The sequence below is a fragment of the Lissotriton vulgaris genome, unplaced genomic scaffold, assembly GCF_964263255.1.
Source record: "Lissotriton vulgaris unplaced genomic scaffold, aLisVul1.2 SCAFFOLD_236, whole genome shotgun sequence".
In the NCBI taxonomy this organism is placed as follows: Eukaryota; Metazoa; Chordata; class Amphibia; order Caudata; family Salamandridae; genus Lissotriton; species Lissotriton vulgaris.
The window spans coordinates 324,044-396,132 of NW_028246389.1; positions in this window are offsets into that span (position 1 = coordinate 324,044).

Genomic DNA, 72,089 nt, shown 5'->3' on the forward strand with positions numbered 1-72,089 from the left:
TGGGATAAGATGTATAGAGAGTCAGGAAGGCTTTGGAAGAACTGAACCACTGCATGATGGGAGGGGAGGGAGAGGGAACTTTATTGAACCGATGGTCTGTATGAGATCACAGGACTGCAGAGTGAACTGAATGGTACTGACTTGATCATCTTGAGAGGGCAGGGAATGGGCGGGTGTAGGTAGCCCCTGGGGTTGAGGTAGACGAGGCTGTAAGGCAATATACAACTGAGATGGTGGGACGGGACGTAGAGTAGATGGCGAGATTAGGGTGGGGGGATTGTTGGGATTGGAATTTGTATTTATCTGCACGAGGAATTATTATTAGGCCTGCAATTTAGTGAGGTAGGCACAGCAATGATTGGCAAGATACTAATAACTTGCACGACTGAAGGGCGAGACTGGTTCGGAACCGCGAAGCTATTGATAAGTTGAAGGCTATTATACTGTGTATTACTTTAATGCCGCCGGACCTCCGGGGTGTCGGATAATTGGCTGTGTAAGATGTGACCAGACGATGCAGACTCGCTACATCTGATTTGCTGCTGGCTTCCGGGTTGTAGGCTATATGCTGTGTGCTATGTTTAAGAATAAATAAAGGTTTTCAAAAAAAAAAAAAAAAAGAAAGTGCTCACCACTCCTGCCCCTGCCGTGTGGTGTGCCCCACCTCCGACCTTCAGAGCCAGTACTGAAAAATAAAATGATAATAACATAGTGTTATTATCATTTTATTTTTCCGGTGGGGCGACGCTTTTCCACCTTAACAGAGGAGCCACCACTGATCTTGACTATCAAAAACCAGGACATTCCACAAACTTAGGTGTTTGACTACAACTTTGTATTCACCGGGGGAAGATAATGACTTATATGACAGCACTCACTAACATACAGACGATACAGACAATGAGGCATTAAGTAAAATAAATGAAAATTTTACACAAAGTATACTTTGTTAACTAAATTGCTTATTGCTAACGGCTGGTAATTAATTCCTCTATTGTAACACATGTACGTCTGAGTCGATTTGGGAATAACTCGACTCGGACGTACGAGGACGTTTCCCGCAGTAGATCAAATCTAGGATCGCCTTGGCGGCCACTCCATAGAACTTCAACTGGATGGTGAAGCTTTGAAAAAATGTAGACGTCGATCTATTGGTGTGTGTCTTAGGTGTCGCTGACACCTCCCCGCATTCTTGCCTCAAGAGGATACCATTCTACGAACATCCTCGCCTACTGGCTGTTCCCGCTCCACCCCCTGTCCTGATGAAGACCTACTCCGGATGCAAATAATATCCTGCACCATCCCCCAGGGTCGAAACGTCAACGTTATTGTCTCCACCAGTCCATACAATCCGCTGAACCAAACTGGAAAGGAAATCCCATGTTAGTGTGATATGCTTGTAAATTGGACCTGTCCATCAAAAAAGTCCCTTGCAATTGTTTATATTCACATGTCTTTGTTATCACTTCTTGTACAGCACTACAGTCACTAATCACCTAAAGTCACTCAGGACCCACTTGAGCATTGTACAGTCCTTGTTTATGCATCTGGTCATTTGACAGCCAATCTAAAGTCTTGTAAAGTAAAGATACTACTCACTGCTAAAGAAGGAGCTGTGTTTATTATTACCTCTCGCAACTCAGACTTCCTTCTGCCCAGCTCCGTTGTCCTTACAGCGGGTGAGCGTAGGGGGTTTGCAATACTCGCTGCTCTGTGACTTCAACAGCGTGCAAGTACCTATGTTGTGAAGTGCAACAGCGCTTCAATTAACATCCTTGTTTTTGCCTTACTCCCCACTCCGGTGGTAGTCACAGCGGGAGTGCGGGGGCTGATTTTGCTGTTCTCGTGACTCTGTGTATCTGATCGGCTGCAGGGCACAGACGGTCGCTGTGATATTAACAGCGTGTGTATTTACTTTCCTTTTGGATTGTAGCCTCTAGCTGAGAAAAAGAAGAAGCCCTGCCTCAGCTCGTTTTCTTGTTTGCTGATCGTGACATTTCTCAGGATAGTGGCAGTTTGGTGGAATTACCCTTATCGTGAGTTAACCCTATGTGTGTGACATTGATTTCTCCCTCATGTACTTCTTGCCATCAAAGTCTACCCTCTGTAAAGGAGCTACAAGTCACTATCTGATACATTTCTCTCTCTTTGAATGGATTATTGTTTCTTAACCTGATGTTCATGTATTGCTGCATAAGTGTGAGTATGTGTAGCAGTCCAGTACCTCCTATTATTACGTATGTATGTTTATCCCCATGTTGCTTCTTTCACATCTCTTCTTTCTTCTACACACAGCACTTACCGGTAGGGTGGCTCCTCAAGACATACCGCAATTCTTGACCAGACCTAGGTATAATAAGACACCTACCTGAGCAGCAGTTTATTGTTTTATCCACTTCCCTTTTCCCCGGGTGTTTCCTCTCAGAGCAGTGTGTCATCACTCTGTGGAAGTTTGCGTTCAGGGGAGTAGGAGGGATTTTTTGCGATCCCTCGTCCCTGCTGGAGGACTTCAAAGGTTAGTGGCAGATTTGTTATTTGGCGCTGCTGACAGATCCCTGCACCATTATAGGACTGGGTCTGATTCACTCAAGTGTCTTAGCCTAGTGTTTGATTTACTCTACCTGGCACATCACTGGATCTGCCCCAGTCCTACTTGTATTTCAGAGTCAGAGCTGGTTGATTAATTAACTTCTGGATGGGAAATAATACTTGTGATTTTCAGTGAATTTGGAGTAGCTTTCAAGTGTTCCCAGCAGGTTGCATTTTGAAGAAGGAGTTTAAAAATCCCAGCATGAAAAGTGGCATTGACTAAATGACCCAGTCATGACACTGTGCCACTGCTCTGTACCATGATTTTGACACAAATGTATCTCACGAGATACGGGCACAATCGATTAAGTCTTCCGTCTCCTCATGTTGTCTTGGAAGGTCGTCTTGCTGGGGAAAGGGAGTCTATATATTGCATTTATAGATTTAAAATCCACATTCAACCTTGTTCCCAGGGACAAATTAATGGCGGGTGCATGGAGAGATGGCCATGCCCCCGGGTATTCTTGCACTTCTGATCAGGCTACACAAGGGGAATTATGCTGGAGTAAGATGGGGCAGCCAGGGACTGATCACCAACCCCATCAAAGTAGAGCGGGGGGTTCGACAGGGTTGTGTCCTGGCCCCAACCTTGATTTCACTATACATCAATCATGTCGCTGAGCTTCTATATGCCATTCCAGCTGACGCCCTTCCTTAGCAAGTCAAAAAATTGCCCCTCCCCTATTTGCAGATGATACCTTTCTCGTCTCAAAGATTCCAATGAGCTTGCAAATATTATTAAACCAATTTAAACTCTTTTGTGATCAAAGAGGGCTCGAAATAAATACATCTAAAACCAAATTAATGTTATTAAACCCCCGCAAGTCCTTTAAGGAAAATCTGCTCCATGACAACATCCCCTTAGAGAGAATGAGATCCTTCAATTACCTGGGAATTAAGTTATCCGAGGCCATGGCCTGGAAAATCCATCTCAACAAGGCCCACCTCAAATTTTCCCAGGTAACCGGGGCTCTGCGAAAGAGACATCATCTCTTCCACACTAAGCCAATTGCACCTGTACTTAAACTTTATAGCTGCAAGGCTGTGGGCAGTGCCCTTTATGGGGCTGGGCTGTGGGGCATGGCAAGAGCTGACAGCCCTGGAGAACAAGTTCCTTAAAAACCTGGATTCTCTCCTGAAAAGCACCCCGCTTAGCCCACTAAAGCTTGATATGGGCATCAAACACATTAGTGATTTAGCGAAGCTCTGACCCCTGTTCTGGCAGTGGATGGTTTCCACCCCGGAACTGACATCCTATGCAGCTGCCTTCAAGGAGGTATGTGCCTTAAACACCATGAACAAAATAGGCTGGATCAAATACATCAAAAGTTTTATGTCCAGTATAAGTCTCCCAGGACATAATATCGTCTGCCGACACCACAAGTCAGATTAAATTACAGCTAAGGCAGACTATCTGAAGAATTTAGAGACTTCAAAGTCAGCCATTCCCTAGAAAGTTACCTTGACACAATCAAGGTGCCGGCTGACAGAAAGCTCTATATTCAATTAAGGAACGGCACTTTGCCAATTAATACTTTCACAAATTCATGGTCGACTAATAGAGCACAGTTGAAGGGCTGTCCCTGCTGCCCCTGCCCGCATTAATCCATTGGCCTCGTCTTCTTCGCCTCCACAGCATACACAAAACCTAGAAGCAAATGGTTGCCTCCAATTTGCAGCAACCTGGAACACGAGATTTTAGAGTGGCCCTGCGCATACTGAAATCAGATGTAAGACCTTTATTTGTGTGCGCAATTGCAAAATTTCTGGGCCACCCATGGGTGATTAGAAGGAAGGCAGAGGCAGCTTCCCCGACTCACCCCGAGAGCCACAGATATGATCACCTACCCTCTATGACTATCAGACAAGATGGCCAACAACTCCAAAATGCAAATCATTATTTTAATCCTTGTATATAAGCAAACTCAAACTCTCTCTTAGAATGTTTTTATTGTGAAGATGGGTGTTTTTAAACTTTGATTTTAACTTAGTTGTGCACAGTTTATGAATGTAGTTCCAAGTTCTTTATGCTCACCAAAATATTAACCCATGCACTTGCACTTTAGACAAGGGACTTCGCCACTTTGCATAGCAATTCTTTATTAGGATTTGGGATGGAAATCTTGAATTGTATGATATTTGCTGTTTTTAGGCGTTTCATTGCCAACTGTTAAAACCCTCGATATGGGAGGCGTGGCTTGGACGGCAATGTGGACGGGTGCCTGATTCCATTACCTCCGCCACCCCGAGATAAAGAACGGTGAAAGTAACGGCGAGACGATCTTAGATCTGGTAACAAACGAGGGAGGAGGTGCCGGAAACAACAAGGCACATAAGGATAACAAAAGGAAGCATGAACATATGCAGAGAAACAAGAAATCAGCAGAAAACAAGCGAAGAAGGGAAACAAGGGAGTAACAGAAGATGGCGACGCACTGAAATATCCCCAGCGATGCACTCAGACCGCAAGCCAGTCGAGAGGCAGGATTGAGGGTGTGTGAGCACCGGAATCACAGGCAACTGTCCGCTACCGTGTGGCCCGACGGCAACGCTAAGAAGACACCGGGGGTAGCGTTTTAACGACAAGGGCGAGCACTCACTCAAAACTAAACTGAAGGAGCGGTACTGGAGGCAGCCATCTTTGAGCAGACGAATGCGCACAAGAGCGTAAGGAGACAACGCAGACAGGGAAGCTCAGGAAGAACAGATACACTGGACCAGAGCCGCCATAACCTGAATTCACCCAAACCCTGCACCGAGGTCGGAAAGAACTACCCTCCACGCACTACAGCGGCCCCCAAGCTCGGGAGGCGCTAAGCGAGAAGATAAGGTAGCCGGGCGGAAGGACAGAAATCGAAACCGAAGACTATCCCAGTGAGCAGCCATTTTGTAAAGACAGGCCCAACAGTGGCGGCGGGAGGAAATGTTAAAGGCATAGCAAACCATCCGCACCGCCGGCACACAGATAAATCAATAGCACGAACATTGTGCAGGAGACCGGAACCAAGGCCGGGCGCTGCCTAGATCCCAACCGTGGATAGAAGAAGAAGAAGGCGTCAAGGGAAAGACATATCAAGGCCTAGGGGTAACCACTACGGAGCCAACCACAGTGCAGCAGTGCAGCAGCGCAGACCCCCACAGGAAACTACCCCAAACAAGGACATCTGCCCTCTAACGCGCAGCCAACAGAGAAGGCCTCCGGGCACAGGCAGCATAACCACAACTAAATGCACACGACAAGCGCGTGAAATAGAAGAACTACACTCACTCACAGCGCAACCTGGCAACTACAGAGGCCGGAGGGAAGTCAGCGTAGCGCCTTGACCAACGAAGTAAAAGAACGCAGCCCACAGAAGAAAGAGCTGGCGGGGGCAAAGACTAAGACAAGGACGATCAGGGGGCCAATCAGGTTTCGGCTAGGAAGCTCAAGTACAAACAAGGGGCCCACAGACTTAAAGGGGGACCCAACCAAACACCAGAAGGACGACAGACTGCATACCTATCTGGCCAGAAGAGGCTTCGATACCATGGCGGGACGCGATGACAAAACCACCAATGACAGTAAAAAAGTCAGGAAGGACCAGGCTGACTCCCCGTCTAAGTTGAAAAATGACCTAAAAAATGAAACCACACTGGATACGATCCTAAAAAAAGATAAATGAAAGGAATGAGCTGGCTAAGGCAACAAAAAAAACGATAGACAATATGCAACTAGAGCTGGCGGCCATAAGAGCAGACCAGAGCAAGACGAACTGTAGACTGGACGCAGCAGAGAAAAGGATAAGGGACTTAGAGGACACCAGCTGCAAAACGCGTAAAGATATGGGATATGTGGCCAAGACCGCAAATAACCTGCAGAAGCTGCTGGCAGAACAGGACGACCGCAGCAGAAAGGGGAACATAAGGCTCCTGGGAGTTCCTGAAGGAGAAGAGGACACTCCAGGATCCTGCGCAGCCCTACTAGAGGACCTTCTGCACAATTGACAAGTCTGAAATTCGACAGGAGTTTCGAGGTGGACAAGGCTTACAGGGTGCCAGCAATCAAACCACAGCAAGGTCGAGGGCCTCGCCCGATAATATGCAAACCTCTACGAGCAAACCAAACGGAGGCAATTTTCACCTTCGCCAGGAAAAGCCAGAACCTGAAATGGAATGGAAACAAAATTATAATAACACAAGACTTCTCAAGACAAACTGTGGAAACCAGGAAAGGGTTCCTGGCCCTAAGAGATAGACTCCGGAAGGATAACATAACCTTCAGCTTTGCAGGACCAGCGCGGATGAGGATCACGGACAGGAGAGGGACACTGGTCTTCGATGAACCCAACGAGCTGAGGAGGTACCTACAGGGGCCCGCCCAGGAAGACACGGAGGCCCAAAGCCCGGGCACGGGCAAAAGAAGAGCTCCGCCGGATAATGCTGAAGGAGCCGCCAAATTGTGACAGCAGCCTCTGCTCATTCACGAGCACAATGGACGCTCCCCGTAGATCAATTAACTTTAGATCAACCTACCAACCTCAGGCACAAACACTTCAGAACCAGAATAGATCACGAGAAACAGGACTTGAAAAACCTACCTCAGAGTCTCCCCAAGTGGGCCAGGGAGATCGGGACCTAGCCAAGATACACAAGAAGAGTTTCTCATATCCTTTAAGTTTTATCTTTTTCTTTTTTTTCTTTTTTACCTTAAGTGTGTATTTATAGAACGTGCGAAGTGACAGAATACGGAACTAAGCTCAGGACTTGACTCGGGGGGGGGGGGTGTGGAGGGGGAGGGCCCTTGCTGTCGCACTCCTACTGCACAAAGCTTGGGGGGAGGGGGAAGGACGCGGTGCGGGGTGGAGGGGGTCATCCTGGTACAGTCGTATGTGATTCTCTATTTCTGTGTCATTCTTCCTTCTGCTTTCTATCCCACAACCACTATCCACCCCGGGGACATGGCTAATGTAGCATCTTGCCTACTAGGCCAGCCTAACAGAGCACCTACAGGAGAGGTAGAGACACAGAGAGACCCTGGGCGAGAGAAACAGACAGAACGCACCACACTAGGCAGCGATAGTGATACACTGTCATGACACCTCCAACAAACAGCCAACTACTCTCAGATATCAAGATGGGGTCCCTTAATGTCAAAGGCCTCAACCACCCGGTTAAACGTAGAAAAACACTAGACTATCTAGCGAAACTTAAGGGCGACGTGTACGTCCTCCAGGAGACAAAACTCTCGTTGGAGGACGCGCAGCGTCTCAGGGCAAACTGGATAAGCGAAATCTTCTGCTCACCAGCCATACAAAAAAAGAGGGATTATCACACTGATAAACAAGAAAGCCAAACTCACCCTACACGAGAACTATGCTGATGATGACGGGAGAATTCTGGTGACAAGTCTTAAGAGGGGGGTCGAGATGATACATATAGCCAACATATATGGGCCGAACTCAGAGGACAGAGTATTCTGGGACGGGGTGGAGTCCAGACTAGGCAGCCTTCCCCAGGAAGATCTAATGCTGCTGGCCGGGGACATGAACCAAGTACTAGACCATGCCACAGATAGACATCCAAACAGACCGAGTCATAGGTCGCAGGAGCAGAGTACCCTGAAGAACCTCTGCTCTAAGCTCCAGCTTAGTGACCCCTGGAGGCTGCAACATCCGGACGCATGGGAATACACTTTTTACTCACACCCCCACAACTCATATAGCAGAATAGATTACATCTTAATGTCGGCCTCGCACACACACCTCATAGACCAAATGGAAATTGCCCCAATAACAATATCAGACCATACACACATTACCCTCTCGCTTAGCGGAAGACACAACGAGGGGCCTAGCCGCAGCTGGAGACTAAACAGTGACATCCTGAAACTCCCCGCAAACCTAGCTGAAATTGACGAGGCCATCAAAGATTATCTCACCTTCAATGACAACACAGAAGTTGACAAGGGCACCTTATGGGAGGCCTTAAAGGCCACGATAAGAGGGAAACTCCTAAGCATCAAGGCCAGAATGAACAGGGAAAGAAACAAAAAGATAATAGAACTAGAGAACCAGATCAGGGACTTTGAAAGGGGTCATTGTGCAAACCTAGCAGATGGGAACACGCTGACACTCCTGACAAAGAGGAAATACGAACTTAACAAGATACTGAGCGAGAGACCAGGGACATGGATAAATAAATACAAATCTATTAACCTATGCACAGCAAACAAGGAAGGGTGAGCGCTAGCATCATATCTGAAAGCAAAGCAGAGGCAACACTCAATAGCAGCAATAACGGACTCTCCTACCCCACCTAATCCATAGATCGCAAGTAGGTTATCTTAAAAACAGGCTGTCCCAGGCCTATACTAGACTTCTCTGCCACCTTATCAACCACACAGCCAATAGCGGGGACCCTGCGGTCATGATCTCGCTCGACGCGGAAAAAGCCTTCGACAGGGTGTCTTGGCCGTTTTTAGACCTATGCATGCAGAAGTTCGGCTTATGGAAGAAATATAGGAGCATGATAATGGCACTATATAATGAACCGAGAGCCCGTGTGGTGGTGAACGGAGGCTCTTCTGACCCAATAACCCTTGAGAGAGGAACGAGACAGGGGTGCCCGCTCTCCCCTGCCTTGTTTCTACTAGCGCTTGAGCCGCTGCTTGTCATGATCAGGAATAACCCAGAAATAAAAGGTATCCAGATCATAGACAACACGATAAAACTAGCAGCGTATGCTGACGACATACTGATCACAACAAGAAACCCGACCACCTCAATAGCGGCGCTTATGAACACCATAGAGGAGTATACACTAGTCTCTGGATACAAACTAAACAGGGAGAAATCGGAATGCAAATCCATGAACGTTCACACAACAAGTGCAGTCCTGGGTACCTCAGGTCTGGCCTGGCAAAAGAAGTTCCTAAAATACCTCAGCCTCTACTTTGGTAGAGACCTCAGGTCGACACTAGAGCATAATGAAGGAGTCATCCTAAAACAAGCATTTACAAAGCAATGGTCTCGGCATTATTAAAGGTAGAGCTATTGGCATTGCTCATGATTTTTTTTTAAATCATAAATAAATGGCATTGTCATTTACATTGCCAATAGCTTAATCGTTAAATAAATGGCATTGTCATTTACAATGCCAATAGCTTAATCTCTCGCAAATGCATGACCTATTGCATTTACGCCTACACAGAGCCACACACACAGAGCCACCGACAGTCATTCACATAGCGCCACCTACACAGAGCCACTCTCACACAGACAGTCACCCACACATAGAGCCACGTACAAAAAAAGCTATCCACACAGAGCTACACACACACAGACCGCTAAGCGCTACACAAACACACACAGAGCACTACACACCCACAGAGCGCTATACACAGACAGAGCGCCACACACACACAGACAGAGCGCCACACACACAGAGCGCCACACAGACTACACACACACACAGACCGAGCGCCACACACAGACTATGCTAACACATATCCTGCCTACTGTCCCAACTCCTCCATGCACTGTAAACCCCTTTAACCACTCTACACTCACCCCAAATCTTCTACACAACAAGAGAAAACCACTTCCAAACAATCACACGGACCACACTGCTATAATCCTCCTGCGTTCAATTAATAAACCTGCTTATCACACAAATAAAAAAATCCTAAACTCTACATTAGCATTTAAAACTCGTCCCACAGCTTGATATATACATGTCTCCCTTCCGCCTCTCTCTAAAATCTAACATCACCCTCCCACTATTATGACCACCCTTGGTGTGAGACTCATAGGTTTCACCCCAAGAACCTATCGCTTACATTCTCAAACCCTACAAGATTCCCCCACCCATTGCATGCACTCCAAACACTCAAGCTACATACACACACACCATCTATAACCACATCTACACCTTGATGAATATCCTCCACCCACATCACACCTATAGGCTCCACTGAGTCATCTTCGACACCACACACCCACATCAAATGTCCAATAAGTAGATTACACAAACACATAAGGGGTTAGATACGGCGGAGTTGGATCTTAAAGTTGTCAAACAGAAAACGAAAATAGACGAAGATGATTCTTCCACCGGCAAAGGCATGCATTCCTATTTTCCCATAATTAGAGTAAAATAATTTGTGTTGCTCGCACAATCGTGCGCGCCCCAGACAAGACAGCACTTACCGGGGTGTCCGTGCAGGTTGAGCCTGGGCGAGAGGTACTTGCTGGGGGCCAGCTGTGTCGGCAGCCCCCCGGACATGTGGGCGGAGGTGGGGGCCATCCTGCCGGCCGTAGGGCCGGCCCCCACTTGATGTCTGTCCATGGCCAGGAACGGAGGGGGGGGCTTCCTGCTGGAGTGCCACAAACAGAGGCACAACGAGCGACTGGAGTTAGCGCGTCAGTAACTCTGCGCCACTAAGACAAAAGCACATCTCATTTAGCACTCCCAGGAACAGCCGTCTCGTCAGACAGAAGCTTGGACCACTTCCAGGCTCGGCCAGAGCACCGGCAGCTGATGCCTCTGCGGGGACTACCCTCGGAGAACTTCAAGCATGGAGTCACACTGGCCAGGGAGGTACTCGGAGAACTTTTCACATGCACATAAGGCTCCGTCTGCACAGCTCACCACACCCTGCAAAAAACCTCTGAGGGCTGATCTGACACCACACTTTCTGCTAGAGTGCCACGGCTCTGCGGCATGAACTGCCTGGAACGAGAAAAGCTTTACATGACTCTAAGAGTATGAAAAACAACAGATCGTGGTTTAGCACAAATGCAGCGAAAGAGCCGCACGTCACAGTGTAGGTTGCAGGCAAACATTATTTGGGATCCCACCAAACAGCACTGAGCACAGAGTTGTTTATCGGAGGGAAATATTTCTAGGGCAGACGTGTTTGGTTCCCCCACGCTGTGTATACGGTGCCTCTCTGATAACAGCCAGCAAGAGCAGGGAACAGAAATGTCCCGCAGCGTCCAACATCCGCAGGAACCGGCAGCTCGTACTGCTCCAGTTGCAGAAGAGCCGAAAGTTAAAAAGCAAGAATCCATCTGAACATGGACAACGTAAAACTGCGGCGCAGCACTTCTCGATGCCAAGTACTTACTGTGTCTTGTCCCTACTGGAAACTAGGTGTCAGAGCCGGCTTTCTCCAAGTCCCAGGCTGAACGCACTGCAGCATATAGATCCTGTACATTAGGTTGTTTCCATTGCAGTGCCTGCCTCCCCGGCCCGCTCTGACTTCAGTTTGGAGAAGTGCTCTGCTGACCAACCCTCCTGTCGGCACACGTGACGCGCCCCGGCCTGGCCCGGCCCCGCACTGCGTCACGAATCCCCACCCGGACCCTCTGCTGCTCCACCTTGTTTATAATAATAATATGCGCATCTGTTTCTGAGAACAAACCCTATGCATGCCGAATTAAGTCACTTCCTGCAATTGTGCGGCGCTTAGAATGTACATGTCATGGCACTTACACGGTCGTATTCTGTGGTTGTTTTTTAGGAATGACGCAATACCTGTCACCTACTCTTATTATAATGCCTGACTGAAAAAGATGCACGCCAAATAAATGCTTACATGACAAAATGTAATATTGGTTCAGAGAAACGGAATGAAGTTGGGCACGCAAACACTAAAATACGTTTTTTGAATAGGTGCCTTCGCTGCTTAGCATTAGCAAAGATTAAGAAGGGACAAAGACCTAGTGTGAGACGCAATAAACCTTCCCAGACTGACAGCTACAGACACCACTTTGAGAACAAGCTGAGGATCAACGGGCGTGAAACAGCGTGGTGGGCGAGCACGAGATGCAGCGTACGCGTGCAAATCAGCTGAAGATCGCCGGAGAAGACACTGAGTCTGCCTGCTGCCATGACTGACCCGCTGCGGAGGGAAAGAGCCCGTGAGTGGGGGTAGAGGGGGGGCGGCAGAGAGGGAGTGGGCAGAGAGGGAGGGTGTGTGTGTGTGTGTGTGTGTGCGTGTGTCTGTCTCTGAGTGTGTGTCTGTGTGTGCGCGGCGCGTGCCTGCCTGCCTGTGTGTGTGCGCGTCCACAGACCCTGGTCGGCTCGTGCACCACTCTGTCTCCGTTGAGAGCGAACTCGGCAGCAATAGGTCTCGATGCCGAGACCTAAAAAGTGAAGGACAAACTGACCTCTTGGTCTCCCAAATACATTAGCCGGTGGGGCAGGGTAGAGACAATTAAAATGATGGTAACGCCCATGATCAACTACATGATAGTTATGCTACCACTAACACTTACAGAAGACTTCCAGAAACAGCTAGATAGCATGCTCAACAAATTCATATGGAAAGATAAAAAAAACCAGGATAAGCCTGTATAAACTGAGACTGCACCAAGCCCTAGCGGGGCTAAACGTGACAAACTTTAAAACTTTCCAAGCGGCATGCCTCGCCAAACAAGGGATCTTCTGGCTCATCCCTGACCAGGAATACACGCCAGTATGTCTGGCACTGGAGAGGGATGCCCTAGACGGACTGGACCCCATAGCTATGCTCACAGCTAATAAACACCCAGAGGCCAACAACGTGGTCCTCAAGAACACTAAAACAGCCCTCCTTAAAGGTCGACAAAAAGATGCAGCAAAGTATCAAAAACCCTAGATGGTAATCCATATGGTTCAACTCAAAAGTACAATATAAAGGGAAGACACTAGACAACAACGCCTGGTACGGGAAAGGGATCTCCACCCCCGCACAACTACTAAAGAACGACACCCCACTAACATTTGACACCCTAAAACGTGTCCACAGCCTACCTAACATTGAGTTCTATGGATTCCTCAAAATCAGGGCTGCCATCACAAGAGAAAACCTGGGCAAGGAGGTCCCCTCCATCATACAATTTATGCGGAACCTGAATAAAATAGGACATCAGACTGCCCAACTATACAAACTTCTGAGCCCAACTACGTCGACACTCAACAATAAAAAAACTAGAATTCTGGGAAACACTACATGCTAGACACTTTAGCGAGAAAGAAAAACAACGCCTGTGGGTCTCGGCCTCTAAGAACAAAGTCTCCCCCCAACTGGCACAAACAAAATACTGGCTTCTACACAAAGCGTTTTGGACGCCGGCCCGCCTAGCGGAAGTCGGAGTCAGAGAGAACGACACATGCTGGAACTGCCACAAAGAAAAAGGTGACCTCACTCACCTTATCTTCAATTGCTCGAAAGTCATGACATTCTGGAACAAAGTGAGAGATCTCATTAACAAAATAGTCAGAAGGGACATACAGCCGCGATTCGGGGGGATAGTCACAGCATTCATGGCCCCAGATCTAGAAACCAAGGGAGACAGTGACCTGGTCGACCTCCTACTCACAGCAGCAGTCAAAACAATACTAGCGAACTGGAAGGCCACAGGGAAAGCGACCTTCAAAAGCTGGGTCAACTGGGTCACCTTCCTCAGGTGAGCGGACAACATCACAGCAATGAGTTCACCCAGCCACATAGTAAGAGGCGAGATGTGGGCCTCCCTGGACGAGCACCTGGGGTCACACAAGCCCCCGTAGATAGATGGCCACCAGACCGCACCACGAGCACTGGAGGCTTGGTGTAAAACGCCCACCGGGTAACTTGGAATAGAAAAAGGTTAGGCGTGTGTGAAATTTGCGTAAGTGCTTTGGCATATTATGCAAAATTTCAGGAAAATTATGTGAAATTACAAGTAATTATGCAAAATAGAAACCTATCGTTTAGTTAAAGGTTATAGTAGACCACGCATAGTCACATAAATGTTTGATGTTAAGACATTTTTTTATTCAAATATAGACTGAGAAATACAAGTGGCATGGGCACCAGTTTCTTGTATTCTGTCTGCTCGCTTTATTCTTGAGCACTCGCTCTAAAACTTTGCTGCGGATTGCATGTAATTTTGTGATGTGATGTATTTTCACGCACTTCGTTCAAGAGGTGCAATGAAGAATTCCTAAAATTACACTGGTGTAAATTATATCAATGACCGTATCCAGTTCACTTGGAGCTTTGACAGAGAATGTATTCATTTCCTTGATGTTAAGGTAGAACGACATGCAGGCATAGTAACCACTACCATTTTTGGCAAACCAACTGATCGTAACTCGATGTTACACTACCAGAGTTTCCATCGACCTGGGCTGAAACAGAATCTACCTCTTTCACAGTTAATGCGTGTTAAATGCATTGTTACATCTGAGGACACATGTCAACTGGAAATCTCTAACATGGTGGAAAGGTTTAAAGCCCGCGGCTATCTGCCACAAACACTCGAAAAGGCTGTCACTCGATGCAGGAATAAGACCCGTGATGAGCTCTTACAAGTCCGACCAAAAACTGAGAACACACGGATGGTAGTTGTTTCTAAATACACCGTGTTGAGAAATCAATTTAGAAACACTATTTCTAACCATTGGTCAATATTGAGCATGGAGCCTGATTTTAAGGGAGCCTTCACTCAACAACCGCTGTTTGCATATACCAGGGGACGCAACTTGAAAGAGATGTTATCAAAACCTACCATGAGACATCAACAGACTATCTTCAAGAGACTCAGACCTTGTCACAATTGCAGTAATTGCAACAATTGCATTTCAGGTAACATCACTAACCATCCCATGAAGGGCCACCCCATCAAACTTCGTGTCAATGCCACTTGCAATTCTGCGAATGTCATTTATATGTTGAAGTGTCCTTGCGGAAAGTGCTATATTGGTCATACTGAGAGGAAAGTTAGGACACGCCTATTGGAGCATAAAAGTAACATAAGAATTGGCAACCTCAAATCTACAGTCGCCACACATTTTTTGGAACAAAAACACACTGTTGCCCAGTTGAAATATCTCATATTGGAGCAAATACCACCGACACATGATAACAAGAAAACCTTGTTAAAAAGAGAGAATTTCTGGATCCGCTATATGGCGACGATGCAGCCACACGGACTCAATGATCGGATGGAATTTTTATGTTATCTTTGATCCTTCGATCTGTTGTGTTATCATTAGTTATATTTGCCATGTATCACATGTTTATTCATTGTTTACATCGTTCACATCATATATTATTCATTTACTGTTTTTTCCTTTACCTACTTGCCTGTGATCGTTCTTTATTTTACTGGTTTACTAGCACTTGTATTCTGGTGGTGGCGGAGATTGTTTTCACTTTCATTCAGCGTTTATTTGATTTTGACACTTCTCTAAGATGGCGTCCATATTTTCGTGTAGCGTAGTCCTATTTTTATGTTTACGTTGCAAGCCGCGCGCTTTCTAACCTCACTCATACACTGTGGGTTTGATCCGCTTTTGAAGGGTGCAGTGTGTTCCAGTCCACGGACGCCGATTCTAGTAAGTACCTCTACTGAGGACTTTTGCTAACGTGATGTGATGGGGGTATGCGGTCACTAACGGGAGTTTCACTTTTCTGTTTAACTTTCTGGTTTACCGCGCTAGTACACATTCGCGTTTATGTTGGACACGCTAAGGGATGTTATTGATGTTGCTTTTCCGGGTTTCCGGTTGTCCTTCACGGCTAAAGATGCACTCTTTGCTATACCTTGGTTTCATGCTTACTGACACACGTGTTTCGTTTATTATTTCATCGTTTTTGGTGTCACTGTGATTAATATGATCTTCCTGGGTACTTTGGGTCTCATGTCTCACCCACTACGTCTACTTTCCTTGATATTACTATTGATTTCATAGTGCAATTTTTGGATACTGTGGCAATGCATACTATTGTGGCCTCATTTTGTTATTTCCTTTGGTTTGTAGAGCTATCCCCTGAGGAAGGGCTCGATACCAGCCCGAAATGCATTGGGATGATTGATGATTGGATTACAACTTCGTGGATTATGTTTATTTTACAAGTTTTGAACAATTAATGAACCATACATGAAGTACAATGATTATGGATTAAACGTGAAAAACGACTTAACTTTGTGGATTTAACTTTCAATGAAATTTACTTTAAACTTTAGACGCTAGAGTCTCTTTTGAGCAGTGCACCGGGGAGTCTTCCTCTCAATGGGGGAAGCTTTGTAGTAGTAAATTATATTTTGTAAGGCCTAAATAATATGCAAAATCTGAACTAATTTCACCTATTGTGTTATATACTGAATATGACCATTCAGCATTATATCACTTTAACATAAATAATAATAATATATGCTATATACAGTACACTCCTGCATTTTCTAAGTGCAGCAAATAATAGATGTTACCTATGAGAAATTGGATTACTGGTTGAATATGGTGCGAGTTCTGCCCAGGCAGAAACCACAATTCTTGTCAGGGTAAGGCAGAAGCAACCCCCAAATTAACCTGTGCTCACCCCTCTGTTAGCTTGGCACACAGCAGTCAGGCTTAACTTAGAGGCAATGTGTAAAGTATTTGTGAAGCACTTCAAACCGTAAAACAGTGAAAACACCACACAAAGAAGTTCCCACACCAGGTTGCAAACACAGTCACTAAGTTAGGACCACTCAGGTTTTACCTTTTCAAGTTTGTGCCAGGAGCCCTGTTCCCATGCTATCGAAGAAGCACGAGGAGCTGACCCACACCACAGGCTAGTGTTGCTGGAGCTTACCAGTGCCAGTACCTGCCAGAGGTCAATGCTGCAGTCTGAAGATTCAGTCTGACTGAGCTTCATGCTGATTTTCAGTGTGAGTGACAAGGCCTCGGTGTGAACTGGCCTGTTCGGACTCGGGAACAGCCCAAAAGGTTGATTTCAGCACCCGGGACCCACACTAAGGGTCCATGACCTGAGATGCACCACTTGGGGTCAGGAACTGACTGCAGCTCGGTCCAATGGCTGGTGCAGGTTGTTGGGGAGCCTGTTATGTCCCTAAGGTTCAGATCAGGAGGCTCGTAGACTGGCCCTTGGAGTAACTCTGAAGTCCTGGGTTGAAGATGAAGTTGCAGATCCAGTTCTACTTCCACAAGCAAGAGGGAAGCAGGTCAGCACAGCAGGGCAACAGTTACTTCAGAGCAGCAGTCGAATAGAGTGGCAGTCCTGTCAGCAGTGCAGCACTCCTTCTTCCTGGGAGAGTATCCAGAGGTCCAGAAGTGCACTGAAGAGTTGGCACTTGAGGTTCAGTATTTATCCACAGGTTGTGCCTTTGAAGAAGGGAGAAGCTTCTAGAGCATGCCTTTGAAGGGCACAGATGTACTGCCTCCCCTGCCTTGGCACCGGATTAACTACAGGAGGTATGCATCCCTTTGTGTGGAGACTGGACACAGCATATTCAAGTGTAAATAGGGCTGCACCCAGCTCCTACATTTCATCCAGCCAGTGATGGTTCATCCAGTCACAACTAAGCTTCCCATTGTACGTGGCGATTTAGGAGGAATACACAAAGGCCAACTGTCATCCACACCCAGTCATGTGACCCAGTGACAGACTACAGGCACCAAATGACTAAGACAAGAAAATGCAAATTTTGTATTCGTGCCATTTTCGGATTTGCAATTTAAAATCCAATTTCAGCATAATTTGGGATTTTCAATGTGATTCCAGAGACACCAAACATGAACTGGTTACCTATTCACTTTTGGAAATTATGCTTATAAAGTGTAATAAGGTAACTCATTTTTATCCTATGGAAGAAGTAGGAATTGCAGTAGTGAAAACGAATTTAAGAGTTTTTCACTACCACATGTAAAACGTAAAAGTATGTATCCTACTGTTGAAATGCATTGCACCCTGCCATCTGGGCTGTCCAAGGCCTATCCTAGGTGTGAATTATGTATTAAGAAAAAAAAGTTCAGGCCTGGTAAAAGGTTTATTGTGCCAGGTCAAAATGGCAGTTTAAAACTGCACACATACAGGCGGCAATGGCAGGCCTGAGACGTTTAAAGGCTACTTGACTGGGTGGCACAATCATTGCTGCAGGTCCACTAGTATCATTTAATTTACAGGCCCTTGGCACATGTAGTGCCACTTTACTAGGGACCTACAAGTAAATTAAATATGCCAATTGGATATAAGCCAATGACACTTTGTTTAAAGCAGAGAGCAAACGCACTTTAGTTCTGATTAGCAGGGGTAAAGTGCACAGAGTCCTAAGGCCAACATCGAGGTCTCTGAAAATCTCTCTAAAAAAAGGTATTTTGAGAGATTTGGAAAGTAATGTCGGAGGTGAGGTAGCATCACGATTCTGGTTCAAGCAGTCCTCCCTATCATTTGTAGGGTCATTGTTTTACAAAATACTATTTGAACTTTTATGGCCCTCACTGTCCTTCCGTAGCTATCGTCCAACATATTTATTTTGGAGTGGTAAATCCTTACCCGTAAGTAACCAAAGGTTTTCTGTTCCCACTTTACCGCCCCACTGTTGAGGTCCATTTTGCACTGGTCCACGTTGTCAACCTTAGAATCTCTGAGGCCAAGCAGTGTGTCAATGGCATGGATCAATGATGATCCTAACTCGGGAACAGAGTGAGAACCACGTCCTGTAGTCACACTTACTTTAAGGTACGGGAGTCTCCTCTTCGGCAACTCAGATCCCTCCCCGAGTTAGGATCATCATTGATGAAACTCGGGTACACAGACGGTGTGTCTACAAAAAGGGCAATTGAAGCCCCCTAGGTGTTCCCTACCATATAGTGAATAATCTAGGAGGGTACGTATGTAGAACCTTTCTTAGGGATCCATATCCTAATGAATGCCATTGACCCAAAAGGGGACGACCAATGGCAGAAACATGTTGGTACGGCAGCTACAGTAATGGTGTCATTGCTTGCCCATATACGATGATTTGGAACTTTTTTAATCCTGCCAAGTGGGACCCATATTAAATACAGCGGATACCCACTTAGACAGTTTAATATTTTTTCTTTGCATGAGGGATCCCTACTGTAGGATTTCTTTCTTTTCTATATTATTTTTTTTCTCAGCACTCCTCCCTGGATGTTGGCCTGCACCAGGGAGTCACAGCGCCCTATGATGAAGCATGACACTCATTGAGTGGGTGAGGGCAGTATTTACACCATTTTGGGATTCCTAACTTGGGTTATTCATTTTCAGCTTTTACCTCTTTCATTTTTGTAGGTGAAGACGAATTTTGTTGCGTGCACTGCATCACCAAATGCGATGCAGTGCGCGTAACGAAATTCGTTTTAGTTATTTATATGTTTACTTGCCTGTTAAGGTCCGTAATCCATACATTACTACCCCCCACCCTGCCCCTCCCCCTCTCCACGCCACCGCCTGGCAGGTACTCCCACTACCGGCCGCGGCTGCCGGGAAGGCGTCTCCTTGCCAATATCTTGCCTAGGATTGAGTAATCCATATTCAAAATTAATAGGGGTCTGTATGATAAGATACCAAAAGAATCCTGACCAGGTTTTGGAAATGACCCCATTAGTGCTTCACTTGTGGTAGGAGGAAGATGCCACACCTCCAAGGCTGCGGCATATACCAAAGCCCCCGGGTTATGTATGACCTTTTCAGTCACTTCTGGCTTTTAAGTCAAAATTACATTGCTCTATGAAAGTTTTAGTTTTGTATTTCCCATTAGGGGCCTGCAAGTCTCAGCCTGCAAAGTGATACTGCCTGTAAAGACCACTTAGCAGCTAAAAAAATAAAATACATATTTTAAATGACAATATGAGGTTTAGCGTTCTGCAACACGTATCTATAATTGACCAAAGTGGAAACTGCAAAGACTGCTTCCGGTGACAGTTATTTGGAGTTTTCAACTTTTCCTAATGTGTGAGTAATTTAAGTGAATACTCAAGTAAATGAATTGTGTATATAAACGCCATATTGTACTTCCTACACACATCAGAGGATAGGGCATGATCTTGAACTGCGCAATAAAAGTCAAAAAAGATGTTCAAGGGGGAAAAAAGTTTTACTTTTTTCAATTTCTGAAAGCTGTGGTTCAAAATTCTGTTTATTTGTTTTAATTTTGCATGCCATGGCCTTGCAGGTACTCATCTCTCCACTCTGTCCCTAAATTAGCCCTTATTGCCATGTTGCACTTTGTACCATTGAAGAGGATCCTGCTTGCAGATATTTTTAGAAGCAATTAACCTTTGAACTTCTAATTAGCGGCGATCTTTCCCATTACTGAGAGCTGGAGGCATTTTGTCTAATTACATAGAATTAAGTAAAAAGTGTTCCAGTCTAATCAGGCATAAATTGTCTGTTTAAAGGTAGGTTGGTCGGTGCAGTTTGGAAAAAACGCAGGGGTAAGTAAGTGGGGTCACTATTTGTAAGTTCTAAGGGGCAGATTTACAATTACTGGCAAGCACGACGCAGCTCCAGCAATGCTCGGGGGGGGGGCTATTCTTTCAATGCTGCCTCAAGCCTAACGCCTGCTTCAAGCAGGCGCAGGGTTTTGACGCAGCATGGGCCTAAAAGTGTCTGAGTGAAATCTTGTAGATTTCACTCAGCCACTTTTAGGAGGCGTTCCTGCGCAGGAACGCCCCCCCCCCCCCCCTGCGCAGGAATGCCTCCTTATGGCGCAGGGCTTTACAACGTGACGCATCCCCCAGATGCGTCACGTTGTTAATACCTCGCACCATGGCGCATCATTTGCGCCGCTACTGCGTCACAAAAGTGACGTAACGGCGGCGCAAAAGAGGCACAAGGGGCTTGTAAATCTGCCTGTAAATATTTACCCGGAGAGTACAAAAGTCATAGGCATTTATGGTAGTGAAATTTCAGTTCGACATCTAGTTAAATGTAAATACGACTTTTGTCATATCTTCATGGTAAATTACTGTAAAAAAAAATTCCTCCCAAAACTAGCTTATACATGTGGGATGTTTACATCTGAGATCACACTCCTTCAGAAGAGTGAGGAAGTCCTGTGTTGATTCACAAAGTGTTAAATGAGACCTCTGATGATATACTAACAAAATGGGAGACAACTGGTGATAGACAGTCAGAATGTGTGAGACCACTGGTGATAGGCAGAACATGCGAGAACGGTGACAATCACAATGTGTGAGACCAGTGATGACAGAGAAACAGAGGGCCTCATTTATGATAAATGACGCATTGCTACGTGAAAGCAGCGATGTGTCACTTCTCAGTGTGCACTCCTTGCGACATACCTTATGCGTCATATTTAATGTATGGTGCATCATGTCGCAAGGAGTTACAGATACATCATTATTTCTGACGTATCTGTAAGCGCAAAAGTGACGCATTGCTGGAGTGTGTCACAAAAGTGATGCAACTCCAGCAATGCGTCCTTTCACCTGGGGCAAGCCCCAGGTGAAAGGGCCTGTGTCAGTCTTACACCTGTTGTGAGGCAGGCACAAGATTTTGACACAACGGCGTCCACTTCTACGAGCTTTTTGTGGGGGAACGCCCCCCCCTGCATACATTATACCTGACGCAGGTATAATGTAGGGCAGGGGTTTACAAAGTGATGCATCTGCTTAGATGGGTCACTTTGTAAATAGTGCGCAACAGGAGACATATCAAAAAGAAACGCATCAGAAGCGCAAAACTGACGCAAGTCCTCATAAATGAGGGCCCTGAATGTGTAAGAACATTGAATATAGCTAATCACCCTGAATGAGGTCAGCGGCATCAGACAGACCAGCGTTAGTAGACTGTCAGAAGGCAAGAGAACAGTGACAATGTTCACAGGTATGAGACCAATGGCATGAGAGAGACGAGTGATGATAGACAGTGAGTGTTAGACCCATGCATCCTTGGAGTGGTATTCCTCCAAACCTTTTTTGTTGGCTTCAGGATTCTGTGCACTTTACCACTGCTGACCAGTGTTAAAGTGCTTGCGCTCTCACCTTCCAACCTAAATTACCTAGACCTGATTTCCACATTTAATTTACCTGTAAGTGTCCCGTAAACAATATTACAAAAACCCAGGACCTGTGAATTAAATGCTACTACTGGGCTTGTAACACTCGTGCCATCCACTAAAGTAGCCTTTTCAAATCTATCTCAGATCTGCCAATGTAGGCTGTAGAGCAGTTTTAAACTGTAATTTCACCTGGCAAAAGAAAGCTTTTGCTAGGCCGAACCCTTCTTTTTTAATACATATGTCACCCTTAAGTAACATGTGTACTTAAGTTTTACATATCCTAGCAGTGAAAAACTCCTAAAGATGTTTCTCACTTTGTAAGGCCTATCTGGGCTATTGACTAACACTAGGTTACTTTATTACATTTAATAAGTGATAACTTTGGATTTACAACAGACAGAAATAAGCGTCAAATGAATTGCAATTTAAAACCCTCTCTAATGATAAAGTCAGATTTTAAGTCACAATTATGAAAATGCCACTTTTAGAAAGCTGACATTTTCTAGTCCTAACCATTTGTGCCATCTGTCAGTGTCCTGGGTCACATGACTGTGAATGACTTTGCTGTTGGGGTTTGTGTATTGCTTCCAGACAGTAACACAAAGGAGGATTAGATGTGGACAGGATGGGTCACCCTAGCAGGATGACTAAGAGCGAATGCTCCCAACCCCACTTATATTTCAAAGTGCTTTGCCTCCTGCACATACAAAGGAAACCGACACCTGGCCTGGTCAGTCTTTTGCCACCTCAGACTTTCTGGAGTCTTGACAAGAGCCGGTATAAATAATGGATCTCCAGAGCCACTTATCAGAATACCCCTGGACCTGTGGACATTACAGAAGAAGGACTTCCCTGCTGCTTGAGAGTGTCTTACACTGTTTAATGTACTCGTATGTGACAGTGTGTTAAATCTTCGCCCATGGATTATAACACCCTACCAACATTCTCATTCAGCCTGACATTGAATATATACTATATCACACCGACAGACCGGGTCCATGATAGAGAGGACATTTGGACTCCTGAAAGAGTGCTTCAGATGTCTACATGAGGGTAGGGGAGCATTACAGTATGCACCAGATGTTTCATGTAAAATCGCTGCATGTTTTGATGTGTTGCATAATGTAGGAACACAAAGAGGCCTTCCTATAGAAATGTTAGAGGACAATAGCGATGATAGTGAAATACCTTCCCTTCTTACACAACACCAAGAGAAGCAAGTGTCAACAGAGCCATTGATGGAAGGAATCTTGGAACACAAATCACCAACAACTACTTTGAAATAACATTTTTTTTTAATATTGACATTTTTGCCTTCCAAAAAGTATCATTTTTAAATTGTGAACAATGTTCCTCTGTTTTTTCACTGGATATTGAAATGCAAAGTTATGTTTTCCTTTCAAGCAACATTTGGTAAATTATAATGTAACTATAATCAAATCTTGTGAAGATTTTATTTTTCCATTGAAAGTGTACTTACAAAAATAAACAAAGAGGTAATACAACAACAGTTGTAGATTTACTGCTTTGCTCGTTTTAACTTTCTTGCATCTTAGAGTACCCTGCTATTGTACAGACAAACTGCTGTGGCTTGATGTCTCTTCACAGTATTCAAGTACACCTCCCTCAACCCTTCTTACATTTTGATTTTTCATTTCATTTAGCACATTACAAGTTGTTTTGTAGCAACATCTCCACTAAAATGTCCTAGTTCTAATTATAAATTCAGGGACCTTTAAGATAGAAGACTTGTAGCAGTAACAAGGTGATCTACCGATCAATAAATACCTTGCAATCTAATAGTTAAATGTTTATGCTGACATTGGCCATCACATCTATCAGCATTCAATATTCCACACAGTGTGGATTTAGCCACTGTTAACGCAATGATTTCAATACATATAGCCTATTGTGAGATGTTATGATTTCCTCAAAAACACTTAATTGTGTTCCAAAAGAACACATCTCCCTTTGCTGTTATTTTTGTACTTAAAACATAGATTTCTCAATGTTTGGAAGTGCTTGAACAGATTGTAATTCTGCCGCTGAATTAAGAAATATTACTGCCCTTGGCCTTACATTAGCTCTGCAGTTTTGCAACAATCTGCTTTGCATAATGCATCTTGTTGAAGGCGTAATATCTCTAATTATCTGCATAGTTGAATGTATTGGAGAGCTTATATGTCCATGGAGTTAATCTGGGATTTCGGATGGTTCTTCTGCTTGTAAAGTGCTACTGAGATGTTGTACAGCAGATGTTTCATCCATCTCTTTATCATCAATATTTTCAACATTGTGATCTTCATGTTCAACACTCTCTGGGTGAGCAATATTTTCTAGAGAGAAATAACATGCATCTTTTTTAGTTATGGTGAAAATGATATGTTATGGTTTGACTTGTATATAGTAAACCTGTATGACCCTTAATGCGTTGTTTTGCATTCAAATGTACACAGATTCACCTATTTTGGTAGTATTTATTTTAATCAAAAATATCTATTTGTTACAAATAATTGCTTAAACTTTTCATTATGGGATTTGTATTGTTTATTTTGTAGATGTTAATGACTCATTGAAATGATAATTTACATTTACGTTAAAAATATATGTCTCACAAAGTGTATAAAAATTAAATTATGATAAAAATCTGCCATTTAATGTGTTTTATATTCTTTTTTTTTTTAAGGTGACTTTCGAACCTTTTTTTGGTGGTGGAAGATTTGATATGCCGATGTCTGTTACTCCGAACACTGCTTCTGGTGCAAAATAGTTCAATCATCTCTGCCAACAGATTTGCAGGGGGACAGATGAAGAACCACCCCCAGTATGGCGAGCAACAGACATTCTTTGTGCAAGACTATTCATCTCTTTTGCACTAGACTGTAAATCATACCAGCACTTAGATTTCATCAATGGTGCGCTTGGTAACACCAACAACATGAGTTCTTTTTTTGATTGCACCAAACTCCAATTGCACATCTGCAAACATCTGTTTTCGTCTGAGCCCATTATCATGCTTGCCTTTATCCTAGCTACACATTGTAGCAACTCACCAAAGTCTCCTGCTCCACAGAGATGTACGCCTTGAAAGTGCTAACCAAGCAATGCGAGACAGCTAATTAACTTCCTGGTTCCTTTTGATGAGGTCATCAAAAGCAGTCTGTGCAGCATTCTGTCAGGAACGCTGGGTGGAGCAGCCCTTGAGGTCAAGGAAAATCTCCTTACGGATGTATGTACTGAGCTGACATAGGCATGCACCAGGAAAGAACAAACACAGAGTAAAGCACAGGAACAGGATAGTGACGGCAGGCGACCTTAGTGTGAAGAAACAGTGTGTAGTGAGCTTGCCTGCCTCGCGCTCGCACTGTGAGCAGCGCGCGAGGCACTGTTCTCCTGCTGCTGCCTACGTAATGTATTTGACAGTTGGTGGCTCGAGCGTCCCACATTTCACTGCCATTTTGTGCCTGCATGTCGTGCTGGCGGAAGCCTGAATAAGAATAAAGCTCATTCTTCTTACTTGATGTCTGGTGAGTTATTACACTCATTATTGGCGACGAGGACCTCAGGCTTCCGCAACGGACCCGCTCATTTCACTTATCCAGAAAAAGGTTTACCTCGTGTGGTGGAGAAATCGACGGCGATCTGACGCCTCGCTGTGTTCTCTGCGCAGTGACAGAACATCGGGAAAGGGAAATCTGCGCTGTTTCCTGACGACGCTGGAACTCCCTCTTCATCTCCCTGCTTGAGGCGACTGCGCACTTTCACGTAAGTCGAGCGTGTGGAAGTCTACGCCCACCACATCAGTTTCCCGGCAGATGGCTGCCTCTTAGCCTTCTTAAAGGGGAAGTCACCGGTTCATCGTGTACTTGCACTCTATGGGAATTTAACACGATAAATAAGTGTTCTGCTAAACGAACCAGTGTTGGACAATAGTGAAAATATTGATGTGGTGTGTTTTTCTCTCAGTTGAGGAAACGGTATTCAATAGCACGATATATATATATACATCAGGAGGGGAAATATAACTTCCAAATTCAAAGGGAATTCACGCACAAGCCTCAAACTTAAGACAAATTAGCAATATAATTGACATTGCTGCCCCAGCACATTGGACTTTTCTCCTGTATTTAGTTCAGTCACAGTGGTGTCTTTTTACAGCAGATTAATTGTTGGGTGACCATAACATAAATTGCTGTGGCATACGTTCTACTACTCGCTATTTTCACTTTATTATATGATGCAGTCAATTCACCCTCCGCCTCCATTCCTGGATACACCCGGGGAACCACCTGTGGCATGGAGAAAATGGTTTGATGCCTTCGAGAACTATTTGGGTGCCATTGGAGCACACAGGTTTAGAGCTGAAAGGAAAACATTTTTGCTTCTTCATTCATTGGGTTTTGAGGGTAGAGAAACTCTCAAACACTTGCCTGAGGTAATTGATGAAGGTGGGGAAGAGACTGATGAGTACCAAAACACAGTTAGAAAACTTAAGTTAAGGTATGACAAACAACCCAGTGTCGTGGTTCTAAGGCATAAGTTCTTCAAGAGAGCACAAAAAACAGAAGGGGATGTCGACACGTATGTTACTGCTTTGAGAAAAATGGTTGCAGAATGCGAATTCGAGAATTTCAGTGAACAACTAGTGCGTGATCAATTCATTAGTAAATGCCTGGACAAATCCATCAGACAGAAACTATTATCTTTGGAAAATCCCACCTTAGATGAATCCATCCGCATAGCAAAAAGTATTGAAACTTCACAATCCTCTATCAGAGAACTTGAAAGTAAAAATGTTGAAGTGGTGACTCCTGTTCGCTTTAAAAATGTGGCGAGAAAAAAAGATTTTCAGCAGAGTAATTTTTTCAAGAGAACTGATATCTGCTTCAGGTGCGGTTATCCTTCACATGCTAGGAGTGGAAGGCCATGTCCTGCGAGGAATGCCACATGTCGAAAATGTGGCAAATTGGGGCATTTTGACAAGGTCTGCCAGACAAACAAGAAAAATCCTAACCAAGTTGCATGTATAAAGGACTCAAGTGAAAGTGACAGCGATGATGCCCTATGTGAACTTAAAGACATGGTTCTCGTGGTTAAAGAAGGAGACATAATAACAGGGAATCCTGATGACTGTGTTGATCCTTATGCTATCATTTGTGTTGGTGAAAAAAATCTGAGACTTTTAGTGGATTCAGGTGCCAGGATAACAATGATCAGTGAATCCTTATTCAAAGAGAAATGGGGAAATAGACCGTTGCAACCACCTGATCGCGAACCAGTATCCTATGAAGGGAGAAGCATTGAACTTCTAGGGTATTTTGAAGACGTCCTGGTTTTCAAAAACAGGCACATTTATGGGAAAATTTATGTGGCTGTCAATGGATTGGACATTCTTGGATGATTCCATCAAGGTTTGTTCAGTATGATGCTACGCCCTGGAGCAAAGGAACAAATTTTAGTTATTCGTGACCAAACTCATGTGGAAGAACTCCTCAATAAATTCCCAAGAGTATTTTCTGGTGAACTTGGAAAAATTAAAGGGTTCAAGCACAAGATAAAAATAAAGGATGATGCTATGCCTGTCAAACACAAAATAAGGAGTGTACCTTTCAGCATCCGGAGTGATCTAGAAAAAGAACTCCTATCTATGCATAAAAGAGGTGTAATAGAACCAATTGAATCCTCAGATTGGTCTTCGGCTTTGGTTGTAGCAAGGAAGAAAAACAATGATCTCAGAATCTGCATTGATCTGCGCAACTTAAACAAAGTGATTTGGGTAGACTCACACCCATTACCCAACATCACAGAAATGCTAGGTGTAGTTGCGGGGGCTAAAGGTTTCACCAAACTCGACTTGGCCTCTGCATACCACCAAATTGAACTGGACAAAGAGTCACGCCATTTCACTGCGTTCAACACACCATCTGGATTGTATCAATTCTGCCGCATGCCTTTTGGCCTTGCGTCGGCAGCCTCTGTTTTCCAGAGAGTCATGGTCAACCTTCTCAAAGGAATCAAAAGTGTTGCCATATTTCAAGACGACGTCCTCATATATGCCAAGGATCAGCAAGAACATGACCAAGTGTTATCTAAAATATTGTCAATTTTCCAAGAGCATGGGGTTGTACTTAAAAGAGACAAGTGCGTATTCTCTAAAGACAGCGTGGAATATCTGGGTCACACCATTTCCTGTGAAGGCGTCACACCAAAACCCAGTTTAGTCCAAGCAATTGTAGATGCATCAGCTCCAAAAGACAAAGCAGGAGTAAAATCACTTTTAGGCCTCACGGAGTTCTATTCACGATTCATCCAAGACTATGCCACCAACATTCGTCCCATTTCTAAATTGTTACAAGACAAAAGTGAATTTGTGTGGGATGAAGAGTGTAGTAAAGCGTTTGATTGGATCAAAGATAAATTGTGCACTGTTAGTGCTTTGAAACCTTACGTGCAGGATGTCCCCTGTACTTTGACTGTTGATGCCAGTAACTATGGATTGGGTGCTGTATTGACACAGGATGTTGGTGGAAGTGAACATACCATTGGGTTTGCGTCCAGGGTACTTAGAGAGGCGGAAACCCATTACTCCGTGATTGAGAAAGAACTCCTTGCATGTTGGTGGGGCATTGAGAAGTTTAAAAATTATCTCTGGGGGCGCAAATTTACTCTCCAAACAGACCATAAACCTTTAGTGTCAATTCTAGGTGATACGAAAGGACGCAGTGCTACTCCCCGCATTGCTCGCCTTGCATCCAAGTTATTGCAATTCAATTTTGATGTTGTTCACATTGCTGGTGGCAAAAATGTGAGAGCCGACGCTTTGTCACGTCTACCCTCCTCCACTAGCAAGACCACACCGGATAATGATGATTGTTGTTATGATGATGGTGAAGATTGTATTATTGCCAGTGTTGAATTGTTACATGTATGTTCTGTGGGGCAAGAAGGTTGGAGGGAAGCTTTAGAAAGTGATCAAACTCTGAAAGAAGTTAAAAAACACATTGTCCAAGGTTGGCCGAGGGAAAGAAATGTTCGTATTGAGTTGCAACCCTATGTGAAAGTGAGTGATGAACTTTCCATCGAAGATGGTCTAGTCTTTAGAACAGAGAAATTGGTTCCCCCCGAGAAAATTAGAGCCACACTGTTAACCAAAGCCCATGAAGGACATCTCGGGGCCACACTCACTAAGCGTAGGGTAAGAGAGTACTTTTGGTGGCCTCAGATGGACAAAGATATTGATGCCATGGTGCAAGAATGCACTATCTGTTCCTCTAGTGATAAAAGTTTTCGAACAGCCTGTCCCCCGCTCACGCCCATACCTCTTCCAGGTGCGCCGTGGGAGAAACTTGGCATCGATGTGCTAGGACCATTCCACAGTTTACCTCATCAGTGTAAATTTGCCATTGTAATGATGGATTATTACACGAAATGGCCAGAGGCTAAGTTTGTATCCAAAGTTGACTCGAAAGAGATCATTGGCTTCATGAAAGAAATTTTCATGAGAGAAGGGTTTCCTCTTTCTATCATTTCCGACAATGGGGTCCAGTTTGTGTCCACAGAAGTGGAAGAATTTCTTAAAGAGTCTGCCATCACTCACCACAGAAGTTCCCTTTACCACCCTCAAACTAATGGTTTGGTGGAAAGACTCAACAGAGTTATTGGTGATTGTGTCAAATGGGCTATTGTTCACAACAAAGAGGTTCCCCAAAGTGTGAGAGCCATGCTGTGGTTCTACAGGACCACCCCACATTCATCCACAGGGGTGTCACCCTTTGAACTACTCAGGGGCAGGAAACCATGCACTGAGTTTAGGCCTGCGTGGATGTCCAAATGGTTCAAATCCCATTCTACTCCCCAAGAAATTGATGAACAGGTCAGGAGAAAAAATGAAAAAACACAATCCAAACAGAAAGAATACTTTGATGAAAGGAAACGGGTGAAATGCAGAGCATTTGCTGTGGGAGACTGTATAAGGATTAAGAAACAAGGGTTTATAAAGAAAGGTGATGCGAAGTTTGGTGAAATTGTTAAGGTCGACAAAGTCTGTGGAAATGCTGTTCGTGTTAATGGACAGCACTGGTGGAATGTCAACAAGGTGGTAAAAGTTAAAAGTTTTGATGACAAACTGTTGAACTCTAATTGTGCTAAAAATGTTTCTTGCGATGATTTCCAAAGTGGTACCAGTGTACAGCCTTCAGCTCCTCAATCCTCGGTGATGAGAAGGAGCACCAGAGCCATAAGGGTTCCCATTAGATTCCGTTGATAACTCTCCTTCTTCCTTTTGCTCTCCTGTTCCTCTCTCTTCCCCTGGTTCCTTTCTCTTCTCCTCTTCTCTTCCTTTTCTTCTCCTTTAGGGAAAGGAGATATGTAGTGAGCTTGCCTGCCTCGCGCTCGCACTGTGAGCAGCGCGCGAGGCACTGTTCTCGTGCTGCTGCCTACGTAATGTATTTGACAGTTGGTGGCTCGAGCGTCCCACATTTCACTGCCATTTTGTGCCTGCATGTCGTGCTGGCGGAAGCCTGAATAAGAATAAAGCTCATTCTTCTTACTTGATGTCTGGTGAGTTATTACACAGTGAATAGACCAATAATGACAAAAACTGTGGGTTAGCACTAGGGTTGTACAATGCCTCTGTGCAGAATTTTCTTACAAATAGTCACCCTGCAAGCACCATAGAAAAGTGGCAGCAGAAGTGATTCTGTCTTGGAAGACTAGGGCACAAACGAGGATTATACATCCATACACAATACAAGCTCTTATGGGTCCAGCTGGAGAAATAGTGGCAATTGCTAAGAAATATGGAAATTCCACATTGTCACAGATAAGGCACTTAAGACTACACAGAACACAAGAAAAAGGATGGGGCAGAAATTAACTTGTGGAAACCAGGAGCCAACCCCTGTACAAAGGAATACACTTATACACAAGTGAGGACCAAATACTACACTTATCAAACACAAGAGCCCAAGAGGAAAATACAGAGCAAGCACTAGAGTGGGACCTAAGAGCTGTTGCAAATAGCCAGGAGCAAGGTATTCATAGAAAAACTGGAGAACGGGCAAGTCAGTACAAAGATCCTAGGAACCGTGGCACGCAAGAGACTGAAAATTCAATCAGTGGCTGCTCCTCCTCAAAGGCATAGGAGCATTGACCCTCTGAGTTCAAAGGAAAAATAAAATGATAATAAGGCAACGTTGATGACGTTACGTTATTATCATTTTATTTTTTGTATGGAGCCTGAGCCAGGATAGGGCGGTCGGGGCTTGGCTGCCCTCACAGGGAGGAGGAGTGGTTGCTGCACCATAAGTGCACCTAACAGTTTCCAAACTATCATGCGCACTTAGCATGTTCTCCACCCGGCTGTTTTGCAAGGCCGGGTGGAGAACATACACAAGCTCCCACTCCCTGTATGAGTGCCGAACCAGGGCGCTCCGACCAATCACCACGCTGCTCTCATGATGGAGACAGCAGCATCGTGATTGGCTAAGGGAGTCCGGCAGTCTGTGTGCTTCCTGGAGACTACAGAAAAGGATGGAGGAGAGGCTTTACTTTAGTTATTATTACTTTTTTGTAATCCCCTCCCTCCCCCCCCCACACCTGCCCACCACCCCACCACTACATTACGGCCGCTCCTGACTTCAAGGGAACTAGAGAGTGCAGTAAAATCACTGATAAAGGGATCATAAACTAGGGGCAACATTTAAGAGCCTGGGGAGAAATTACAAGAGCTAAGGTAGAAACAAAAAGAATAAGCAAAGGGAAAATATTTGCAGGGACAGAAGGAATAAACTAGGAACAATTAGAAAGGGAGCAGCTCACCTCACTGCACTGAAGAGGTCTCCCCTTCCCATACGAGAGAGTATGGAAAGGGGCGACCATTCGGTCCCCCCGAACGTATGGTGGAGTACCACGATCCCCCCGGGAAGCCATCTTGGGCGGGAGGCGAGTCTCGGCTGGTATGCCCGAAGCGGCGTAGCCGGGGCGTGCCTTTTCCCGCCCTGGAGTGGGTTGTCCTAGACACTGACGCGACCGGCCACGCCCTCGGAGGCAGGCGGGGGCGGGTTGACGCCCGCCCTGAAGACGGATAAAAGGAGCAACAAGCCAAGAAAGCTTCCTCTTGTTCCTGTGCTCTGAAGCTGCACCTCCCCGCTGCACGTGAGCTCGAGACGGAACGAAGAGCCAATTTTGAGCGTTGTAAATCTTTCTTTTGTCTTACAGATACTCCGTCTGAGAATGCCCAAGAAAGTCGGAAAGCGGGTCGGTACCGATCAGATGCTCCGTATGCTCATGAAGGAGATAGCCGACTTGAAGAAGCAGATGGCGGCTAAGGACGGGGAGGGAGGACCGAAACGGCCTTTGCCGGGAGTAGTCCCCGGAGGAAGAGGCAAGAGGTCCAGAAGGGGGGCACTTGGGGGGGAAACCCCGGTTCCCGATATCCCACTTGAAGAGCCAACCCCGGTGCCGAAGGAGGGGAATCCGATTCCCGTGGTGGTCACTCCCGTGACCGGGGAAGATATGCCTCCCGAGTTAGCGGCACAATTGGCAGCGTGGTTGGGAAAGGATAGCGAGGGCGCCACGGCTGACGACGCCCGGGTATTAATGAGACAGCTGCGGGAAACTAGGGAGGCTGCAAAGGCACCATCGTCTGTTACCCCGCCGGTTCCGGGGGCGGAAAATGCAACAGGCCCAGGTTCGGCGGCAAATGCAGCTTCTGGTTCAGGTAAGCGGCCATTGCCAATTGCGGGGGAGGGGGCTATACCTTCACGAAGGGAGAAGGTGGCTCAGCATGTTCCACTGGAAATTAAGGAAAAGATTTGGGCGGATAAGTATGTAAACATTTTTTCTTTGCTTACCGACCATTATGAGATGGAGCATGTTAAGAGCCAAAAGGAGCTCATGCATCCGAGTGTTTGGCGCGCCAAAATGGCCGCCTTTAAGATTGACGAAAACATTGGTACTTGGGGCAGAGCGTGGGGCATTTTTACCTCCATCATGGGTGAGTGTAGGCCCGAGTTGCTGACCGAGTTGCCTATTTATCAGTCACGAATCATGGAGTATTCCGTAGCGTATGGGGGTAATCAGTGGTTCTGCTATGATAATATTTTTAGAAAAGCGAAAGAACACAACCCAATCCTCACTTGGGATTGTTACGACTCTGTTTCATGGCAAAAAATGGAGAGTACAGGAATGTTGAAAGTACCATTGGTTGGAAGTAGCGGGGTGAATCCTCCCGCCAATACTCTGGGACACCCTTTCGATCGGGTGCAGGTAACGAATGTCACTCAAAACCGAGTGGCAATGCAGGTAAAAGGGGGATTTGTTGGAATTTTAACAGAGGAAAATGTACGAGGCCCCAGGGGTCATGCAAGTTCAAACATGAATGTGGGGGGTGTGGGCAGCCATCCCATCCTGAGTCCATGTGCAGAGCCAAAACGGGTGATAACGGTGGTAGGGGAAGCGCCAAACAGGTCTGAAATAGTCCGAGGGGCGCCTTTACCTACTCCGATTGATACCATGGCAATGATTCCTTGGCTCAACGAATACCCGGATCATGCTTCTGCTGGGGTGTTGCGAAACGGGTTTTCATATGGTTTCCGCATCCCAGTGGGGGATTTTCAGGGTGTAGCAAGATGTAAGAACCAACTGTCGGTCTTGCAGCATATGACCGTGGTACAGGTAAAGATTGGGAAGGAGGTTACTCGAGGTCGAGTCGCCGGTCCATTTGATGTGCCACCGGTTGCAAATTTTGTTTGTTCCCCTTTAGGGGTGGTCCCCAAGAAGGACCCGGGTGAGTTTCGGCTGATACATAACTTGTCGGCCCCACGTGGTCTTTCCGTGAATGATGCGATAGACCCGGAAATGTGTTCAGTGCGGTACGCATCTTTCGATGGGGCCGTCGCCATGTTGAATCGCCTGGGGCCCGGGGCGCTGATGGCAAAATCAGATATTGAGTCAGCGTTCCGGTTGCTCCTGGTACACCCAGACGATCAGCGTCTCCTTGGTTTCATGTTTCAGGGTCGCTATTACATGGATAGATGTATGCCAATGGGATGCTCTATATCTTGTGCCTATTTCGAAAAGTTCAGTTGTTTTTTGCAATGGGTCTTCACAAAGAAGACGGGTTTTCAACATGTTATGCATTATCTCGATGACTTCCTGTTTCTGGGGGCAGCCGGGGATCCAGAATGTGGACAGGCTTTGAATGAATTTTGTGTCTTAATGAATCATTTTGGTGTACCATTGGCGCCAGGTAAGACTGTGGGTCCCTCGACTTGCCTTGAGTTTCTGGGAATTGAGCTCGACTCGAAGGAAGGTTGTTTTCGTTTACCAAAAGAAAAAGTGTTAAAATTCAGGGCATCCCTTGAGACGTGTATTAGTGAGGCTAAGGTAAAACTGCATCAATTGCAACAAATGGTGGGCCAGTTGAATTTTGCCCTGAGAATAATGCCGATGGCCCGCCCCTTTTCCCGCTCGATCGCTCAGGCCATGGTCGGCCTGAAGGAGGGTCATCATCGCACGAGGCTCTCGGCAGAGGTTCGCCAGGACATGCGCATTTGGTTGGCATTTCTGGCGGATTTCAATGGTCGAATTGTCTGTAACAAACCGGCGGTGTCCTCCGAGGAGCTGGGGCTGTGGACAGATTCGGCAGGAAGTATTGGTTTTGGTGCCATATTCGGCACTCGATGGTCGGCTCAAAAATGGCCGACATGGTGGCACGAGTGCGGGCTGACAAGTAACATTGCTTTTCTTGAACTTTTCCCTATTCTGGTGGCCCTGAAAACGTGGCCCGAGGGGTTCAGAGATCACTCTGTGGTGTTCTGGTCTGATAACATGACCGTGGTTGAGTGTATCAATAGTCAGGCAGCACGATGCAAATGGATTCTGAGACTGCTCAAAGAAATTGTGTTATTGTGTATGCAATTGAATGTGCTATTTAAGGCAAGACATGTGCCGGGGGTAATGAACCAAGCGGCTGATGCGCTTTCTCGTTTCCGTATGCAGGCCTTCTGGGGTTTTCTGCCCACAGCGGACCCGGTGGCGGCACCCTTTCCCGAAGCTCTCTGGTCTCTCGGTGCCCCGAACTACAAAACCTCGTGGGAGAGAGTTTAGCACCCAGGATGAGGAAGGCATACGAAGGGGCGTTCCGTTCCTATTGGGCCTTTTTGGGGACTGCTAGGGGGGAGCTTTGGGGCCAGGAAGAGTTTGTAGTAAAATTTCTGCTGTCTTTACATCGGGCAGGCAAATCAGTAGCTACGGCCCAGAGGCATCGGGCCGCCATTTCCTTTATGGCAAGGGCTCACGGGATCCAGGACCCGACAGCGTCTTTCGTTGTGCAAAAAGCGCTACGTGGGTGGCAACGCCTTGAGGGTCGCAGAGTAGATGAGAGGCACCCGATAGGTCTGGATAGGTTGGCCCTGTTATTATCCGTACTCCCTGCTACGTGTTCATCCCAGTATGAAACAGTGTTATTCCGAGTAAGAAAAAGCAAAGCAGTGCTGGGATACTCTGTAGCAGGATGCACAGGAACATGACACCAGTTTTGACTGAAGCAAGGCAGGAACTGGACTGGAAAACAAGCAACAAGAGGTCTGGTACACAGAGGAACAAACTTCAATGCATGAACAAGGAGCTTCAGCAAATGGCAGCTTATAAGCCTTTCCAGGCAGCAGCAATCCCAGGGAAGAGTCATGTGACTGTGTTGGATGAGACTGGTCCCAAGTGTGTGCAATTCCAGTCTCTCACAAGTCATGGGGAGAGGTTTCAGTGCAGAGTAACAGCAGGACTACTCTCATAGAAAGCAATAGACAGCAGATTCCAGGTCTCATTGAATACTAGGAAGTGAATTATAGAACCTGAAGTCCATGGAAGCAAATGTAGTCTTTCAATTGCAGATTGAAATGGAAAGCAGGCAGGCATCAGAGAGGGACTTTGGATGACTTTTAATGGTGATTTCAAGGCTGCAGATGGAAATTAGCCTGTCGCACCGTGATTCACGTTGCTTCACTTCAACCAATTCCCTAGTTTTCGACACGCCATCGCCATCAAAATCTTGAGTAAGGAATTCGAACACTGCTTGTTTTGATAACAGGTTCTTTTTATCTTCACACTGTTTTATGCATTATTTACGATGGCTGATTTACATTCACAGTTCTGAGCTTGTTAATAATTGCTCATATGAATGCAAATGAACACACTTACATAACTTATGTGTAGGGTATATAAACAGACGCATAGTGACCTAGGCTTTTTCTTGCTTTATCTGTTTAGGAATTCAATATTCCCCTGATGAAGGGCTCCCATGAGCCCGAAATACATCTGGACCAACAAGTTGGAGAACAATCATTTGTTTCATCTGAAGCTTCACTTTATGGATACCATGTGAACAAAACACACATGAAGAGGAATTAATGAAAATCAAATACATTCTATACTTAAAAACAGATCAACCTGTCTTACCTTTGATTGTAAGTGGATCACTCCAGTCACTGGACACTATGTTGTGCACTGAGGGGACGCCACTCCCAGGGTGGCGTTTATCATATACAATGTACAGCGGCCCCAGAGGCGGAACGATGGAATCATAACACATTCCAAATTAACAATTCTCTATTTTTAACTACTTCTGAAACGCAAATACAGAATCGATATTTAGAATTGCAATTCCAAAGAAATAGCTATTTGAGAAAATTCACTTATCAAATATATCTTTTACTGATTCTATATTTCTGATTCAGTATTAATCACAGATAACAATCGGTAAATTATATGTATGAACATAAGGTCCATTGTTATTGAGCTCAGATTATTGATTACTCCTTTGCCATTCTTCAATTGAACATGTTATTTGCTCTACAATTGTATTTGACTGTTGCCCTAAGTGATGTGAGACATTAAATGATGCCCCTTCAATAGATAGAGCTTCAAGGAGGGCTCTTTTAGAAATACTATTCCATTAGCTGAGCTCAAGCAATGACGGCCAGTGTCACTACTAAGCATAGCAAGTTTTTTGCCACCACTCAAGCCTCGTGTGACGCGGAAGCCAATTTTTAAACCATCCTTGAGCAACTGTCTACTGCAACCAAAACATACTTGCATTGTTTGACTGGAGGTAGTGGACCAGTGTTGTCTAAGTACACCACTTTAAAAAGCTGGGAAGCCTTACTGATACCTGTTGGTTTTGGCCTCGTTATTTCCTCACTATTGATGATGGCTTTTTTAATTGTCAGACCTGGCACTGTATCGTTATATATATATTTTTTTAGTCTTTATAGACCACCAGCAGTATTGACGCAGCAATGTTAACCCCTTCGGCACTGCGCACATTTTCGCCCTGTGCGGGAGATTTAAATAGTGGGCGGGATTCGGATGAACCCCAGCCATCCTACGCACATGCCCACCGTGACGCATGACATCCGGGGGCCGTCATGCGCACAGAAGGGGTTAATGTTGGACCTGCACTTGCATGAGCAGAGAGTAGACCCTCCTGTGCAGCACTGATACGATTCTGCCTTTTGATTTCATTATCAGGATGCACAGCTTATGATTGCCTTCATGTCCCCGTGTATAGTTATCCTTAACTGGGTAGGCTTTTTGTGGAGTTCTTGAGGTCAACTGTGTTGTCAATGCTATGCTTGGTGTTTACTTGAATCATCTTTCCAGGTATTCACTGTCACTTCTGCAGCTATGTTGCAGCAGCATTCTCTTTTGAATATATACTGCTACTTTGATCTGTCACTGTATGCTGATTCTGAGTGAGATATGCTATTTTGAAATTAGCCCACCTATTCCCATAACTGTTTAGCCCTAATGAACTTTACTTTACAATATCAATATGCGGTTCAACATTGTAGCCGTATACACAGCAAACTGAATTATAAACAGTCTGCACAGGCACCTGCAGATCTGTATTCTGTAGGCTTAATACTAAAGCCTGCATTTCTCCTATTTGAGCAGTAGAGTCACTTCAGATTCTGGTATGAGTGTGCTGTGTTACATGTCCTGCAATTGATATGCAAGCTGCAAAATATTTTTGCTTTGCACCCATAGTGTGCTTTGTGTGTTTGTCTTTCCGTTCTTTTCTTGGAAGGTGAAGTAATTAGCTGGAAAAGGGGGTTAACTCTTTTCTCACTAATTTGGAATGTATGTGAGTCCAAAATTCAAAAATACCATTAGAGCTTGAAGCTCATGAAGTGTGTCTGGAGGTTTTGGTATAGCACACTTTTCTAGTAATTCAGGCACCAACTTTTTCACCTCACAAGACCGTTTATGATCCAAAAACATGACATTTGACTGTGTTATAGGTGATTTTCTAACCTACATTAGCAACGGTGGTGACTATACTGTTTACCCTTTGAAGGTGTTCTTGCTAGGCTTCATATTAGTGAAAGGTTTCAAGTGAGGCAGCTTCTGGGTCAACTTGAAAAACTCTCGCACTTCTTGAGGTAAACACACCTGCACTGTTCTGGGATCTCTTACAGTCTCTTAAGTATTGAAATATTTAACAGATTTCACCTTGAAACTGGTTGTAAAAACTGTGCTTTCTTTTATGAAAACCTTCTTGGCAGAAACCCCCAAGCTAACCATTGTCATCTCTTCCACAGTGCAAAATTTGGCTGGAATTCTTTAGTCCATCACTGTACAAAAGCCAGAAGTAGCTGCTGGGTCTGAAGAGCTGGCATGATGGCTCAGTGAGTTGAACTCTACTAACAAGATGCAGTTTTCTGATGGTCACAAGATTGAATCCCAGCAAGACAGATTCAGCCTTCCATGCTTCTGAGGTCAGTAAATTGAGCAGTACCAACTGGGGTAATAGTAACACCATGGGTCAGATTCATCACCCTTTCATACACTGCAACACAGCAAGATAACTTGCTCTCCTGCATGAAAGCAGGACAGGCCTCCACCATATTTACCAATATACGGGGCATTTTTTTTGGGGGGGGGGGGGGATTTTATATTGCGCAAACTAGATCCAAAGGTATTACTGCGCTTTACATGAGCACTAGCTGTGTCACAGACGGACACATGCATTTTTTCTGTGAGGCACAGATAGGGGAGGTTTAAGTGATTTGCCCAGAATCACAGGATGTTGAGCGTCCCTGCAGGGATTCAAACCTGATTCCTCAGCTTCGAGGTTGACCACTGTATCTGTTAGCCACATCCTCTCTCTCTGCTCTCTGACTGCGCTAGTGCACAATCTGCTGTCTAGCTCCAATGGAGGCACCCTTGTGCATGGTGCAAGGAAGCCTGTGTTGCAGGCAGCATTATTTTTGTGCAGGAGGGCACATGTTCCTGCACAAAAACAATCCCCTGAGGCTTTTTCTTCCATCTGAGTGTGTGGCTGAATGCAGCACTCTTTGACAGGAGAAACAATTAGATGAATTAAAGATAGTTCTTCTTTTTGTGCCTCACCTGGCAAGGCATCGAATCTTGACCCATTCCCTGGTTTACCAGTCTTGATAAATCTGGGATTGTGCCAAAATCCATAGATCAATGAGTGGAAACACCCACACGCCAACCATGGAACGCCTTCCTGGGCAGAATAACACAAGGCGGTGACTTGTTCAGTCTTGCGTTGCTCCAGATTAACCAAGCAACACAGGGCCTCGCAAGGTGGCCTTGCGTTGCTTTAATTTGCAGTTGCATTTGCGTTGCAGACAGAAAGACCGGCAACATAACACAAAGCTAATCTCAAACTGCTGCCTCTCTTTTAGCACGTGTGACCTAATGGCCAAAGCTGCTGACTTTGAAATGTGAGTTCCGGCTTAACTCAATGTCCTGTGATTCTGGCAAATCATGAAATCTCCAGGTGTCTAAAAAAAAACCACACGTGAAATGTGAGCTGGAGCTCATGTAAAGTGCTCTTATGGCCTTGGTCCAAGTTTGCGCTATATAAAATTACATTCAATAAATAAATAAAATAGCAGCAGAATCTGACTGTTGCCGGGGTTGAAAAAAAATAATAATTGCTGAGCGAGCAGAGGTCCAGCCTAAGGTGCATCTACAAACAGCCATAACACAAGTAAGTTTCCATAGTACCAAATGCTTGTGCAATAGGCAGTACTGTGACATTTGTGTTGACAACCAATGATAGATGGTCTCGGGTGTCAGAAGAATAATGAGTCAGCCTGAGTCTGGATGCTACATTATGCGCCTAAGTCTCAAGAAATTGTGCGAATTGTATTCCCTCTGTAAAACGTATAGTGTGGCTCTAAAAAGAAATCTAAAAAGGTTTAGAACCAGCACAACAAGCAGACCCTGAAAGTGAGAGGCCTACAGTCACATGTTATGAAAGAGGATTTTCTTGAGACAATATTTTAATACTGTTTGACTACGCACGGGTGAGGGAAACAGGGCTTCATGCTTTTCTGAAATCTTTCAATATGAACGGGCAGGGGAAGTCTATAGGCTTTGCTTCCTCCTTAAGTGAAATCTATTTTGCAAATACACTACCTGATGTATGCATTTCTTGTTTTCTTTCTTTCTCTCTCCCACTAAATGTTATACTACCTGAATTCAGAACACTTTACCAATTTTACAGCTCAAATGCAGAAAAATGCATGTCTAACTGAGAAATGGGACTGCAAGTAAAGTACAGGTTAAAAACTAGCAATTTCAAATAAAAAAATCTTCATAGGCTGGCCTTGGGCTCGTCTAGCCAGAGTAGTTTTATTCGCGGGGAAAAAAACACCACTTAACTCTTCCGCCGGCCGTGTCTCTCCTCCTACTTCTCCTGTGAGTCCTGGAACCAGGAGGCAACCAGGCTCACCATAGCCAATCACAACACTTCAATGCAGCATTGTGATTTGTCTGAGCACCCTGGATCAGCGCTTAGATGGGGACTGGGGGCCTGTGCATGTTTCCCAACAGGCTGTGTAATGCAGTGTACACATCTGCACTGGGCTACTGGTACTGTGGTTGCTGCGGTTAAGGGCATATCATCCTCCATCCTCGCACAATTTCACCTGCTTCCCAGGACAGATCTTTTTCTTTTGCAAATGTACTCAGCTAGTGTACCCAAAAACCAAATGTATCTCTTTACCCATTAATGTCTTCTCTTAAACCGCTAAGCCGTCTCTCTCCATGAAAATTCCTTTTTTTCGCTTGCAGAATCATTTCAGTCAGTCTTATTCTAAATTCTCGTCCTACTGGTTTATCTAGAGGTGTGCTCCAATTTTATTTTCTTCAAAGAATGTTTGTTGCTTTTATAATTGTTTTTGCGTGTTTGTTTATTGAAGAAAATCGCACCTGTCTCTCACTTATAAAATCATATTTTACTATGGTACTACTACTAACCTACCATACACAGCTCCTTTCCTCCAATCGTCCCAGACAGCAGAGACGCCGCTAAATTTTACACCCTGCTTGCCCTTTTTTGCCCAAAAGCTAAATATACGGTAAATTCGGTGAATCCTAAACCACCCCTTAAAGTCGGAGATTAAGAGTTTGACGAATTGAGTCGACCAGGAATATGGCTGAAATATTTTACAAAGATTCCCACTGTGTAAATGTGCTTAGCCCTGCCTTAAAAACGGAAGAATTATTCATTTTGCCTGTCTGTCGGGCTCCCTGGTGGTGGGTGACACTGATACGTTTATTTCGGCCTTGCACGCGCAATAATGGCCAGCGGGAAGACTATTTCCGGCTGTCTAATAGCGACGCATTATTATTGAACGTGGAGGTCGCGCCCCCTAGATCATAATTGCTATTACAGGGTATGAAAGCCCATAAAAAGCGGCTGGCCTGCTGTAAAATGCCTTCCAGATACGCGGAGGCCATCAATTCTTGGCATCGGCCCCGTTTCTTCAGCAACGCCTTCTTGTATTGTAAAGGCTTCCTGTGCTGGGTGTATAGTATGATTGAAGTTTGTCGCATAATGCTTAGGGGTGTTTCTATATTTCAAGACCGTTGAGAGACACGAAGTTCCATCCCTTGCCACCAGAGGACGCGCCAAGCCTACTGGTCGCTCAGCTATACATTTTCGGAAGTCCCATTAGCGCTGTGATATTAAATCCGATTTTATTCCTTAAAAGACCTGCAGCCTGATTCATGAACGGGCCGTTTTGCGAGGCTCAAATAGCGAATCATAAGGAATCGCTATTTGAGACTCGCAAAACGGTAATCATGTAGGAATCGCAATATTAATTGCGATTCCCACTGATTCCTTATTTGCGATTAGCTAATTGCTAATCGCAAATAAGGAATAACTCCCCATGCATTCCTATGGGCCAAAAGGCCCATAGGAATGCATGGGGAGTCATTCCTCATTTGCGATTAGCAATTAGCTAATCGCAAATGAGATTGCGAGTACAAGGGTGCCAGGGGTGTCCAAAGGACACCCTGTAGCACCCCTGCAATGGTAAATAACACAGGTGTTGCACACACACATGTCCAAAGGACATGTGTGTGTGTAACGTGCAACTCAGAAAAATGCATTTAAATGCATTTTTCTGAGTTTTCGCATTTTACCACGAGGTTTGACCTCGCGGTAAATTGCGGCCCGAAATTGCGATTTCGCAATTGTAAAATGGATGATGAATTACATTTAAGGAATCTCAAATAGAGATTCCTTAAATGTAAATCCTCGCAAATATGCGAATTAGCAAATAGCGATTTTTGCATTTGGGATGTTGAATACCAAATGCAAAAATCGCTCTCGCAAAGGGCCAGATTCTCAGAATCTGGCCCTTTGCGAGCCGATTTGGCCTTGATGAATAAGGCTGTAAGCAACTAGAACATAAACTATAAGCTTCAATTAGTAAATAAACAACAGGGGAATTACCACGACTACCAAGACCGCACTGTGGTACAAGGCCTTTGCGTCATTTTTACGCTGCTATTGCGCCACTTTTTGTGACGCAGCAGCAGCATTTTGCGGCCATTTTTGCGCTGCTATTGCGTCACTTTTTGTGATGCAGCAGCAGCGTAAAAATGCGGCCATTTACAACGTGACACATCTAAGGAGATGCGTCACGTTGTAAAGCCCTGCGTCACATTATACCTGCGTCAGGTATAATTAATGCAGGATGGGCGTTCCAGCGCAAAAAAACCTCGTAGAAATGATACAGTGAAATCTTCAAGATTTCACTGTGCCACTTCTAGGACACCACTGCATCAAATTCTTACGCCTACTTGAAGTAGGCGTAAGGAGTGGCGCAGTGCAATGAGGATATGCCTTCCCCTGCATTGCTGGAGTTGAGTCGTGCTTGCGACACAACTCCAGCAATGCTTGACTTTTGCATCAACAGATGCAACCGAATTTCGGACGCATCAGTCAATCCTTGTGCCATGGTGCACCATATTCTAAATACGGCGCATCCATAGTGGCGCAAGGGTTTCTAATGGTAGCGCAGGGAAAGTGACGCATCTATATAGATGCGTCACTTTCTTGTAAATCTGCCCGTGTCTCCATGTGGCACTGAAAACGACTAAAGCTCAATGCGCTTTTAAGTGTTCACGCAAAATTCAAGTGAATAGGTTTTTGTATTCAATAAGATGAGGTTCTCGAAAAAGTGGCCATTGAATGTTAATCCATTTTGAGAGCATGATGAGGATGACAACAACAGTAACTTGTTTTTAAAGTCAACTCTATGTTGTATTTCGGCTATTTCCAAGCTACAGTAAAAGTAAATAACAGAGGATAATCTCAGACAGTTTAATGGTGTTCATTCATGCATGTATGCATGTGGTATTTCTATAGCACAAACGTATCCTAAAAGAAGCAACATTCAGTGGTTGTCAAAGTCCAGCATAAGGCCAACGAGTATAGGAGAGGAGGCTGGGATGTGGATGGTTAATGCATTTTGATGTAGTATTCTTCAAAGAGGTATGCCATCAACTCTTTCCTAAACTGGAGCAGGGTTAGGGTGGCCCAATGGATACGTGGATGTTGGTTCTGATCCTGGGTGCATGCATGGAAAAGGCCTGTTGACTTTTTTTCTTTTTTTAAGATAAGCGGGGTTGCTGGTCGTGATGGACTTGTAAATGATGCAGCTGGTTTTGAATATGGTGTGGGCTGGCAAGGGGAGCTAATGGAGCTCCATCACGATGGGGGTGATGTGATCATATTTCTTCAGGTCCTGGATGAAATATGCTATGGCATGTAGGATGCCCTTAAGAGGGGCCAGTGTGGAGTGTAAGAGCCCCTGAAGCAGGCTGTTAACACACCCAGATGTGAGCGTACGAGGGCTTGAACAGCACTTCTGAAGTCACATTCTGGAAGGAAACCGCTTGAATTTCTATGAAGAGAGGGCTGGTACCAGGTTGTCTTTATTTTTTGACAATATGTTCCTTGAGGGTGATGTCCAGGATGAATCTAAAGGTCTCGGCAGTCAATGAAAGTTGGGGTTTGGAGCCATCAAAGTTCATGTTATTGAGTCAGATTTGTATGGATTGTTGTTATTGGCACAGGACTTCGTTCTTGGTTTGGTCGAACTCCAGGTAGGTGTTGGATACCCAAGTCTAGATGATATGCAGACAGTGTTTGAGGGACGAGATGTCTGACACAGAGGAATGTTGTGTATTATTGGGACATTGGTGAAACTTGATGCTTTTAGCTGTAAGAAGAGCACAAAATGACTCCATATAGAGGGTGACGGTGACAGGGGACGTATTGAAGCCTTGGGTACTCCACAGGCAATAGGGATCTTTTGAGATGTGAGGAACCCATGTGATGAAACGGGTCGTTGTTGTTACCTCAAGTGTGCTGAGGTGTCATTTTCTGGCTCCCTTGTCCTCCCTCCACAGCCGGGCTTGTCTCCGCCCCCCTGCTCCACCGTACCTGCATCACCGGGGTTTCCACTGACCGGCCAGGCCTGGCTCTGCCGGCCCTGCTGCCAAAAAGACCAAGGATCCCCTGGGGCAGGACGCTGAACACCACTCACTAGGAGGCACATAAAGCCCCGCCTGGGGCCAAGTCCCCTGTTGTTGTTTTTACCTCGAGTGTGCTGAGGTGTCGTTTTCTGGCTCCCTTGTCCTCCCTCCACGGCTGGGCTTGCCTCCGGCCCCCTGCTCCACCGTACCTGCATCACCGGGGCTTCCACTGACCGTCTGGGCTTGGCTTCGCCGGCCCTGCTGTCTACAAGACCCAGGATCACATGGGGCAGGACGCCGAACACCACGCACCAGGAGGCGCATAAAGCCCTGCCTGGTCCCTTGCCCCGCGGGGTCGGGCGCGGGCCGCGCTGGCCTAAGCATGGGCAAAGGGCGGGCCGTCTGTGGCCGTCCGGGGCCAGACGAGGCCGGAATGGGACCCCCCTCCCTTTCATCTGCGATGCTGGATATTCACCTGTAATGTAAGACTCTACAACATTATTCTTAGTGGGACTATTGACTGGAACTTTTGTTTCTTTTCTTCGCTCGAGGCTGGGTCACATTTTCAAATGTAATACCAAGTCTTGTGCGTTACCCCTGCTCACATCAATGTGTGACCAATTTCATATGTGTTTTTAAGTAGCTTATTATCATATTTTAATACCTACACCCCACGTCCAGCAATGGCGTTACATCTAAGAAATGGGAGGAAGATTGTACAGGGCTTTGTGGGGAGCTCCGTGTCAGGAACGCTCGATCAATTTATGTCAAAAGCAGCTGTTGTCCTTGAGCACCAAATTGCACTTACAGAAAAAAGGCTGTCCCTAGAGCTATTGGCGAAGAGATCCTCTTTGGGTAAAATTATGGCAGCTGTTTCCCCAAAGACGATGCAGTTAGAAAGTGAATGCAGTCCGTGCCCTAGCTTGGCGAAGGTTGGGGACGATATTTCTAACAAAAGTTCTTTTTTAGATTCCACCTCAGATAGTATTTCCATTTTAGGGAATAGATCTTCTGTACCAAATCCCATCGCCATGTCCATTCCGCCACAAGTATTTACACCATCGGCACCACCAACAGGAAAGGGAAACTCATCCCAGTTGACTGCTGGAAAAAGAAAGCGTGGGGGAGGGTCACAAAAGGGGAGATGTGCCAAAGTTTCAAAAAACACCACCCAGCCACATCTTATTCCTTCCGTAGCAGAACACCCAACACCCACAAACGATTCTAGATGTAGGACCCATAAGTCAACACCTTCCCAATCTGTAGAAGTCGATCTCCCCATAGGAATACTGGAAACCCTGGAACAATTATTGAAATCATTATTGCTTCTATTACTCGAGAGAGTTAAACAACTTAGTGAGAACGTTGGGAAGTTGGAAAGAATTGTCCTAGCAAACACGGCTATCTTGGAAAAAGCCGTAGAATTCCCCTCTGGTCCCAGTGCCCCTCTGCCCCCAGGCGTGGTTGTACCTCCTAAGAACACAACGACCGGTACACCCATTCCCACTCCACCTAGTCAACTTGCTCAACACCACCACACAGCTACCCCTAAAGGCAGGGAAATCTCCTCTGTCACTGTTTCCACTGGGGAGGCAGCTGTACCCCCTTCCAGAGAAGGCAGGAGGAAGTCGGTTACGACAGTTTGTAGTAGCGATCACAATAGAGAGAATAAGCCCCCTGGGAAAGAGGGATTATCATCAAAGCCCTGATGTATTAACTTACCCCCAGAGTCAGCACCCTATACGGTAATTATGACAGGAGTCCCAGAGCTTAAACAAGACCGGCTAGAGTCCCATAGTGAGCCCAAGAATAAGGTCATCTTTTGGTTAAATGAAAACAACGCAGAAATTTTGCTCTGTAGAAGGGTGAATTGGTTGGGTACCAGACCAAAGGGCGATTACATAATTATAAACTTCAGGGACCCTAGAGCGGTTAGGCACATCTGTTACCACCCTAGAAATCTGGGTGTTAGAGGAATTCTTACTCTTGATTGGCGCTATTTTTACCCGAAATCTTTCTGTGGTGAGCATTATGTTCAGAGTGAGGGCTGGTAAAAGATCCCCGGACGCCCTTATGGTCCATCCAGACAGTTGTTCCACTTCCCTCTGTTTAACCGATTTGAGCCATTGAGTAATCTGGAGGGGGTGGACTGACTGGCCTATAGCCATGAATGTATACGCCCTGTTAGGCATAGGGGGAAAGGTTGTACTGTCATGGAGGAGAACTTAATTAGTAGCAGCTTAAAGGAGGGGCAATTGTGTGTAGGGAAAGAGTGTCCTAACATTGCCCCGCCACCACATCCTGTGTTGAAATTAAGACTGGGACCTAAATCCAGCTCTGTTCCCTCAGTGAGCGCTCTGGGCACGAACCCATTTTGCTCTTTGTCTTTAAATCCAATTATAGCTTCACCGGTCGGGGAGGACCCCTTGGAAATGGGAGAGTGTACGTCCAAGGAACCCAGCTCTTGCGAGTATGGGTGTCCTAATTATGTTAACATCGACGATTCGAATAGTCAACCCGCTACGTCTCTGCCCCAAGAGCTTGTTGACAGGAACGCCCATTTGCTCACTGTAGTTTCATGGAACATAGCAGGGTTAAGGAGTAAAATCCCCATAGCCGAGTGCTCTACCGGGGTGGAGAATTACGACATCCTAGCCTTTCAGAAGACGTGGGCAGTGGATCCCGTGTACCTACCTGGGTATCTTAACTTCCACAAAGCAGCAGTTAGAGGGGCAAAGGACAGACCCTCAGGTGGCCTTAGCATATGGGTGAGGCAAAGTATTAACTGCAAACCCACTGAATTAGTCATTGACAGTTTGGATCTCTTAGTTATTCTGTTGCACTTTCAGGATTGTCCTGATATCCTCATTGTCAACGTATACAATAGAGGCCAACCCGGAGGTCGTGGTACTGAGACCTTCCTAAAATTAGATGGGTTCTTGGATTCAGTTAGCCCCGATATTAAGGTAATATTAGTAGGGGACCTAAATTGCTCTTTTGAGCCTCTGAGTGTAGACGGGGAAACTATGCAGACAGAAGCGGATGCCCAATGGAACATCCCCATTCTTGATCTTATACCCATCAAGAAATGGACCGAATCGGGCCTACAGTGGATGGGCCTTTGTTTAGAGCGCGGTTACAGGGCGGCAAATGGACGGACTGTCTCCGACAAAACTGGCAGGAACACCTTTGATAACGGCCTACGTGAAAGCCGAATAGACTACGCCCTTCTTAAAGTTGAATTCTGGTCAACTCTAAGGGATATGGAGATATTGGACCGCCTGGAAAGTGACCACAACCCGCTTGTAGTCAGCCTCCAGCTAAACAGTGTCCCAAGATGTGAACCTCATACAGAGTTAGTCACTGCTGATGGCCTACTTACTAACAACTTACGTAGGGTGTGCTGGGCAAGGGTTGCTGTTGACCCAGGGGCACTAGCGTAGATTAGTACGGAAGTCACACGGGCCCTGGAAGTTTTGCGCTCTCTTCCAACCCAGGAAGATATTAATAGAGAGATCACAAAACTCCATGAAGATTTATTTTCTGGCCTTAAAACGTACTTTTCCAAACCCATTAACCCAAATAACAAAATCGGTCAACCAAAGCGCAAATATTGGTACAACAAACTGTGCCGGGATTCCTATGGTAAACTGGCCTCTGCAATTAAATCCAAGAACATGGTCGATATCACACTAGCTAGGTTTAACTACCGTAAAGCTAAAAATCGAGCTAAACAAGAATGGGATAATGAACACTGGCAGGACCTTCTTGTTGCCAGCAAACAAAAAAACCTGACCAAGTTCTGGCATATTGTTAAATGGGGCAATTCCTCCAACTCTCAGGTTCCCATAAACTATGTCCCGGAGGAGACTTGGGTTGAGCACTTTGAGTCCCAGTTTTGTGGCCCTCAATTGGAAATTGAAGGCTCTCCTTTAGATTCCTGCCCTACGGTTAACACGCACGACCTCGTATTTGACTGTAGAGAAGTCGAGGAAGCCTTTAGTAAGATCCCCAGTGGAAAGGCTCCAGGTATTGACTGCATCCCGGCGGACCTCATCAAATACGATTTAAACAACTGGGTGCCCTACATTGCTTTCTTGGCCACCGCCATTGCCAGGGGGGCCGCAATCCCAGACACATAGAGAGGAGCCGAGATACTGCCAATATATAAGAAGGGTGATCGTTCAAGCCCGGAGAATTATCGCTCAATCAGTTTAATCGACTGTATTAAAAAAAATGTGGCCAGGATAGTCCTGGCATGAATACAGAGTTGGATAGAGCTGGAGGATATTCTATCACCCCAACAGGCCGGGTTTAGATCCTGTATCAGCACCATCGAGCAGGTCCTTAGGTTCCAGCTGATATATTGGAAAACAGTCAGCCTAGGTGGTGGCACTCTGTTTGCTGCCTTCGTTGACCTTAGGTCAGCATTTGACCTAGTTCCCAGGGCCAAACTGTGGGGGGTCCTAGATAGCCTGGGGATGCCTCTGGACCTTCTAAATGTCGTAGTTAGGCTCCATGAGGCAAACTACGCCCAAGTTCGTTGGGGCAAACAAGGGCAGGTAACTGACAGATTTTCAGTGTCACGGGGTGTAAGACAAGGATGCGTCTTAGCACCTACCTTTTTTTGTTATACATAAACAGGGTTGTGCAGTATTTTTCTACTTTTCCGACAGACGCTCCTTCTTTGGGTGGCATAAAGTATCCGTTACTAATGTTTGCGGATGACACCCTTCTATTCTTGCAGCCACAGAGGGGCCTGCAAGCTACCTTGGAGAGGTTTGATGTTTTCTGCCAAGACCATGACCATCAGGTTAATGCCACCAAAACCAAGTTTATGGTCCTTAGTAAGGGGAGACCCGTGGTAGGCCATGTCACGCTGAACAACACCAAGCTTGAACAGACTAATGTAATGACCTACCTTGGGATCGTTTTAGAGAGCAAGATGAGTTGGAAGCCCCAAATTGACACTCTATCCCTCAAGTTTTCCCAGCTTTCAGGGTGTTTGGTTAAAGAACAGAGAATGTCCCAGACCAAAAGGATTGGCCCCGCGTTGAAGATTTATAAGTCCAGGATAGGTTCAGCGATCCTGTACGGTGCGGACCTATGGGGTTTTGGGGACCTATCCTCTCTGGTCAAAATACAAAATACATTTTTAAGGACTCTCACAGGTCTTCCCTGTTCTAGTCCCAATGGTCCGCTATTAATGGACTTAGGCTGTCACTCTATTGATGACATTGCACGATTCAAACCAATGGCCCAATGGAGGAGGATCTGGACCACCCCTGAATTAGCCCTTTACGCAAAGGCAATACTCAACGTTAGATCTATTTTGGGTTCTGGAAATATACCATGGTTTAAGCAAATTAGGTTGCTCCTGGAGTCTATGGGCCTGGGTAATCTGTGGTCTGATCCCGCTAATAATCCCTTCCCCTCCAAAAAACTATGCAAAAGCCTATACTGATCCCTGTTAGGCCAGAATCGCTTTTATGAATCGTCAGCTACCTCGCTTACTGGTATGTTCTTGGAGTTTAAAAGTGATCCTTCGCTAGAAGAGTACAGGGACATTAATACCAGGTCCAGCGACAGGAAACTCTATCACCAGCTAAGGGTAGGTTCCCTACCCATTTGAACTTTTACTAAATACTGGAAGGGTCTGATGACCGAATTCTGTCACTGGTGTACTGACCGTAGGGAATCCATTGGACAAGTATTCTTTGAATGTCCGGCTTATGAAGCCCCACAAGTTAAATGGCTAAAACCCATTTGTAGAAATTTGGGCACAAGGGTGGGGTCAGTAGCTTTAAGGATCCTGAGGTACGACACGAGCAAACCGATAGCAATTGCTGTGGCAACATTTCTAGGTTGGGTGTGGATCATTCGGGCCAGGCCGTAGTTGCGTAGTGATTCCATTCAGTTTTATTTCTATTGTCACTACTGTATTTTTATTGTATTTTTGCTATGTTTTTACTGCATTAATCTAAATGTTTTTAAGTTAGTGCTTTTTTAATGCTCACAAATTTTTATCTTATTCTATTTAAATGAATCATTGTACTCCTTTCCCTGTGGATATATTTTTTATATGTACAAAGTCTTTTATGATGAAATCATCGAAATAAAGACAACTGAATGAATGAATGAAATGCGTGTAGGTTGGAAAGCTAGGATGAGGAGCAGTAAGGGACATTGCGGATAAGTTCCATTCAAGACTTCACGGTGCATATGAAGGTATCCTGTGCCCCAACATTGAAAGTGGCTTATGTGTACACCTCGGATCAAGTGCTTTCTGTGTGACCCTCTTCCTGCCCTTTCCCATTCTCCACCTCTATGCACTACCCTACTCCTATTTCTAAAAATTCAACCTGTCTTCTTCTATACCCACTACGGTTTCTCTCTTCTTCAGCACCTCAGCCCTAAACTTGCACCTTCTCTTATCCCCTCCTCCCAATACTTTCATCCATCATGTTCTCACGTTCGCTGCCTCCTACTACACCATTCCTCTTTTTACTCTTCTACACCTTCTCCCCTGTGCTCTCTGCTTTCCTTACCCATCAGCCCCATTCTTTACTGCCACTTTTCTTCTCTTCTCATGTCCCCCTTTGCTCCCAATACTCTCTTCTGTTTCTTCTCCTCCACTCCCCATTGGCTTGCTTCTTCCCTCATTCTCTTCCTTTCTGTCTTGACCTCTTCTTTTCTGTTATAATCTACTATGATTTATCATGGAGAGTCAGTAGGCAGTCCCCTTAAGGAAGTTCAGATAAAAAAGGACTGTACCCCACTAGTGGAATCAGCTTTTAACAGCCGTTTATGGGGTTATAGGCTGGGCCTGAGGATGTTAGTTTCCCATGAACAAAGGAGCACACCTGGGAGGCTCTCTTAACCATAAGAGCCCATTGTAACAAAGTGCCCTTTGAGTATGGTCACCCCCACACACGTTTTGCCCCAATGCTGATGGCTATGACTCTGAAAATGCTTTGGATCCTGCTAATTAGGCCCCAGTGCCCTCTCCCTAAAACTGATATATGTGGGTTGTACCCCAATTGGCAAGGACTTTAACCCCCTTATAAGTCCCTGCTAAATGGTACCAGTGGGAACCAGGGAACCCTGAAGCACTCTTTGTACTACCCTGAGTGACCTAAGTAAACAGATGACAACAGTCCTCCTATTGCAGACTGCAGGAGCAGTGCAAACTGCTCGAAACCGACTTTGCCCTCACTATGAGTGGCAAGATAACACACTATTTTTAAGTTAAGCCAGTCACCCCTAAGAAAGGTCTCATGAGCCCAGGAGGTAGGCATTACATTAAAGGTGTGGACATAGAAGTGCAAGCTATATGTCCCTATAATAGCCTCTTTCTATTAAGGGCTACTATAAATGATCCGCAGGCCATAGGATAGCATGGGCTGGCACCTGGGCACCCCAAGGTTGCCAGCTCCAATATTGTAACACTGAAATATATGTTTGTTATCAAACAACATGCCTTATCACCCTTGACATGATTCATTTGTCAGAGTCAATGTGGCTTGCACCTAGAAGGCGACCATTGAGGTTGCTCTCCTGGTTGCCTCAGCTTTTTTTTGTGACCTGGTTGACAGCCCGCAGCTGCTGCAGCAAGAATAGGAATCTGAACCCCTGAAGGAGGCATGTACTCCCCAAGGAGTCAGAAACAAAGGCCTGGCCAGGAAGGAGCTTTCACCTCTCTCTTCAACAGAATGGCTAGTGAAGTGGTACATCGAGGCGGTGAGCTTCAAAGCTTACATTGCCTCTGATGTGCATCCAGGTTGCCTTGCAAAGGAGAAAACAGCCCCCCCCTACCCCAGGAAAATTTGTAACCAGGCAGGTGGAAGGATTATGTAGTCGGGAGGTATACACCCCCAGAAGGCTAACCATACCCCTAGGATGGACTGCCCGGTCTGTACAGCCAAAGAAGGTTTCCACCATTTTTAAAGTGGCAGAGTAGAGGGTTCTGGGTAGCAAAGATGACATACACTCCTGGATGTGGTCACCTCTGTGGTGGATTAGCCTTCGAGGCTGGTAGCCCATTGGCTACTTGCATCCACACCCCTAATACCCTTCAATCTAGGATTTAAGAGGCACCCCTTGCATCTCAACCTCAGTTCTGATTCGAATTGCAACAAGGGAAAAAGAAGAAACCTGAGTCTGTGACTACAGGAACTGCAAAAAACAAAGGTGTGATACTCAGCACCTGTGGCAACCACTGAGCACTAGCACAACTGCTATGAGTCCTGGACCAATGAAAGGCAACCCCAGACTCCCTTGGACTAGTGGCACTAGTCCACTACAGTCTGCAGATAAAAACAGTGGGCCATATTATCAAGAAAGGGCGATACATTATCGCCGCTTTTATCTGCAGGAAACTGCCGCTAAAGCGGCGATAATGGGCTTGATAATATGCCCTTGTGAATTCCCATAGAAGCCCAGGTTAACACCAGAGCCTGGGCTTCTATGGGAATTCATAAGGGCATATTATCAAGCCCATTATCGCTGCTTTAGCGGCAGTTTCCTGCCGATAAAAGCGGCGATAATGTATCTCCCTTTCTTGATAATATGGCCCAGTGTTCCATAACCCAAGAATCGCTGGCTATCGGAACCTCCAAATGATCGCCCTAAAGTAGATAGCCCAGTGCACTAGGGTAAATGTAGTCCTGACGTCCAGCAAGTGTCAGGTGGCTACTGTTTCCCCTGGACCTCAGGACATCAAGAAAACTTCTCGCTGACCTTACCACTGCCAAGGCCTGTTGGTGACCAGGCCAGCTACCACTACCTTTACTCGACGCAGCAATACGAGGGAGCATCTTCAACTGAGCACCTCAGTGGCCCCCTTGTTGACTTTTGAATCTGTTTCCTTACCAGCACTGTCAAAGCGGCAAAACCAGCTTCCCAGCTACTCCAGCTTCAGCACCAGGGACAGCCAGAGCAACTCTGTACCCAGGCCCTATGAGCCAGATAAAATTCAACTGACTGTCATGGCTTCGTCCTGGGACCCGCATTACCTTACATCCCAGTGGATTCCATCCATCTCAATCTGCAAGAGACTAGTTGTCACTATGCTTTTTACCATTGACTGCAATGCTAAAGTTTTGCAGTACAAATTGCCCAGATTACCCTGATTTAATTTCCTTCTAAATCAATTACTCTGGTTATACTTATCCAATTGTTTTAATTTTGGTGTCTAAATGCAAATATATACATATTTATTTTCATATATTGGTGTCAGATTTCTTTCAAGTTGTGTCAATTTACTTATTGTTCACGTTGGTACTCTGAACTGCTTAACACATTCCTCTATTAAAGCCTGACTGCTCTGTGCCACACTACCAGGACAGAGCTAGGGATTTATTAGTGTGAATCCAAAGGACCTATTTTGGGGTATTGTGAGAGTTTTACATAGTGAAGCCTAACTTATATAACTGCATAATGCTCCACTTTCCTACATTGGGGTTACAGCTGTGGTATCCTGAACGTGTGTTTGCAGTACCACTTTCTTGTAAGTAATTTTTGATGAGAAATCCACATTGAATTTAGACTCAAAAATTCTTTATTTCAGAAAGTTTTCATATTTTGTTTTAATTGAACTTTCAGGCCCTATGTAAGACCCATATTCCAATAGTAAAGTGAAAGACTTAAAAATGTAGGAAAAAGTTTAAATGTTTTTTTACAAAGTTTTAAAAAGGTCCCAACTTTCTGGTAAAATATTAGGCACAATGGAGTCAGACAGGAATCTCAACTTGCCTATCATCCCACCCTGAAGATCAGTGATCTAAGGGTTTTATGCAAAGCTAGGGGCATTAGCTACAGAATAATCGCTTAAAGGGAGGACCTAGAGACAACCCACAGGTCCTATGAGAAAGAGAAACTAGAAAAGGAGGACCATTCCTCAGAAGGAGACCCTGAAGAGGGTAAGGAAGATACCTTAGCCCAATTGAAGATGATGGGGAAGAAGATGAAGACCAAAACTCTCCACCCTTTCCCAGACCATCTTCACCAGTAGGGAGTGACAGAAGTCACTTTATTAGAGCCTTACTGGTAAAGTGGTAGTAACCTTGAGGAAGAGCTTGTTCTCCTCTCACTAGAAGAGAAAAAGATTGATCTCGAAGAAAGGCGACAAGTCCTTGAAGAAAGAAGAATCAAGATGGGGTTGAAGCCCAGAGATAACAGTAGTAGCAATTGTAATAGAGAAAAAGAGGAACCATTTGACCATAAGATCCCCAAAGGGATTGTCTCAAAGTTTAGTGATAATGACAAATGGTTTGCAGACTTTGAAAGGGCCTGCAAAATAAGAAGGATAGGTCACCAGCACTGGGGCTCTCTACTGTGGGAGTTATTCTCAGTAAAGGGCAGAGATAGGCTTCTGACCCTTAATGAGGATAGGACTGAGTCCTATAGGCATATGAAGGAGACCTTGACAGAATGTGGACTCACCACAGAGGAATACAGATTAACGTTTAGGGACACTCATAAAGGTAAAAAACAAAAATGAGTGAACTTTGTGGACTCTTCAGTCACAGCACTAGAAAGCTGGATAAAAGGCACTGAGGTGGAAACCTATAATGGGGTATGTAATTTAACTATGAGAGAGTACATTTTGACTAATTGTACTACAGACAATTTGTATCAATGTTTGGTAGATTCCAAGTTGCCTTTTCCTAGAGAGCTGGGGAGGATAGCTGACAAATCGTTCAGAACCAGGGTGTCCCGAAAGACCAATTGAGGGAGTTACCAGAAGAAGGGTGCTCAGACTTCCCATCAGGTGAAAGATGTGAGCAACAACAAAGATGAAAAGAAGGAGTTCTCAAAAGGCCACCAAAGTTTTTCTCAGGAGGGGGGTCCACCAAGACTCTTCCCAGACCAAAGGCTGGGGTTATCAGGGTTAGAACTGGGGCCCAGTAAAGGCTTCTGGGGTAGGCCATGACTGTCATCAGCCAGGGCATAAGAAAGGGGATGCCGCATGTTCCAAAAAGTCCCCCAGTGGTGGACAATCCATGAGATTGGCTAGCATAGGAGTGGGGACGGAAGTGTGCTCTGGAGAGGTCAGAGGTTACACTGAAGCTACTTTAGTTTCCCTGTATGAGGTGAATATTGAAGTCTTGGCTGTCTTACCCCCAAGCTGGAGAAGTATAGGCAAAGGTCAAAGATCAATGGAACTGAGATAGAGGCTCTGACGGATAAGGTGCCAGTGGCACTATGGTGGCAGCTCAACTGGTTACCCCAGAACAAACGATACTGGATGTTAGTCACCAGTTAACTAATGCTGCCAATGAGACTATGGCCAATGGCCTTGGTAAGCTGGAATTCCGGAGGAGCGATTGGATCAAAGAAGGTAGTTGTGTCCCCTCCATCACAGTAGAGTGTCTGTTAGGAAATGATCTTGAAAAGTCTGCCTGGACAGAGGTGGAATGGAAGGCTTAGGTAGAAATGCTCGGCCTCCCTGAGTGGGTGTGTGTGACCAACACAAGAACACAAGTAGCACAACAGGGAAGTCATGGGAGCTTAGAGCCTGAAATAATAGACCAAGAATCCCAAAACAAGAGAAGGGGCAAAAGGTCTGCTAAGACAACTTCTAAGAGGTCACAAGACCAGGGGGAGAGTTCTCTTGAGGGAGATGCCCTGGTGCTAGAGGATGGGAACTGCTGCTAATGGAGTGCAGGTGGACCCTCCTGAGAGAAACCTATGCCAAGAGCAAAAATCATGCCCAACTCTTGAAGGCCTTAGACAGCAAACTGCAAGGCAAGACGAGGGCAACCCACAGGGTCTATTGGGAAGGTGGACTTTTGTACACTGAGGCCAGTGAACACAGACCATTTGAATCCAGGAGAGTGGTGATTCGCCCAATTGTACAGAGAGTTAATTCTGACCTAAGCACATGACATTCCCCTAGCTGGACATCTCGAACAAACCAAAACCTGGGACAGGTGGATTCCCCATTTTTATTTACACCAGATGCCTGAAAAGGTGAAGGAGTTTTGTCGCTCCTTTGCCGCCTGTCAAGTTAGTGGCATGTCAGGGGCACAACCCAAGAATCCCTTAATTCCACTTCCAGTGATTGGAACTCTCTTTGAAAGGGAAGGGATTGACATTGTTTGTCCCCTTGACCCTCAAACTGCATCTGGGAATTAATTCATTCTAATGGTAGTGGCCTATACCACTAGGTGCCCAGAGGTAATTCCCCTCAGGACAGTCATTGCCCTTGCAGTGGCAAAGGCCCTTCTTGGCATCTTTATCAGAGTGGGGTTTCCTGAAGAGATGGTATCTGAAAGAAGGACACATTTCATGTCTGCATACCTAAAAGCTTTGTGGGATGAATGTGGTGTGAGCTAAAAGTTCACCACCCACTATCACCCCAGACAAATGGTTTATTTGAGAGATTCAACAATATCTGAATGGCATGATAATGAACCTCCCTGAAAAACTCAGAAGAATATGGGATGTCCTGCTACCTCCCCTCATGTTTGCATTCAGAGAGGTGCCACAGAAAAGGGTCAGCTTTAGCCCCTTTGAACTTCTGTTTGGCCATCCTGTAGGGGCCCCTAAGTTTGGTAAGGGAAGGCTGGGAGAAACCTCTCAAAGAACCCAAACAAGACAAAGTGGACTATGTGCTGGGTCTGCATTCACGCATGTCTCTGTACATGAAAAAGGAAAACAAGCATATGTAAGTCAGCCAGGAGCTTATCAAGCTCTGGTATGACCTAACATCAGCACTGGCTGAGTACCAACCAGATCAGTTTGTGTGGGTGTTGCAGCCTGGGGCTCCCACGGCCCTCCAGGACAAGTGGACTGGGCCCTATCCCATTTGAAAAAGAAAGGAGGAGTCACCCACTCGGTAGACTTGGGCACCCTATGATTCCTCATATAGTTCTCCTTGTAAATTGTCTAAAACCACACCAGGACAGAGCTGATTTGACCATGCTCATGGTCACTGATGGATGCCAAGAGGAGGAAAATTATCCCCTACCTGACCTACTGTCCAGCAACCCACAGGATGGGTCATTAGAGGATGTTGTTTGATCAGACTCTCTTACTGTGTAATAGCAATCTGACTGCAGGCAAGTCCTAGGCCAGTTTGCTGACCAACGTTTCTTTGACACCTTGTCAGACAACATGGTGTGTCCATGATATGGACACTGGTGACAGCCTCCATGTCAAAAACAGGATTTACAGACTGTCTGATCAAATTAAAATCTGCTTCAAGGCTGAAGTCAGAAATATGCTACATCTAGGTGTTATTGGCACCTCTGGTCCCCAAACCATCTCTCAAAGGGGCTTTAATGCAGTCACTAAAGCTGATGCGTGCACCATACTAAGAGCAGATGAGCTCATTGACAAGATGGCGCAACCAAAGTTTTGAGTGCCTTTGATTTAACATCAGGTTACTGGCAGATTGGACTCACCCAGGGAACTAAGGAGAGATCAGCATTTTCAACCCCTGAAGACCACTTTCAATTTAAGGTGATGCCTTTTGTTCTGAAAAATCCACCTACCACTTTCCAAAGTTCAGCGAATCAAGTTCATTCAGGTCTGGGACAACTTTAGTGCAGCATATCTGGATGATATAACTGTATTTAGTTCCACCCTGGAGTATCACCTAGTCCACCTAAGAGAAGTACTACAGGCCCACAGCAGGCAGGCCTAACTACCAAGGCCAGTAACTGCCAGATGGGGCAGAGTTAAGCTGTCACCATGTAGGTGGAGGCCAAGTGCAACCTTTCCAACTTAAAATCCAGACCATTCTGGAGTGGTAGACTCCCAAGACCCAGGCCCAATTCAGGTTTTCCTTGGCTTGACTGGGTATTACAGGAGGTTTGTGAAGGGGTATGGTACAGTTGTGGCCCTACTTACCGAGCGTACTTCCAAAAAGCAGCCTAGAAGGTCATCTGGAACACAGGATGCCAAAAGGCCTTCGACACCCTGAAAGAGGCTATGTGTTCAGCACCTGTCCTGAAGGTACCAGACTATGGAAACGAGTTAATTGTCCAAAAAGATGCCTCTGAACATGGGATTGGGGCAGTGTTGTCCCAAACAAAAGATGAGGGCAAGGAACAACCAGTGGTCTATTTCAGCAGAGGACTCCTCCCAAGAGAGCACCTTTTGAGTGCCAGTGAGAGGGAAGACTTTGCTGTATTTTGGTCCCTGAAAAAGCAGAGACCATACTTGCTTGGGTCTGACTTCAAGGTTCAAACCAACAACAGGCCTCTCAGATGGCTGATGCAGATGAGAGGAGAGAACCCCAAGTTGTTGAGGTAGTTGATTTTCCGACAGGGTATGGAGTTTTCAGTGGAATACAGACCAGGGACTGACCATTCCAGCGCAGGTGGCCTTTCCAGGTTTTTACACTTAGATGACGGGAAATATTAGGAGAATAATAGTTGTTCATCACCTTTTGTCTGGGGGCATGTAGTAAAGTGCCCTTTTTGTATGCCCCCCCATTACTTTTTGCCCAATGCTGATGATTATGACTCTGAAAGTGCACTGGATCCTGCTAACCTGGCCTCAGTGTCAGTGCACTCTCACTAGAGCTGATACATGTGGGTTGGTAGCCCCAATTGGCAAGGACTTTAACACCCTTATAAATCCCTGGTGAATGGTACAATTGGGACCCAAGGCAAGTGAGTTAAAGGGGTCACTTAGGCCTGAAGCACTGTTTGTGCCATCAGCAACCCTGCCATTTCAGACTGCAGGAGCAGTGCAAACTGCTAGAGCTCGTTTGCCTTCACCAGGTGTGGCATGGTCTAACCCTATTTTTACCATATATGCCAACCAGCCCTAAGGAAGGCCTTCTGAGCCTAGGAGTCAAGGTGCATTATATTAAAGGTGTGGACATGTAAGAGAAAGCTTACTTGTCCCTAAATTAGCCTCTGTCCATTAAGGGCCAATATAAGGGACCAGTGGGCCATAGGATAACCTGTGCTGGCACCAGGGCAGCCTGAGGCTGCCAGCTTGTAGGAACTGGGGTCACCAATCCCACAGGGGCTAGCTTGGTGCGAGCAGGCAGGCACCCGAAAGCTTAGGTGTAAAGTGACCATACAGCACACACATCCACTGAGCCGGTAAACGCACACAATAACTGACACCACACCAGGTAGGTTGATTAAAATCAATGTACTTTTATCTAGGATCAAAATCACGGCTGGAAAAATATTCAGGGCAATTTCAATAATTAATGTAGCAATAACTCAATAGTACATTTCATTAGGGCAGCAAGGGAACATTTGATTAGATAACTGGAGGCATTCATGAAACATTGCATTAGGTAGGAGTAAACATGTCACTATGTAGGGGTAAACATTTAATTGAGAATCAGGCCCCATCTCATTATGCAAGATTAGACATCTCACCACTTCTCCTTAATCAGGAAGAAACATTTAATCAGACAGGAATAAACATTTCCTTTAACCACATTGAGCATATAGAAACCTTGTTCCTAGGGACCAATAAAGCAGTGGCACATTATCAGCAAACTGTTAAGTCCTGCCTAGGGCAGGTTGGAATAACCAATCCCCCAACTTGGGGTTAGTTCTACTGGAATCCAGGCCCCACATGTTCTTACAGGGCTCTGGCCCAGTTCAGGTTCCTTTATGGGGCTAATTAGGGCCAACAGGGCCCAACTGCGGTTTCTCCCGGGGAGGGGCAGTTGTGGGGCTCCCTTCTGGCCTTCCTCCCACCTCCCAAGAGAGTTACCTGAATCTTCGGCCCTCCCGGGCCCTTGCGGCGGTTTCCGGGAAGGGGGAGGGCCCTCGCTCTTCTCAGAGCCCTCCAGTGTGTCCAGCGCTGCTGGGGGGTCGGTTGTGGGGCACAGTAGGGCTAAACGGGGGCCGCGCCGATGGTGAAGCCGGCCCAGAGGGTGCAGTAGGTCGGAGGGGGGCTCTCACTCCTCCAGGCCCCCTCCGTAACGACTCCCAGGCCGGTCCGGGGCTTCTCCCGGCGTCGGGCCAATCAGAGGCCTCGCCTGGGGGGGATGCGGCCCGGCAGGCCAATCGCGCAGCAGCAAGGCGGGGGCACGGCCAGTGACGCGGCCGGGCGGCCCCGTCACATGGTGAGGGTGTCCTGGCTTCAGGGCCTAGCGAGGCCCACTCTGGATTCCGGCGGCCCTCTCCTGACACGGGGGCCGCCGCAACGCTACACCCAGATTGATTATGGAAATAGGTCATATGGTGGAAGAAGCAAGTGCAAAGGGGTGAATCACGGCTGGAGAGGCAACATTTCTTATTACAACCCATCCAGTTACCTCCTGGACGCCCTATTATCTCAGGCATCGGTTCACTGTTGAAACCCTTGTCTACTTTCGTAGATTTCTTCCTAAGGCCCCTTGTTAAGAAGATGCCCACTTTTTTGCAGGACACGAAGGATGTCCTGAGGCTGATCCCTGAGATAGAGTTCAACATCAAGACTGACTTTTTAGTCAGCTTCGATGTTGAATCATTATACACCTGTATACCTCAAGGTGAGACTCTTCAAGCGGTCAGAGGCCTCTTGAGGCGAGCAATCTGGACAGCATCACTCCATTGCATTCTATATTGGAGTGTGCTCGGCTAGCTATGACCGATAATTTCTTCAAGTTTGAAGACAAAATCTTTCTGCAAACATCGAGTACCTCGATGGGCAGTGTATTCGCGCCCAACTTGGCGAATCTAAACATCCATCTTTTTGAAGAAGACTGCGTCCTCAACCACAGCAACCCGTTTTTCCAGTGTTGCTGTGGAAGCGTTACATTGATGATATGTTGGTCATCTGGCGCGTAGAGCAACAGTCTTTTCTAGACTTTCAGGTCTGGCTGAACAGCAAGAACCCCTTTTTGAAATTTACTGTTGATTTCAGCAAGGAAGAACTTCCCTTTCTGGACATTTCAATATTCCCTGTAGATGGCAGACTAGGGAGTAGATTATATCGGAAACCGATTGCCAGAAATTCATTACTAATTTTCAGTAGTCATCATCCTAAATCTCTCCGCAAGAACTTGCCTGTTGGACAGTTTTTGCGGATCCGCAGAAACTATTCTGACAGACTGGATTTTGACTTCTATGCTACCGACCTCACCAACAACAATCGTGAGGCCCTTTTGGGTCTTCCTTTCGATAAACCTCCCTTGGACAGATTACATTTCGTGACAACGTTCAGTACTTTATCGAATAAGGTACAAAAATCTGTGCGTAAGAACTGGAGGATTCTGAATGTAGCAGGATCAAATATCCCGACTCCTCTATTTTCATTTAAAAGAGGTGCGAGTCTGAGGGCCAGTCTGGTCCAGACCAGACCAAGACAGCAAGAAAGAGAATCCACGAACACTCTGTGGAACCTTCCAGCAGTTCAGGGCCATTATTCCTGTGGCTCATGCACAGCTTGCCCTCAGACGCAGAAAACTCTTACAGTGGACAGAAGGACAAATAGACCATGGGTCCTCAAGAACCACACAAACTGCAACAGCGAAAAAGTTATCTATCTAATTACTTGCCTGTGCTCCCTGCGTTACGTAGGCATGACTACGAGAAAAGTAAAAATAAGAATAAACGAGCACAAGAGCACAATCAGGTGCAGATAAACAAGCCACTCGTTTGACTAACCATTTCTTACAGATGAGGCATAAAGCAGAAGAAATGAGCTGGACAGTTTTAGAACAACCTTTTGTCCCTCAACATGTGAGTGACGTCACAAGGTATCTCTTTCTGTAAGAGCAGAAATGGATTTTCAGACTAAAATGTGATATAGAAGGTCTGAAAGACGAAATCCCCTGGGTTACCATATGATTCACTCATTCACTTTCTTGTGGTCTGTTCTACTAATGCTTTAATAGACAACATCTAACGCTTTTAGCTGTACTATTTACAAACTGAGGACTTCATAACATGCTGTCTTACACTAATATTGATTTGATATACAAGTGTATCGATATATATGTTACACCTTATATTGCAGACTGGAATAAGGCATAGATTCAGCCCTTGTTTTTCCACGATTACATCTTATATTAAGGCGAGTATACGCACACTTAGAAAGCGCTAAAATCACTGGGGCGCAATCGTGCACGTTTGCACACTTCTGAAATAAACTAAATATAGGACCTGTGTGGTGCACTGTCTTGTTATTATGGGACAGCCGCTCTGAATTGGCCTGACGCATGCGCAGGCTTAGATAGGGTTGTTGTCTTTGCAATTGACCTTGGCGGAATCGTGCAAGCTCAAAAAAACGTCTGTAACACACTGAGCATGTCACCTCTTAGATCCGCTTTCTGACAGAAAGGGATCACTATCTGTATTAGGGTTGACGCATGCGCAGATCAAGTCAGAGTTGCTGCTTATAAACCCCTATATTAAACTGAATGTGGCATCGCTTGGTCCATAACCTAGGTGTCGGGATGGCATCAATGTCCTGATTTGGGCTTACGCATGCGTAGGCTGAATAGGAGGGGGTATCACTACTTCGCAAGTACTTTGATGAACTCGCATGCCCATAAAACTTTTGAATGCAACAGAGTGCGGTACTACTCTGGTCCGCAGCTCTGTTGTTTTAGAAGAATGCTCGCTCACATTTGGATTTACCCATACACAGGCTCTAATGATTTGTGGTCACCGTAGCCAATCATTGCAGCGGAGTCGAGCATGCTCATTACATACATTGACTATGGCACCTCTCTGGTCCGCACCCTAGTCGTATGAATCGGGATGAGTGTTCGCTGAGAGTTGACGCATGCGCTTGCTGACACCAAGACCCTGCTTTCCAACAGGTCCGCTAGTTTTGAATGGTTAAACCAGCTTTTGCAGACAATGTTAAACCGCGCTTTCAATTAATTTGACGCATGCGCTTGTTGACACTAAGACCCTGTTATCCATTAGGTCCGCTATTTTAGAACAGAGACATCAGCGTTTGCAGACAATGTTATGCTGCGCTTTCAATCAGGTCCGACACTTACTATTATCGAGTCCGGTGCATGGTGAAACTTTACTGAATTTCCATTGGTTACCGCACCACTTAAGAGGGGCCTTCCTGTTCCGGTCAGGTACTTCCCCCTCGGCTCAGGATCAGTCATGGGGTACCGACGGACAGGTAAGGCAGCTCTAACTAACGACCTTGTTCTTCTTACGATTTTGGAGATTCTAAACAAGACTACAATAGAGATTCATAGATTCATCAAGTTACTCTTAGGAGCTTGTTTGATTGTTTCAAATTGAATTTTTAAACTTTATTTTTGCAATTACTATAAGATCTACTAAAATAGGTTAAGAATACCTATTTTTTGTATAACATTAGTTTAAGTGAAGGAATTGGAAGGGAGGCAACAATTGTTATAGTCCCTAGGTAGGCCTGTGAGGCACTGTTATTTTAAGGTTCAGAATCAAAGCCAAGGTTTATTAGCTGCGAAGCAGGTGGAAATTTGGTGGGGCCTGACCTAACTAGTCATCCACTATTTTTATCCACAATCAGAGCGGGCCTCCATCCCTGAGCAGTTGGCAGGAGAGGCGAGGCTTACTCCCAAGAGATATTGGGTGAGTAAATATTATAAATATTATCATTATCTAATACTCGATCGCAACAATGATTAACTTAATAGCGATGACACATGTGGCAACATTTATATGTACGCCTGTGATTTACCCGTATGTTTTGTATTTGTGTATTTCCTTAAGAAAGAATCCCCTTTTGCATATGGTAGGATGTATGGTATCATTGCACATTGACATATTTCTTATTGCAGTAGTGTGGTCCCGGTCCTGAAGAAAGCCAGGTAGGTTACTACTTCCTACGAGGGCTGAAACATGTAGACCTATTACAACTCCTAGACGACAGTTATTATTTCAAACTGTCTACACTTTGTTTTTAGACTTTGACACCATGATATCTTCCCAATAAAATTTATTTCTTATATCATGGTAGCCAATTTTATATTGCACTTTTGATTATTTTCACACATTTTTTCAACACTACAAACTTCATCCCACACCACAGAAAAACACATATTCTATGGTATGATCCATCACTGGTGGTTCCTTTGGATTAGAGCAACACATGATACCATCCAGTGTGCGGCCCTAAATTCGGACCATCTATTCAGGAATCCCAGATGATGAAGCTCTGCCATTGGGTGGGCTGATGGGATTCATTTCTTCTCCTTTGCGAACACATTCTGGGTATTCATTGAGCTTACTGCAGTTGTTTGCCCATGTCGATCTCCAGACCAGTGACATTTGTTTTTGTTTAGTTTCAATCAGAGGCCTCACCTGGGAGGATGCGGCCCGGCAGGCCAATCTCGCAGCAGCAAGGTGGGGGCGCGGCCAGTGATGCGGCCGGGCGCCCCCGTCACTTGGTGAGGGTGTCCTGGCTTCAGGGCCTAGCGAGGCCCACTCTGGATTCCGGCGGCCCTCTTCTGGCACCGGGGACGCGGCAACCCTACTCCCAGCGGGGGTCTCCCTCGGGCAAACACCGGGCCGCGCGGTGACGATTGGCAGCACTCCGGGAGCTCCCAGAGGACCGGGGCTGCAGCGGTGAGTTAGGGAGGACAGCGCCTTCAAGGGGCAGCGCTTCGGGGAATGCACCCACAGCGTCCAGGGTCACATCGCTTCCAAGACAGAGCGCGACGTCAGGCAGGGTGGCGCTTGATGGGTATAGCACCTCGGGGACACAACCGTCACGGGGCACAGCGCTGTGACAGGCAGCAGTGTTCAGGGGTCCAGGGCTTCTCCAGTGCACAGCAGGGGAGCGCTGGAGAGGCAGCACTGTTTGTTTAGGCAGGACAGGCAGTCCAAGCAATTAGGCAGGTCAGTGTGCTAGCGCTAAGAAGGGAGAGTGCTTAGCAGGCAGTCCAGGACCACACAGGGGCACAGGCTGAGCGGGGGAGCGCGTGATGAGTATTGCACCGGTACCTGGTTGATCCCCAGTAGTCCTTGTTAGCACAGGAAGGTGTTCTTCTCGGCGCTAGATGGTTCCTGCTCCCTTGGTAGGTAGTTCATTCAAGGGAGGGGGTTGAGTTGGTGGCTGAAGACAGGTGGGTTCCTGTAGGTCACTGCAGGTGGTCCCTGGGTTCTCCTCCCGCCGAGCCAGATCAGTGGGCTAGGTCAGAGTCCCTTACACAGCTTGGCAGGCAGCACATAAGCCCTGTCACTCCCAGTGGTATAGGTCCCCCTCGAGGCCCTACCGCCTAAGTCTCCTGCGTAGGTTCCCCCAGGTTAGTGATGCCCCAACTGACTAAAAAGTTTCTCTCCCTTCCTTAAATATACCCAGGTCAGGTGACCACTCTCTAAGGCGGCCAATGGAGATCCCTCCCCTATTCCGGAAGGTTCCAGGAGCTTCCCTTGTCTAACTATGGCGGAAAAAGGAGGGCTGGTGTTGCAACAGTATCTAAGGGTCCCAGCCAGCTCCTGGCTACTGGGGTACTACTAAAAAGACCACTCCGCAGTAGCAGGGGCCCATGGCAGCCATGTTGGAAGGAGAGAGCACCTGCACCTTAGCACTGATTAGCAATGGTAAGGCGCCCGGAGACCTAGGTCCAACGAAAAAAGAGGGTGGAAAAAATAAGGCAAGGGCGAAAAAAACAGGAAAGACCACCCTAGGGCTGACAGGTCTAACACAGCTCCATTATGGTACCACTGAAATACGTTATATTTGGTATCTAACAATTGCCTCATTACACCTGACTTGATTCCCGTGTCAGAATCGATTGACATGCACCCAAGTGGCTACCTTAGAGGTTGTCCACCTGGTGCCCCCAACCTTTAATAAGCCCTGGCTAAAAGCTCTCAGCTGCTGCCACCAAGACAAGTATCTGACCCCCTGCCAGGAGGTGTGAATTCGCCCTGGAGTCGGAAGCAAAGCCTGACCGGGAAGAAGGTAACACCTTCCTCCCTAACATGATGGCTAGTGAAGTGGCACATCTTTGCGGTGAGCTGAAAGCTTATACCGCATCTGATATGCATCCAGACTGCCTCCCAAAGGAGGAAACAGCCATCCCCATACCCCGAGTGACATTCGTATCCGGGCAGGTGGGAAAAGTATGTAGTCAAGAGCTGTACAACCCAAGAAGGCTAACAATGCCACTAGGGTGGGCTAACTGAGCTGTACAACAAAAGAAGGTTTCCACCATTTTTAAAACTGGCAGAACAGAGGGCCCTGGGTAGCAAAGGTGACACACACCCCAGGATGTGGTCACCTCTATGGCGGATTAGCCACTGGGGCTAATATCCCATTGCGTATTTACACCCACACCCCTAAATCTAAGATTTAAGGGGCATCCTTGGCACCAGAACCTCAGTTTTAACTCAAATTGACAAAGAAGAGAACTGAATCTGCAACTACAGGACCTGCCAAAAACAAAGGTGCAATACTCTGCCCTTGTGGCACCCACCCTGCACCAACACCACTGTGACTCATCCTGGAACAAATCTGTGGGGCCCGACCCCCAGGGGGGTCGTGGAGTCCTTGGAAGGGGGTCGCAGATTCTGTCAGGGGCATGCAATTCCTGGCGTTGGGCTGATCGAGGGTGCTCATGGCGGAGGCCGAATTCACACCGATGTGTGAAAAACATCAATGGCTCATTAACAAGTAGAAGGACTTTTAAAGACCTGTCAAGTACTCGAGTGTGGCTGTGTGTGTGTCCCTGAAACGGTTTCAGCCGGGCTCACACACACGAGCTGGGGGAGGGGGAGAGTGGTTGGGGGGTGGGGTCTAGGGAGCAGGCTGTAGTGTAGCCCTTTGAGTATAATGGATGTTGCGCGCCTGGAGTTGTGGGTCCCGTGACAAGTCCCCCCTCCCGCCCCCAGCAGGGAGGCACAGAGATGCCCTCCCATGAGCGGGAAAGAAAGAAGAAGACACAGAGATACTGACCCCCCATGAGAGAGTCACAGAAAAGGTGGGTGGATGAATGATGGGTGGATGGATGGATGTAAGGATGAAGGATGGATGGATATGTGAAAAGGTGGGTGGATTAATGATGAGTGGGTGGATGAAAGGGTGGATGGATGGATGGATGAAAGGGTGGATGGATGGAAGGATGAAAGGGTGGATGGATGGAAGGATGAAAGGGTGGATGGATGGAAGGGCAGATGGATGAAGGATGTATGGATGGATAAAAGGTTGCATGGATGAATGATGGATGGATGCGTAAAAAGATGGGTGGATGAATGATGGGTGAATGGAAGGATGAAAGGGTGAATGGGTGAAGGATAGATGGATGAAGGATAGATGTATGGATGTAAGGATGAATGGGTGGATGGTTGAAGGATGGATGAAAGGGTGGATGAAAGGGTGGATGAATGGATGAAAGGGTGGATGAATGAATGAAAGGGTGGATGGATGGAAGGATGAAAGGGTGGACGGATGAAGGATGGATGGATGAAAGGGTGGGTGGATGTATGGATGGATAAAAAGTTGTATGGATGAATGATGCATGGATGGATGTGTGAAAAGGTGGGGGATGAATGATGGGTGGATGGAAGGGTGGACGGCTAAAGGATGGATGGATGGAAGGATGAAAGGGTGGATGAAGGATGTATGGATGGATAAAAGGTTGCATGGATGAATGATGCATGGTTGGATGTGTGAAAAGGTGGGGGGTGAATGATGGGTGGATGGAAGGGTGGGTGAATGGATAGATGTATGGTTGGGAGGATGAAAGGGTGGATGGATGTATGGATGGATAAAAAGTTGCATGGATGAATGATGGATGGATGTGTGAAAAGGTGGGTGGATGAATGATGGGTGGATGGATGGAAGGGTGGATGGGTAAAGGCTGGATGTATGGATGGAAGGATGCAAGGGTGGATGGATGTATAGATGGAAGGATGAAAGGGTGGATGGGTGAAGGATAGATGGATGAAGGATAGATGTATGGATGTAAGGATGAAAGGGTGGACGGATGAAGGATGGATGGATGAAAGGGTGGATGAATGGATGAAAGGGTGGATGGATGGAAGGATGAAAGGGTGGATGGATGGAAGGATGAAAAGGTGGACGGATGAAGGATGGATGGAAGAAAGGGTGGATGGATGTATGGATGGATAAAAGGTTGCATGGATGAATGATGCTTGGATGGATGTGTGAAAAGGTGGGGGGTGAATGATGGGTGGATGGATGGAGGACAGTGTGGGTGGATGGATGTATGGATGAAAGGGTGGATGGAGGAAGGATGGATGTATGGATGGGAGGATGAAAGGGTGGATGGATGGAAGGATGAAAGGGTGGACGTATGAAGGATGGATGGATGAAAGGGTGGATGGGTGTATGGATGGATAAAAGGTTGCATGGATGAATGATGGATGGATGTGTGAAAAGGTGGGTGGATGAATGATGGGTGGATGGATGGAAGGGTGGATGGGTAAAGAATGGATGTATGGATGGAAGGATGAAAGGGTGGATGGTTGAAGGATGGATGTATGGATGGAAGGATGGATGTACGGATGAAAGGATGGATGGATGTGTGAAAGTGTGGGTGGATGAATAATGGATGGATGTGATGAGGTCTAACAGGCGCATTTATAGTTGTCAAAAGTTGATGATGAGGAGTACCAGTTTCTAGAAGCTTTTGTCAGAAGGGGGTCCTTACGCCTAAAAAGGTTTTACAAGGGGGTCTCGGCATCAAAAAGTTTGAAGACCTCTGCCCTAGACTGAGGGACCCCTTTGAGAATCAAAGGCAACTCCAGACTCTCTTGGACTAGTAGGACTAGTAGTACTAGTCGCCTGCAGACTGCAGGTAAAAACAACATCCCAGAGCCAAAGAATCACTGGTCATTGGGCCCTCTGAGGGATCACCCAAAAGTAAATGTTCCAATGCATTGTGGGAAACATAGTCATGACCTCCAGCAAGTTTCAGGTGGCATTGTTTTCCACTGGACCTCCGAATGTCCAAACAACATTTTGCTGACTTTACGGTTGCCAAGGCTTGTTGGTGGCCAATTATGGTACAACTACTGTTACTCGACGCGGCAACACAAGCGCACTCTGAAGGACTTTCAACCGAACACCTCAGTGGCCCCATTATTTCTCTCAAGTCATGTCAATTACTTATCTCCATGTTGGTACTCTGAAATGCATAACAAATGTTCCTCTAGAAAGCCTGACTCCTCTGTGCCACACTACCAGGACTGAGATAGAGATTTATTAATGTGAATCCTAAGGCTCTATTTTGGGGAATAGTGGGAGTATTGCTTAGTGAAGCCTAACCAGCATCACTATAAAATATCCACTTTCCTACACCCATGTACTATTTTAGTGCATGCAATAATCATGAAGAGCACAGGTGAGGGGATGTATGACACAGGTTGTTTTTTCCTTTAAAACCTACTGGTTGAATATTGAAATAGGAAGCAGAATGTCATGTGGACGCTACGCTGGGTACTTTTGAGTTTGCCCTGCACTAATTTCCTCGCTTCCCATTTCTGATATTCTGCCCTGTTTTCTACTGCTCCCTCCACTCATCCTCTTCCTCCTATATGTTCCTTTCCTACTACCAATCTTCATCTCATCCCCTCTCATATCCCTGCTTCTCCATTCCCTACTCCCCATCCACCTCTAATTGCCCTCCCTCCCACTTCTCTCATTCATCTCCTCCACTTGTAATCCTACGTTCCCTTCTCTATTCTTTTCCACACTCCCTTCTATCTACTGCTATTTACCTCATCTCCTTTCCTCACTGAAACCCTACAACCTCCTATCTGCATCTATTGTACAGTTTTTTTACATCACCTCTATTCCTAACACATCTCTGTATATTTATCAATACAAACTGCAGTCTCTTCTCCCCGAATGTGTTCCACCCCCCAAACTCTCACTAACTCCCCAAATTACCCATCCCTTCATCCTGCCCTCACTTTGTCATCTTCCTACTTCCCTTCTCTTAGTAAAATCTCATTTATACCAGTTACCCCTTCCCAGGCCTCCCTCTTAGCCACCACTTTGGCTCATATCGCACTCTAAAGCAATGGCACTCTGCCGTACTGTCCCCTGCTACAAACCAGATCCATCCATTTTTCTTTGATTCTCACTCCTGCCTTAAGTCTAGAAGGGGTCTGTAGGAGAGTAGGATCTGCTTCCTATGGTCACCCCACTTTTTGCTTTGCTTTACTGGTTTTTCGACTTTAGTGTAGCTGTGGGCCTGCTGATCAGACCCACAGCCCAGCTGTACATATCCAATTGGGAATTGGGTCACCTTTCTGAGCCCCTGTATGGTGTACCTTAGGTACCCAGGGCATAGGTGCATCCAAGGCCTACCAGAGGCTGCAGCATGTATTATGCCACCCCTGGCTGGCCATCCAAATTGACACAACTGGCTGATCACTCAGCTGGGGCAAGGTTGTGTAATCACCCCTTGCTTAGATATAGTATTCCTATATCTAACCTTATATATAGACACATATGCACCTATAAGTCACTCCTATGGCAGGCCTTAACAATCCTGAAGGCAGAGTGCTTGGTTTTATGTGAGATGGTGCTCTAGCATGAGCTGAGCCTGTCTGCAGCTTTCGGAACCGGGGGCATATTACCAAGCAATAGCGGTAATTATCGCTATTGCTTGGTTAGAGACAAAAATTTACCGCTGAGCTGCGGCGATTTTTATCGCAAATAAACCTTGGTATTACCAAGGTTTATCGCAAATGCGATAAAAATCGCACGCAATGCATGAATATCGCTGAAAAGTCCGCGATATTCAGGCATTACCGAGCTAATGCTCTTAGCCATGTTATCCACCTCCCATTGGATAACATGGCTAAGAACTGCTCAAGGCAGGTGTTAGCTTTTGGAGATATTCACGCTTAGCGCGAATATCTCCAAAAGTTGGTAATAGGAGATAGCGATGTTAGCGACTGTTTCCAGTCGCTAACATCTTGGCACGCCCACTTTGCATGTCATTAGTGATAAATATCACTGACATGCAAAGTGGGGCCCAAGATGGTCGCTATCTCCTAC